Genomic DNA, 72,089 nt, shown 5'->3' on the forward strand with positions numbered 1-72,089 from the left:
TTCGTACCTGTCTGCAGGGGAAGGAGGGGGATGAGTGCTGTCGGAATTCACTGAGCCGTCATCTCCTCTCCACTCAGCTCTCACGTCACACACACAGTCCCGCCTCCATCACGGCCATTGGACCAGTGTTCTGTCTATCACAGGAGCTGGTCCAATGCCGATGGCGGAGGCGAGACTGTGTATGTGACTGCCGACTGAGAGCTGAGTAAACAGATGACGGCTCAGTGATTTCCTATGAGAGATTGTGAGCTGTGTTGATGGGGAGAGATGGGTGCAGATCAGGCTGCCTATGGGCACAGAACAGGCTGCAGATGGGTACAGAACAGGCTGCAGGTGGGCACAGATTAGGCAGCACTGAGACTGCAGATAGGCACTAATCAGGCTGCCCCCTGACCATTATTTTGCTTCAAAGTGGTTTATTTAAAAAAAATAGTTTTTTCTCCTGAAACTTCCCTCTCAAATTTGTTATACGCCAATAAATATGGCATATATATATATATATATATATATATATATATATATATATGTGTGTGTGTGTGTGTGTGTGTGTGTGTGTGTGTGTGTGTACAGGCATACCCAACTTTTAAGTACACAATGGGGTTTATTTATTAAAGCTGGAAAGTGCAAAATCAGGCTCACTTCTGCATAGATACCAACGAGCTTCCAGGTTTTATTACCAAAGCTTAATTGAACAAGCTGAGGTTAGAAGCTCATTGGTTTCTGTGCAGAAGTGAGCCTGATTTTGCACTTTCCAGCTTTAGTAAATAAAACCCATTGTGTACTTAAAAGTGGGGTATGCCTGTGTATATATATATATATATATATATATATATATATATGTATATGTGTGTGTGCGTATATGTATATATGTTTATATATATATATATATATATATATATATATATATATATATATATATATATCTTTACCTGTTGATACATATCTACCCTTAAAAACTTTATATACATTTTTTTGTTTTCTGCTTCTAATTGACCAGCAGATGACACACTCAATAGAAGAAGAAAAAAACATCAAGTTTTGACAAAATGAAACAGGAAAGAGATGGTCATGGGATAGTTTGCACCTGTTTTAAGACACAATTAACTTTAATTTTAAATTCATTTTCCAATACACTTTTAGTCATTAGTCCATTCAAATTTGTCAGGCTGAACATCTTTGTAGGCCCAGCTGACATATGGGCAAAGTTCCTCTTCCGAATTTGTCTAGAAAAGAAGAAAGACATTATTATAAATATTTTTGGATTAGTTATGCTCATGAGCAGTTAATTGCTTTCCTTCACAACTGCTTATTTCTCAAACACAGTACTGAAAATAGAAAGCGGCATAAGGCTGGGACTTATTATAAAAGTTGGTGTGTGAAAGTGCCTGTGTTCCCCCCCGGGCTGTACAGACAACGGTTGCATAGTGTGTACCACGCAGTGAAAGTCACACTGAGCTGGAAAAATCACTGTCAACACAGCCATTGGACCTCCCTCGCACTAAGGTGTAAAAACCATTAATCATACTGTAGAGCCTGTGATTCTTTCCCCCACTGAAAATGTGTATTTGAAAATGTGATGGAATGCAAACAAACTTCAAAGGGGCATCAGGCTCCCAGAGCTAATGGATGCAGCAGGGCATTGTTTAAACAGAGGCAGCATCCCTGCTGAGATATAGTTTGCATCTGAAAAACACACATCTCCAGACCCATAAAAAGATTCTTGTGTAGAAGGCGCATCTGCACTTCACATGGGCTCTCTGGTGAACTGGAGGAGTGCAAGGAAGGGGCACAGGCTCTGGAAAACACTGCTTCTTAAAGGGCAAGGCGACTTTCCTTTGCTCCCAACCCCTAAGTAGGTCTAGCGCACTCTTCCCTCTATATATATATATATATATATATATATATATATATATATATATATATATATATATATATATATATATATATATACATACTTACTTCTCCCCTGTTATACTTATCTAGATCTCACTTTAAGGCCCATGGTACTATGAACATCACTCTGCTGCCTTCTTGATGTACGCTTGAGTTCAGCCCTATAGTGTAGACCAGGGGTCTCCAAACTATGGCCCTCCAGTTGTTCAGGAACTACAATTCCCATCATGCCCAGTCATGTCTGTGAATGTCTTATGGGACGTGTAGTTCTGCAACAGCTGGAGGGCCATAGTTTGGAGATCCTTCGTGTAGACCAACCTTTCTCCTAAAGCACCCCTGCCCATTGAAATCAATAGACAGCACCGCCGTTGCGCCTGCAAAGCGATGCAGCAGCAGCGCTTTTAACCCTTTATTTGGCAGCCAGCGGGGGTTAAAAGCGCCCCACTAGTGGACGAAAAGCGCCTCTAAAACTAGCTGAGCTTTACCGCCGATGCCCCCGTGCCTCAGTGTGAAAGTGTCCTTAAGGTAAAGAAGAGATTTGGGGTTTTATATCCCAGATCTTTGCATATAGAGGACCTATCATCCTTATTTCTATTACAATGTTTACATTCCCTGTAATAGGAATAAAAGTGATAAAAAATAAATAAAGGGCAGTGTAAAAAAATAAAATAAAAAAAATAAAAGGTAAAATAAATAAGAAAAAAAAAAAGTAAAGTGCCTCATCCCTCGGAGCTCGCACGCAGAAGCGAATGCATATGTAAGTTGCACACGCATATGTAAATGTTGTTCACACCAGACATGTGAGGTATCACCACGAACATTAGAGGGCAATAATTCTAGCACTAGAGCGAGGGCAATAATTCTAGCACTAGATCTCTGTAATTCTAAACAGATAACCTGTAAAGGTGTTTAAAACATTACCTATGGAGATTGTTAAGTACCGTAGTGTGTTGCAATTCCATGAGCATGTGCAATTTTAAAGCCTGACATGTTAGGTATCTATTTACTCCGCGTAACATCAACTTTTATATTTTACAAAAAAATGGGGTATATCTTATGTTTTTTTTTAAATTCATTAAATTAAATTTTTTTCCCCAAAAATTGCATTTGAAAAAATGGCACGCAAATACTGTGTGACATAAAAATTTGCAAAGATCGCCAAAAAATACTAATTTAAACTTTAAAACAAAAAGTTCCAGAAAAAAACCTGGTCGGCAAGTGATTAAAAAGGAAAATGTGTTCCTTTTTAATTTGGTAAATATTAAAAACTACTAATCTCAATATTCATTTGCATAATTTATGAAAAATGTTGTCCGGACATACAGTTTAAGTGGACAGTGTACTGCCATTTTTATGTATACTGATGTGTCAGCTTTATGCATCTGATCTCTCTTCATGGATAATTTAGTACATGCTCACAAGTGCACACTGCATCAAACTCTACAAAAACAGAACTTTCCAAAATGAATCTTTTTCTATAAAAGGATGTTATCCGGTACGACAGATAATTTCCCTTCTAATTCAACTGTCTGAGATTTATACACTGAAAAAAGTGTCTGGCCTTCATCTGCCAAGTTTTTCTTTCTCCTGGAACATCCTAGATCTGAAAAGTGACCTTGAAGTGGTTTTCCAGCTTTTTGAACTTAAAAAGAAGAAAGAAAAAAAAACTCAGGAGCCAATGACAATGTTTCATTATTGTCTGACTGGGGAGAATATATCCAAATGAGATTTCGACACATGCAATGGAGAACTGTAATTGCATAAAACAGAAGGGAGATGAGCCGTAGAGATGTGACTTAGCCAGGCAGAGTTTGGCCTTTGTTCTCTACTCACTTGCATCCCTCTCGAATTCACCATGCTCATCTGCTTTAATGCTCAGGAACTTAAGTCCATCTGCCTCAGCCATCCATCATGATAAAATGACGGGCAAACTAAGAGCCTCATCATGCCTATTTACTAAACTGGAGTGTTCTGTGGTGTTAAAAGGACAAAGAATACTGGAAAAGGCTTACCCGTGACAAGAGCATTTTCAAGAGGAAACTGATTGCTTTGAGTGTTAACAAATCATTAATATCCCTTCAATGTGCAGTCATGTAAAAAAATAAAAATAAAAAAAATTATATCCTTAAAAATGTGGTTGACATGCAAAAAAGTGAAGGGTTGCTCTCTCAGACTGAACATCTAGAAATGTAATTGTGTAGAAACAGGACCCAAAAAGATTTACCTCTTGTCTTGAATTTTTTTTCTTACCCTAATCAATTGGGTTTCTCCCAGTATTTCAAGGATGCATCCAACTGTAACATCCAATAAAGGGGTTTACAAAATTATTGTGTACACGAGATACAAAATTACGAGTCTCTCATATACAAGTCAGGCACCGTACAATAGATAAGATAGATAAAAGATAAACCTTGTGCAAGACATGACATCAACAAGTACGTCAATAAAGCAAGTTTTCGTCTTAAAAGTTTGCCATTAGTCATGAATATCCTGGTATTCAATGTACTGTATAAGCCTATTATGTCATGCAGTCAATCACCTATCCATTTTTTATTTTCTTTCTTCATTATGAATTACCTATTATTAAAATGATAAAATAAAAATAGAATTCAGAAAAAAATGGCGCTGAATCAAATCATAATGTAAATTTTAAACCACAAACAAATAAAAAAAAACAAGAATATATAAATTCTTATAATAGTGAAAAGTCCATTAATGAAGATATAAATTCTTATTATAGTGAAAAGTCCAAAAAGTGACCAAATGTGAAAAAGAAATTATATAGACAGACTTTTTTTTTTACAAAAGCCCCAAAAAATTTGAAATATAATCCTTCCACAGTCCATGTAATTCATAAGCGTCCCCACATTCCACATTCCAACTTACTGTGCATCCACCACCAAGCCTCTTACCAGGTGATGTGGACCATTGGAATAATTGGTCAAAAATTCCTTTAGGCCCCCCTCACACTTGTACAACCTGAAAGTTGTACGACTTTGCCGCAACTTTGACGTGACTTGAAGCAATGCCTGTGTAATCTTGAGACTATGGACTTCAAGTTGTATCAAAGTCGGACCAAAGTAGTGCTGGGACTACTTTGAAGTCACTTGAAGTTGCACAGATATGAATGGTACTCATTGAAAATCATGGGGTACGACTTGTCATGCGACTTTGCAGTCCCAAATCGCAGGAAAAGTCGCACAAGTGTGAAAGGGGCCTCAAACAGGAACCTCCTGTCAGGGTTGGGCCCAGCCCTTCCTTCTTTGAGCTGGCCGCTCAGCTGTCGGCTAATTGCCAGCTCCTATCTCTCCACAGCCACACACCTGTTGATGATATCCTGCTCGTCAGTCCTACCTACTTAAACCGTCCAGCCCAGAGGATCTCTGCCTTCACCTTGGTCAACATCACAGAGACACACTCCTGCATTCCTGTTAAAGACTTGCTTGGCTGGCATCCCTTCTGGCTCCAGATCCTGCTTGCTGTTTTACTACGCTCATCTCCGGCTTCCTGACATTTGGCTTGCCTGACCACCAGTTCTGATTCCTGAACTCTGCCTATGTTTTGACTAAGTTTACTCTGTTTACATTTTTTATATTATTAAACAAGTGTGATTTAACTGTACTTCTGTCTCAGTCTGTTTCATGGTTTCTGAACCCCAAACACATCTCCCATCAGGATTACACCACCAGTGTTGCATATATGTCAGGGGATAGAAAATGCATGCCCACAGTGTAATACAGTACTTTCAATTTATTAATATGCTAATAATAAACTGCACTAGCATTGATAGCACACAAAACACAAATTAATGTATGGGCAAGAATAACAAAACCGCATATAGCAGAAATTAAAACTTCCAAAGTAGCAAGCTATACTGGCCACATCAGACTCCAAACGCCGGTCGGCCCGTGTGCATGATGATGTAAAGTCGTAGCCACGTCTAAAGAGTTTCAATAGAGAGATGATGTTGTTACCATAATAGTTACCTATTATTGACTAACCATTCACATGGTACTGGTGAGGCTGCATTGATGGGCAGTGATCAGGCTGCATTGATGGGCAGTGATCAGACTGCATTGATGGGCACTGATCAGGCTGCATTGATGGGCATTGGTGAGGCTGCATTGATGGGCACTGATTAGGCTGCATTGAGGGACACTGATTAGGCTGCATTGATCAACACTAATCAGGCTACATTGATGGGCACTGGTGAGGCTGCATTGATGGGCACTGGTGAGGCTATGTTGATGGGCACTGATGAGGCTGCATTGATTGGCAATGATCATGCTGCATTGATGGGCACTGGTGAGGGTGAATTGATGGCCACTGGTGAGGCTGTATTGATGGTCACTGGTGAGGCTGCTTTGATGGGCACTGATAGGCTGCACTGATAGGCACAGATGAGGCTGCACTGTTAAGCTGCATTGATAGGCTGTACTGATGGGCCCTAACAGGATGCATTAATGGGCACTGCTAGGCTGCATTGATGAGGCACAGATGACAGGGCGGGTCTTAAACGGGAAGGGGTATGGCCTTGATGAGAAGGGGTGGGTCATATTTAAATTAGGGGATGCACGAGTTTGGTCAGGCCTAGGGCAGCACAAAACCTAAATACACCACTGGCTACAAGGCCGGTTTAAAGTGGGATATATATATAGCCACTTTTTATACCTATTGAGCTACTGTTGTTGTAATGACTCCCCCATCCTGAACCCTGAGCGCAATTTTTTAAATGTTTTTTTTATGTGTCAGGAGTTCAGCTTGACCAAAAATACTGTATGTGCAGGCACTTCATCTAGTTTCCTTTTCGCTTTTTATATCAAGTTTACTACCTTTCAGATATGACAAGTTTGCTTTAAACTACAAATCAATGACCCATAAAAACCCCATCCCTTATTTTCGAGTAGGAATGCTGATGAGGAAGCATGTCCATTATTGAAGATTTGGTTTGGTAGCCAGCATGGACTTTTGGAAGTTGCCCTGACATCAAACGCTGTGTCCACCTGCACTGATCACAGGCGAGAACAGCATTTAAGACATGAGTCGTGTGTGACCGGGCCTCCAGATCAGTTATCACCCCCTTCCGGCCTATGAAAGGGTGAGTTTAATGAGTTGGACCACCATGCTAAACAACTTTCCCAGCTGAATGGAGGCTCACAGGTGCTCAGCCATGTTTACAGGAAGCGCTGTCAGTCGTGTCCTTTCTTCCTGCAAGCCACAAATAACAATTTATGTCTTCACTCCTATAGATCAATTAATAAAATAAACTACAAGATGCTTTGTATAAAATACACTTAATAACCTTAAACGATCAATACATCAACATTTTTGAAAATGATAAAAATTGAACAAAGGAAACTGCATTTTTTTTTACATTTCAACCTTGTAAATCTGTTCTTTATATCAGTATTGTAAAATGTTTTTTTAAAGACGAATGTGTTTTAATTATTAACTGAACGAATAAAATGTTTAATATTAAATTAATTACATTTTTTTTGATAGAGTGGAGAAAAGTTAGTTTGTTTAATTTCAAGTTTATAAATCTGTTCCTTATATCAGTATTGTACAATGTTTTTAAAAGCTAATGCATTCGAATTATTTTAATTATTAATTAAATCATTAACAATTTTAATATTAAATTCATAAAATGTAATTATTATTATTATTATTATTTTTGGATAGAGTTGGGAAAAGTTAGTTTGTTTAATTTCAAGCTCATAAATCTGTTATAAATCTGTTCTTTATATCGATATTGCAAAAATATTTTTTTTAAAGGCTAATGCATTATACCAAATTATTAATTTATTATAACCATTTTTAATAGTAATTTTATACAAATAATAATTTATACAAATAAATAATTAACTAATTTTCTTTGTTTTTTTTTTATTTGCCTAGAGTGGAGAACATTTACAACAGTTTTTTTTTTCAGATCTGGTGGTAAATAAACTGGGGTGAATTTTCCTCACTTCCTATGCCTGTAACTCCTCTTACAGAAAGGGAGGTTGCTGTTGTCACTGGGACAGGAAGGCACAGACTGCAATAAAAACATTGTCAGAAGTTCTAACCTACTCTCACTCTGTAAAAAATGTGTTTTTGTTGGTGTCCTCAATAAAAAGATTTATCATTGCTTCTTGTCCTGAAAGGAAGTAAGGGTAAATCTCCCCTAAAGGACATGGGCGGCGAAGGCTTTAATCCATTTCTGCTGTATTCAAAATACCATAAAACGTATTGGCTGAAATTAGGTTTTAAACCCTCTTGGCTGTCTGTTAAAAGCAATGTTAACTTCAAAATGAAAGAGAGGCATTTTTTTGGACTTCCTGGTTATGTGATTGCTGTGATTGGCTGTCACAGTGATCACGTGGTCAGGAGCTCATCAAAACTGTCACCCATATAGGTGGCAGCACTGAATATATCCCACCTGTGTGCTGCCACATATATGTGTACAGTTGGTGGTAAGGGGTTAAATAACCTTTATATCTTTTAAATAAACACCTGGGAATTTATAGATAAAAAAAGTTACAGAGCTACTCGTTCAGTGGAACTACGTGCATATTTGTTCTGTGCGAATGCCGGCAAAATCATACGTTACTAGGCTATTTATTCTCCAGGTCAGATGTTCTTCATTTATAAGTATGGTATGAATCAGGAAAATGCCATATTATTGCCAGTAGATGGAGCTGATGATCACCTCCATCAAGTGGACATAGTGAGGTATTATCCATTATTTATGCTATACTATGTATGAAGAACATCTAACCTGGAGAGTAAATAGCCTAGTCATTACATTTTTCTAGCATTTGAACAGAACAAATGTACATGCAGTTTTATCCAAAGTGTATATAAATTCTATAAATTTCCCCCATTTGGTCTGTTAAACATATAATTTAACATGTTTTGTTATATCTGTTCAATAAGTGCAAAAAAAAAAAAAATATTCTGTTGAGCACGCAGTAATCTTTGCAGCTGATACCTTTGTTCTCTGCCTTTGCTGCACTCCTATCAGTTACATCTCTGAGGACTACAGAACCCTACCGCCTATGTTATGGAAAATTCTAAGTTAGTTATAAGTTACTGTATTTATCTGCGTATAACACACACTTTTCCCCCTTAAAATAGGGGCAAAATCTTGTGTGCCTGTTATACGCCGATATAGGCTGCCACCGAGGGGAAGGAGGGGACGAGCGCTGCCGAAATAGAGCTGGATCTCTTGTGTACTCAGCTCGGCTCGCAGTCCCGCTCAGTCCTGCCCCCTGGACGGCTCCTAGAATTTACGTCCCGGCATTGGACCGGCGTTATGTCCATCATAGGATCCGGGTCAAGGGGCATGACTGGGCGTGACGCCGAGCCAAGTACACAGGAGATCCAGCTCTTTTTCGGCAACGCTCGTCCCCTCCTTTCCCTCGGTGACAGCCTATATTTCGGCATGGCTGCAGATGGACATTGGTCAGGCTGCAGTGAGGAGCAATGCTGCAGGTGGGCACTGATTGGGGCTTTAAAGTGTTAGTTCACCTTTACAGAGAAAATGTCAAGGTGGACTAACACCGGACACCCTCTCCACCCTCCCAGTCCTCTGTACTTACCTTCAGGAATACCAAGCTGTGAGCGCCACTGTTGCTGCTTCATCGGTCCAGGGATTTGAAATCCCCCCTGTTCTCCCTCTTCTCCATGAAGCACCTCCAAGATTGATTAGTTTGATTCTAATTGGCCACCACCACAGTGAATCTGTCTGATCCATCCCGGAAGCGCTTATTGTAGAAAAGGTAGTAAAGCAGGGATTTAAAATCCCTGGACCACAGGGGCGGTTGTGGGGGGTTGTTGACAGCCTGACAACCCTGGAAGTAAGTACAGCAGGGACTAGGGGGTAGGCAGGGTGTTCATTGTTAGCTAATCTTTAAAAAAAATTCTGTAAAGGTGAATTAACATGATCAAGATGGCGCATGGTGGAACACTGTCTTCATTACACAACTGGTGCCGTCTGCCCAGCTGTCACTTCTTACGTCTTCCTTAGTCTAACATGGCCACTAATACTGAACAAAGGGCTAATATTGCTTGTATGAAGTTTACACCTAATTCAAAAACCTTTTTCACTGCTACATGTGATAGCATGGCTTTCCCGCAAGCAACCAGTTGTGGAAGAAGTGCTGGATTTTTTTTTTTAACTGAGATACATGAGTGGAACAAATCAAAGAATATTGAAATTTAAGCCTATAGATAAGTTAAGGATGAATTAACCACTTGGCGTCCACAGCTGTATAGAAATGGTCTAGAACTCATGGGGTTAAAACAAGCGCTAATAAGCAAACAAAATCTCCTGCGCTCAAAAGTGATGTGACGGCGGCAGATATTGCCTGGGATCTCTATGGCTCCATGTAAGTGCACAGGCCTTGCTGCCCTCCAGGGGTTGGACGAAACCCAACCCAATGGAAACACTGTAGAAAAAATGAAAAGAGGGCGCACCAACCTTGCGCATTACCCAAGTATTGTTTATTGGTATAAAAAAGAAAGAAAATATACTCACAAACAAGTCAATTATAAAGGCATTTCAAATTCCACAATGGACACAAAATGACCTGGTCACCAAGACCAAGTCCAGCATGCCCGGAAGACCTTACAGATGGCTGACGTGTTTTGAGGGGAGATCTCCTCTTTCTCAGAGCAGTTTTGTTCTGCTGGCTCCCCACTATACAGTTAAATTATTCTGGGAAGCTGTAGGTGCGTCTGATTTCCCTGGTTTACCACTTCAATAATGGGCACTTTCCTCACCTTACTTCCCAGGTAAATTTTCAGCTTTCAGTGCTGTTGCACTTTGAATAACAATTGCGTTATGCAACACTGCACTCATATGAAATTTTATCATTTTTTTGAGACAGATAGAGCTTTCTTTTGGTGGCATTTTGCTAAACAAATGAAAAAAGACCAAAAAAGAAAATGTTCTAAGTTTCTGTTATAAAATTTAGCAAATAACTAATTTTTCTTTGTAACTGATGTGCGCTGATGAGGCTGCACTGATGGGCACTGATAGGCTGCACTAATGGGCCCTGATGAGGCTGCTCTGATAGGCACTTATGAGGCTGCACTGATGGACACTGATAGACTGCACTAATGGGCCCTGATGAGGTTGCCCTGATAGGCACTTATGAAGCTGCATTGATGGGCACTGATAAGGCTGCACTGATGGGCACTGATAGGACAGCATGGATAAGCACATTGGTTGTAAGGTGTAGAGGGTGGGTGGAAGTACATTTAGGCAGAGCCAAAAAAATGTTGGTACAATGTTGTATTCCTGGTCACCACTAACAGGCCTCTTGCCCATCCTCTGTGTGAGTTCTTATTCCCTAAGGGAGCATATAAAGTGTCCAGTTCACCACCACATGCACAGTACCTTGACACAACACTTCCCTACTTCCTTCCTGGCCAAGCCAGTTCCAGTTTTAGGAGTAGGACACCCATCAAAAACAGAGACCGTCAGGTCAGCTTTACTTTCATAATACCAGGCAGGACATATTTCTTTTCACCATTTCTGGTGTCGGTTGTCAGCACTTGTTGGGCATCCTTTGTCTTGTCACCGGTACTAGTTCTATTGAGGGTGCCAGGACCTCTCTAGGTATGCTCTAGATAGGGAATACTACTTGCTGGAATTGCTACACCTCTGCAGAAAAGGTCCTTTCTAGTTCCATGGAGGTCAGCTTCATAATCTACCTCCTGTCTTCTCAGATTCTTGAGCTCCTCTCTCTCCCCCCACTCATCCCACTATTTATATCCCTGGGGTGGGGACTTTGTGTCCCTTATGTGATGGAAAAAAAAAGTTTACAAAAAAAAATGTTTTTAATTGTAAAAAAAGTAAGTTACACCCAAGCACATAAAAGCCCACACAAAAAATGGAGGCCTCCCCACCCACACATATACACACGTACAAACGTAAACCCACGCTGTGGGGCTCCTACATATCGCCATGCACACCGGAATGAGAACAATAATTCTAGCACCAGACCTCCTTCATAATGCTAAACTGATGACTTATGGGGGGGTCTTTTAAAGCACAACCTATGGAAAATATAGGGTACTGACATGTTTAAGGTTTGACATATTGGGTACATATTTACTCTACGGCTTTTATATTTTACCAAAAAATTGGGAATTTTATTGTGTTTTTGTGCCCCCTAAAATTTATTTGAATGTGTTTTTTTTAATAAAAACTGTATGCGGTAATATTGTGTGACATAAAAAATTGTAACTACCACTATTTTATTCTCTAGGGTGTCCAATGTTTTGGAGCTTTAGGTAATCTTCAGGCCCTGCATTAGGAAGTTCACAACCACTGACCCTGAGAGGTGCTCTGTGCTTGCTGTGGCTCCAGTGGTTACAGAGAACTCAGAATGTAAATTATGTTACCTATTATTTTTATATCCTCCAATCAAAATCTTTCTTATTGTTGGCTGAACTTGCTTGGTTTACATCTATGCACATCAGGAACCTGAGAAAAAATGTGGGCTTTTCTGACAAACACAGAAACAGACACATGGGGTTGCCGTGTGATTTGGTGCCCTGCAATTGTACAAAAGGGTCAGGGACTTCTTTACCCATTGAAACTAATGGGCTTCCCTAAACATGACTCATGGGAATGCATTAAAAATGAGTAGAACTGTGCGTGTGCTAGGTCGCCCCATACTGGTGTGATCCTAGTCTAACCCGTATTAACATGTATTGGACCAAGACTGGAGCAAAGGACCATTGCTCTCTCTTTGAAGACAGTGGCCATCCTAGAACGTTCTGACATACCCCCTGGTGACCAATACTTCTGCAATTAGCCAAGTTCACACACCCTGCTGCTTGCAGAACTATTACAGCAGAGGAGGGGATTATGGCGCTCGCTGGGGATCCCAAAATTATATACGTTGTAATATGATCACAAATTGTTGATATAAAGATTATATATATTGGTCGTCTTTATATAGCCAAAGTATATCGGTTTTTGTGTGAGTTTTGGGTATATCCACACACCAGTATCCTCGGAGAGAAGTTCAGGGTCTTTGTAGATCATCAAAGTAGTCCATAAGGAGGATCAGCAGTACAGGCTGTACCTTAAAGGGCTGCCAGTCTTAAAGCAAGAAGTAGCTCTAGGAAACAATGGAATAGAGAAAGAGACAGCGCCCTCTAAGTGCAGCAATAAAGTTGCTAAAATTTATTAAAAATGGTTAAAAAACACTCACATTAAATTAGTGGTGTACAGGCACATCAGGGATGTAATGTTTCATCCGTATGTCCACGGGGGCGACTCGCAGGGCTGTAAGGCAGGGTTTCAGGCATCTGACTTCATGACCGATGGTTGGTGTTCTGGTCTATTCCTTGTATTTCCTCGGAATGGTCAGAGCAGACAGGGTAGTGCTGGTAGCTGTAGTGCCTTTAGTCCGATGTTCACGGAGTCGGTGTCCTCAGGAGACGGGCTGGGCAAAGCGGCGCTTCGGAGCATGCGTGCTCCTTCTTCAGGCTTGCAGAACTATTAGCCTGATTCATCAACAGAATGGTGGTTCTTAACAGTAGGCTATTTTTGGGGTAAAGATTTTACAAATAAATAAAAGCTGACCATTGTAAGCACAAATCTCTTTGCTAAATGCTTTGTCTCAACCCTCTAACTGCCACATTTGCCTGGACAGTTTGATCTGTTAAAGGAAGTTAAAAAAATAAAAGAATTATTGTCCTGATAACCAGGTGAGAGTTTAAAAAAAAAACCTAAAAAAAAAGCAAATGAATACAGCCATCACATCTCAGAACTGGTAAGCTTCAATATACAATATATTGTCAAAGGTATTGGGATGCCTACCTTTACACGCACATGAACTTTAAGGCTGGGTTCACACTGTCCATTTCAGGGACGAATCAGGCCTGAATGTTTGCCTGAATTTCGGACCTGAAACAGAGCCAAAGATACACAGGACTCCTGTGAAATGCACTCCATTGACAGCAGGTAACACTCTCTTGTCATGCAAATTGAAACCCACATCCAATTCACATCAGTGTGAACCCAGCCTTATGGCATCCCAGTCTTAGTCTATAGCAGTGGCGGCCCATGCACTGTGGGCGCACAGGCGCCGCCCCCCCCATCCATACACCTGGCCCCTTTCAGGACGCCGGACGCATGGATTGGCAGGGGGTGGGAGGGGGTGGTACATTTTGAAGCACCTATTAGAGCGCGCAGAGAGTGCGCCCTAATCTCACCCAATTGTGTGACGATAGCAAATACATTTTCACTATTTTCACACTAACCTTCCTCCCCGCCAATCAGGAGGCAGGGCGTCAGACTTGTTTTCTGATTGGCCAAAGCGCCAGGCCACCCTTTTGGATGCCTGGCGCTTGGAAAGAGGAGCGGAGGACTCGGAGACATATGCTGCACCAGAGCTGCCTCTCTGGTGCACTGAGAAGCTGCTGCCTGGCAATAAGTGCCACAATGTAAGAGCCCCGCGGGGGGTGTCAGACCTGCGAGCCGCAAGCCCCACGAGTGGGGAGGGGGTTGGTGTGGCACAGTGGCTGCATATAATGGGCACAAGTGGCTGCATATGATGGGCATAAGTGACCGTGTTTGATGGGCACAAGTGGCTGTGTTTGATGGGCACAATGGGTGCATATGATGGGCACAAGTGGCTGCATATTATGGGCACAAGTGGCTGCATATGATCGGCACAAGTGGCTGCATTTGGTGGGCACAAGTGGCTGCATATGATGGGCACAAGTGGCTGCATATGATGGGCACAATGGCTGCATATGATGGGCACAAGTGGCTGCATTTGATGAGCACATGTGGCTGCATATGATGGGCACAGGTGGCTGAATTTGATGGGCACACATGGCTGCAAATGATGGGCACACATGGCTGCAAATGATGGGCACAGTGGTTGCATATGATGGGCACAGTGGCTGTGTTTGATGGGCACAATGGCTGCAATTGATGGGCACAATAACTGCATTTGATGGGCACAATAACTGCATTTGATGGGCCCAGTGAGGCTGCAATTGATGGGGGGGGGGTTCAGTATTTTTCAGTTTGTTTGCTCTCCCCCAAAAATTTTGAGCACCAGCCGCCACTGGTCTAGGGTTCAGTATTGAGTTGGCCCACCCTTTGCAGCTATAACAGCTTCAACTCTTCCGGAAAGACTGTCCACAAGGTTTAGGAGTGTGTCTATGGGGATGGTTTACCATTCTTCCAGAAGAATTTGTGAGGTCAGGCACTGATGTGGACGAGACGGCCTGGCTCACAGTCTCGGCACTAATTCACCCCAAAGGTGTTCTATTGGGTTGAGGTCAGGACTCTGCACCGGTCAGTCAAGTTCCTCCACCCCAAACTCACTCATCCATGTCTTTATGGACCTTGCTTTGTGCAGTGGAATAGGAAGGGGCCATCCTCAAACTGTTCCTACAAAGTTGGGAGCATAAAATTGTCCAAAATGTCTTGGTATGCTGAGACCTTGTTCCCTTCACTGGAGCTAAGGGGCCAGGCCCAACCCCTGACAAACAAGCCCACACCATAATCCCCCTCCACCAAATGATTTAGACCAATGCACAAAACAAGGTCGATAAAGACATGGATTAGCGAGTTTGGAGCGGAGGAACTTGACTGGCCTGCGCAGAGTCCTGACATCATCCCAATAGAATGCCTTTGGGATGAATTAGAGCGGACACTATGAGCAAGGCCTTCTCGTCCACATCAGTGCCTAACCTCACGAATGCACTTCTGTAAGAATGGTCAAACATTCCCATAGACACACTCCTAAACCTTGTGGACAGCCTTCCCAGACGAGTTGAAGCTGTTATAGCTGCAAAGGGTGGGCCAACTCAATATTGAACCCTACAGACTAAGACTGGGATGCCATTAAAGTTCATGTGTGTATAAAGGCAGGTGTCGCAATACATTTGACAATATACTGTATTACATTTTGGCTATGGGTTTAGATACGCTTTAGGTAAAACATTCAAAACTGTTATACTGATGCACTTTGAAATTACTATTGCAATTTTTTAAAAGACTTTAATTAGGCTTTAAGTGTCCATTTTATCATCTTAACAAGGAGTAAAGTAAGAGCCCGAAAAAAAATAACAAAGAGAAAATGCAAAAAATGCATTTAGGCGTCAGCCACTGTGAAACACTGAGGTGGCTCTACTTTTCTAGGAACCATCCGTAATGCTATTTACAAAGCAAAATTCCAAATATATATAGAAGTCGTCCAATTCTATTATTAATAGATGGAGACGCTGAATGTTATGACAGTTTACCTTCTCCAAGAATTTATGCCAGCACAAATATTTTGTTCAGACTATGAGACAGTGCCTTGACATTGAACAGTGCATGTATTTAAATACAGCCGGGATTTCATCGCTGGAGATATTATTTAGTATAAAAGGTTAATTATGTCACATTTCTAAAATGAAAAATTAAGCCGCGGCCCTGGTTTCTATCGGAGGCTTACAGGCGGTTTTAGAACGATCCTGTCCCTAGTCCTTGAAGTTCCAAATGCAATGGAACAAGTGTCAAGCTTGACTGCCTCTATCCTCCCCACAATTTGTGATGACACTGTACAGATTTCTATCAAATACGTTCCTTTTTTTAAGATCAATGTCCTTATTATCAGAGCAGTCATGGCTGTGAAGTGCACCAAGACCTGTTTTCTATCTGTAAAATGTCACATTTTTATTATGAGATGAGGCCTTTAAGGACAACTTTCCAATGTAATTGCAGAGGATTAACATAGATCACATCTGTGGAGGTCTTCTCAGGACAGGCCTTCTCTTTTACCCTTAAAAGTCTTAGCCCCTGTACACACGGTCGGACATTCCGACAACCAAATCCGTCGGATTTTGTCCGACGGATTTTATCCAAAACTGTTGCATACGCACGGTCGGACACAGTTGTCGGAAACTCTGATCGTTCAGAACGTGATGACGTAATTTCGTTACGATGGGACTACCATCAGGCTAGTAGCCAATAGCTTTGGTGTAGGAATTTGATCTGAGCATGCGTGGCACTTTGTCCGATCGGAATTCTCTACACATGATCAGACAAGGTCCGATCAGATCATGTTGTCAGAAAATTTTACCAACAAGTTGGAAAACTTGGTCCATCGGATACTCCGACGGAAACAGTCCGATGGAGACCACACACAGTCGGATTATCCGACAAAACGGTCTGATCTGACACATTCCGTGGGAATTTCCAACCGTGTGTACAAGGGCTTAAGCTGAACATAAACTAGTAGATACATAGGAAAATTTGTAAGCAAATTCTCAGTACTTTTGATTACTTGCAAATGTCCTTCTAAAGTACTTAAAAATTCCATTTGTTTGTTGTATTTAATCTTGGAGCGAATGGGCTTTCCTGAACAAAAACCTCATACACTGTTAGAAATTTGTTGTCTTGAGTAAAACAAAAATCATATTACTCCTTCAAATTTTCTCAATGAAAACGAACATCCAATTTGACCCCACCAATAATTTGAAATTCAAATGAAGGTTCTTGAAATCAAAAATTTGTAGTGAAATTCTACTAGCGCATGGCCAACTTAAAGCAGAAGGCCTGTACAGGATGGGATACCTAATAGGGCCCAGTGGCATTAAAACGTTGGCATATGTGCAGCAAAATCTGAAGCTGCCACACTCGGAACTCTTCCTCTATCGTCAAATCAGACATCAGGTGCACAGGGGGATTGTGAACACCACATTAGTTGAGGCTAATTATAAGGTTCTTTCTTGTTGGTACCTGGTGCCCTCATGAATCGCCAAAATATATACAGGCAAAAAAAAAACACTAACCTTTACAGTCACTTTAAGTGATAATGAATTTTCATTTTTTTCAATGCCATCTAGATACATCTAAATACATACATCCAGGGCCGTCTTTAATGGCGTTTGGACCCTGGGCAAAAGTTTTCTTGGCCCGCCCTGCTTGTTAATTGGTTGCTAGAGATTACTGTATGGCAATACTGCTCACTGATTGGTTGCTAGAGGTTACAGCACATCATCTCCTCACTGCAGGGGAGCATGATACTTATGAATGCCCCCTTTTTTTTACATATCAATGCCGCCGGCCGCAGCTATTTACTTAGTAATGCCGCCGCTATTTACATATGAATGCCAGTTATTTACATGTAAACACAGGGTCTGCGGGTAAGTCCTCTATACACAACAATAGGGCAGAGCAGGGCAGCATTAGTACCAGCACTTCACACTGAGATATCAGGACACAGCACAGGGCTAAAACTTCAAGGGACTTTAAACTAGGATAGTTGGCAAGTATGAGGCAGATACTTTGGGCCCCACAACAATGACAGGGCCCAGGGCAGCTGCCCCTTTTGCCCTGCCTTAAAGACGGCCCTGCATACATCTAGATACATCTGAATACATACATCTAGATACATCTGAAACGTGGCATCATATCTCTTGGTTGCAAGACAAAACTTTTTCAATAAAAATTATTGAAACGAAAAACCTGTACTCAGCAGACTAGAGCAGGGGCATTGCTAGACCCTAGCCTTCAGGGCGCATGTGCTGGGTCTTTGCAGTAATTGTTGCCCTCACTCCATCTATGATCCTGCAGACAAACATTCTTCAATCTATTTTGACGTTTTTTTTTTTTTGTATCTTGCACATCCACATTCACACCTCCACTATTCACTGCATTCTCCCTTAGGCTCCTTTCACATGGGTCACGTCCAATTCAATTAGCAGGGGATCTATGAACCCTACTGAACTGGAACAGAACATATATCACTTTTCTAACATCTGTATCCATTCGTTTTTCTACTGCTTGCAAATACCCCAAATGGACCCATATTAGATCTTTTGGAAGCCAAATGTATACCTACAAGCGTCTCTTTACATCTGATTACTTCCGATCTGTCACATTTAGGTCCGAAAAAATAAAAAGGATGCAGACCTTTTTTTCTCAGAACAGAACAGACTTGGACGTGATTGTATTTAAACATATGCTAATTTGTTTATATGGGCTATCATGGAGCTTCCGATCAGGTCTCCCTTAATAAATGACAGGTAGACCTGATTGAACCAACCATGTGAGGGCTCACGTACACAGGGTGGTTGAAAACCTTTTTTGAACGTTGGAAACCTTACAGCGGATAATCAACGGTGAAAAATGCCAGTTTTACAGCTTTTAGCCCTTGTAAACACGGTAAGAAATTCCGGCGTAAAATGTCTGATCGGACCATGTTGTCGGATAATCCGACCGTGTGTGGGCTCCATCGGACTTTTTCCGTCGGAATGTCCGACCAACAAAGTTTGAGAGCTGGATAGAACATTTTCCAACAAAATGGTCCAATCGGACTTTGTCCGATCGTTTGTAGAGAATTCCGATCGGACAAAGTGCCACGCATGCTCAGATCAAATTACTAGACAAAAGCTATTGGCTACTAGCCGCAACGTAGTCCAGTCGCAATGAACAAACGTCACCACGTTCTGAACAATCAGATTTTTCCGACAACTTTGTCCTACCATGTGTATGCAACACCAGTTTCGGACAAAATCCGTGGGAATAAATCAGACGGATTTTGTTGTCGGAATGTCCGACTGTGTGTACAAGGGCTAACATACCGTGTTAATGCGAGGTTAGCAGCAGTTATTTGAGGTTATGAGCGTTTTTTTATTTTTATTGAAACTTTTATTATAAATTTACAAAAATAAACATTCAACTCCAAGTACTACAATACAACAGTACCGGTGAACAATGCAGCTCCCAAACAGAAATTATGACAAGCTTCAAAGAAAGAACACGTATAGGTCAAATCATATCCCCTCAGGAATACCACTGGGAACCGAGCCAAGTGCTCACCAAGGCCCCCAGATACCCAACATCTTGTTTACCATATGAACCTTTAATCTATAGAAGATTAATCTGAAGCTGTAGAATTGTCGTTTATCCAACCGCCCTACACCTTGTCAAAGGCATACTGACATACGTGGCCTTGTACAGCGGTAAGGTATTATGTATTAACACCTTCCAGGCCATAACGGTAGGAGCCAACGGTTTCTTCCAGGACAAGACAATTATTTTATGTGCAGTTATAAACATTTACCAATAACCTCAGGAGACCCTCCTAAATGCCCACAAATGCTTATAAACTCAAAAGCTCATAAACGCGGTTTACTACAATTACATACGGTTACAAGCATTTTTTGTTCGAAATGCTGGTAAACTATGAGTCCTGAACGTTATTTTTCTGCTTTCAAAAAAATGGCAGTAACCTCAACTGCCTCTAAACATCTATAAACTACGGAGTGTACATGTAAATATAAGATAACATTGAGAAGAGTTCAGGGGCTGCTGAAAAAACACCCAACTGCTCCTAAACTTCAGTTTAGCAGCTGTAGTGTACATGATGCCTTCAGCATGAGTGCTCAACCTGTACCCCCCCACCCCCAGCTGTTTCTGAACTATAAGTCCCATGATGCACTGCAAGGCTGGCAGTTACAAGCATGACTCCCAAAGGCATAAGCATCATAGGAATTGTAGTTCGGGAACATCTGCAATGGAGGGCCACAGGTTGAGCACCCATGCAAGGGTCTTATAGTTCTTTATATTTGTATTAAGTACAGTGGATCATTTAGTGAATGTGGCATTTGAAATAAGATGCTTGATTCCTAAATGTACCTGTTCTTCAAAATCCATATTCTTTTTAATTTAAAGAGGAAGTAAACCCTGATGGGTTACTTCCTCTTTTGTTTCCTGCAAAGTAAAAGCATAATGGGCTAGTATGCATTGGCGGTATCTCCTCCCAGGGGAGCACAGGGCAGGTAATCAGGGCACTGATCATCAATGCCCTGATTACAGTAAAGCCCCAGCAGTGCCCATCATTGACACCAATCAGTGCCCATCATTTACACCAATCAGTCCCCATCAGTGACACCAATAAGTGCCCATTAGTGATGGCAGTCAGTGCTGCCTTTCAGTGCCTGCTCATCCGTGCTGCCCATCAATGCCTATCAGTGTCTCCCATCAGTGTGGCCCATGAATGCCTATCAGTGCTGCCTATTCGCGCAGCCTATCAGTGCCCACCAGTGCCACCTATTAGTGCCCATCAGTGCCACCTATCAGTGCTCATCAGTGCCACCTATCAGTGCCCATTAGTGCAGCATATTAGTGCCTCCTCATCAGTGCCACCTAATCAGTGCCCATAAGTGCCACCTCCTCAGTGTCCATTAGTGCAGCCTATCAGTCCTGCCTGATCAGCGCACATCAGTGAAGGAGGAAAATTACTTATTTTCAAACTTTACTGACATAAGCTAAGAAAACTTTTTTTTATTTTCACAAGCTTTATTTGTGTGAAGAAAATTATTAAAATTTAATTTGGTTACAATGTTGCATGACTGCGCAATTGTCATTCACTATGCACTGAAAGTTGAAAAATGGCCTGGGCAGGAAGGGGGTGAAACTGCCCGGTATTAAAGCAGTTAAAAACAAATTTAATGATGAACACAGAGCTGTATAAATGTGAGTCTTTTATATATTCTTGGATGTAATTGCTGGAAAAATAACCAGCAATATGTCCTTGCTTAAAATCCACTATACTTTTCCTTTAAAAGAACTTGGAAGGTCAGTCTTGTTCCAGTAGTTTACAGAGCTTCTGTTTTATTGATTTAAGGAAAGCCCAGAAACCTCCCCCACCAAACTCTGCAAGGCACCCCACCATCCATCTCTGCCTCTCACTAAATAAGAAGGCCTGATAGCAACGTTTCACTAGAATGGGCTGGGAAAATGTATTAATATATTTTACAGATGGTGAAGAGTTCTGAAATATTTGCCAGTTCAAATGTCAGTGTAACTTAATCTGGCACGGACACTACAATCACGACTGTGACAGCTGCAATGGCTTTCAGTCAGCATGGGGCACCACTGCTGGGCCAAGTCAGGCTTAGTGTTTTCTGGAGCTTTGCGCGCTGTGACAGCTGTCGCATTTAGAGGAGAGTGTAACCTGTCAAAAAGTGACTCGAAGTTCTATGAGTGCGTGCCGAAATCCAAAGAGACAGGCACTTAAAAAATATCTTAGTTGCCAAACTGTGTTAAAAAATACTCTATGGATAAAAAAAATAAAATAAAAAAAAACACAAATTTAGGAGTTTGAGAAACAACCATGTTCTGATATATTGATTCATGCACAGTGACGTTTTCAGCTGCATTGAGATTAGATTATACTACATAACCAAAAGTTTGATGACACCTTGAACATCACACCTTTATGAGCCTGTTGAATGCCCCATTTCAAAACCATTGGCATCAGTATGAAGTTGGCCCACACCCTTTGCAACAACAGCATCCATTGTTCTGGGAAGGCTTTACATGAGATTTTGGAGTGTGTTTGCAGAAATTTGTACCTTCGGAGCCAAAAAAGCAATTTTGAAGTCAGGTAGTGATGTTGGACTGCCCAATTTTGGTTTCACAACAGCATTCAATTCATCTTAACAGTCTCCAGCCGGGTAAAGCTTGGGACACACTATTTGTTTTTTTACTTTCAACCCAGCGGGCTGAACAAAAAAATATGAAGAGCTTGGGAGGCACCGCTGTACTAACTCCCCGCCAGGACACAACAGTCAGTGCTCTCAGCCATTGGCTGAGAGCATTGATTGGATGCCTTTTTCAGTTATGCCCCTTCAACAAAACGGCTGGCTTCTGTAGAATCGGCTGCTGCACATGGGCCTAATGTTGGCCAGCCAGTCTACATCAAATTTCTCAAACCATGTCTTTATGGAGCTGGCTTTGTGCCAAGGGTTGCAGTGATGCTTGAACAGAAAAGGACCTTCAACCAAACTGTTGTTATAAGTGCCCTATTGTTCAAAATTGCATTCTATGCTGTAGGGTTACTAATACTTTTCACTGGAAACACCTGAACTTTAGAATTTGGTGGGGTGTCCTCATAGTTTCTGCCTTATAGTAGGTGGGATGGTTAATTGTTCACAAACTTTTTGCCATAGTGTGTAACTTGAGATTCAGGGTTGGAGAATAAGTTCTCCTACTTACACTACCCGCATGGACACAGTACCAGCAAAATCTAAAATGTTTGGCAACCTTATATGGAGCCTCACAACAAATCTCAATGTACGTGACATCGGGAATAATTTAACATTGTCTTCTGCATAGTATTTGCCCTCACTTAGATCTCTGCCTAAGAAAAAGACAACTTGAAACTTACCGTTATAAATCTTATATTTCCACCCATGGTTTATTTTCCTTGTTTGGCTTAGACAGAAGATGTGGTCATTACAAGAAGTGTCACGCATCTGTTCCTTTTTATGTTTCTATATGACCGGCATTTTCATAGTCCATGACGTATAGTAAGAAATATCCAACACATGGAAGCACATTTCAGTTATTGTAAAATTGATCATCTTGCAAAAATAAACAACTGAAACTGGACCATAAAATCTGTCTGGCACCAAACTATGACACATATTAAGGAGGCGCTGCACCAAAGGCTATTATAGGAGAACTCCAGACAACGGAATCAAGGAGGGTGAACAAAAGGTGAGTATGTGCTGCTCTGCATGGGTATTCTTTAGGTAATTTGATTGGTGGCCTTTGTATTGATGGAGTTCTCCTGTTAGTAAGTTTTTGGGTGGAGAATAATGGGGCAGGATGGACTTAAAATGAACTTCTCAGTTTATGAGTTGTTCAGTCTAACAATACTTCCAAAGTGCAGGTACCTTGTGGTCCATGCAGGTATGTTTGCTAACCCTCCCATCTACTGTAGTTTTGTGTGCCCAAGGAACCCTTTGATACCAAGAGCACAATATACAGTGGTGTGAAAAAGTGTTTGCCCCCTTCCTCATTTCCTGTTCCTTTGCATGTTTGTCACACTTAAGTTTTTCGGAACATCAAACCAATTTAAACAATAGTCAAGGACAACACAACTAAACACAAAATGCAATTTGTAAATGAAGATGTTTATTATTAAAGGTGAAAAAAAATCCAAACCATCATGGCCCTGTGTGAAAAAGTGATTGCCCCCCTTGTTAAAACATACTATAACTGTGGTTGTCCACACCTGAGTTCAATTTCTCTAGCCACACCCAGGCCTGATTATTGCCACACCTGTTCACAATCAAGGCATCACTTAAATAGGAGCTGCTTGACACAGTAAGGTCCACCAGAAGATCCTTAAAAGCTACACATCATGCCGAGACCCAAAGAAATTCAGGAACAATTGAGAAAGAAAGTAATTGAGATCTATCAGTCTGGAAAGGGTTATAAAGCCATTTCCAAAGCTTTGGGAATCCAGCGAACCACAGTGAGAGCCATTATCCACAAATGGCGAAGACATGGAACAGTGGTGAACCTTCCCAGGAGTGGCCGGCCGCCCAAAATTACCCCAAGAGCGCAGCGACGATTCATCCAAGAGGTCACAAAAGACCCCACAACAACGTCCAAGGAACTGCAGGCCTCACTTGCCTCAGTTAAGGTCAGCGTTCATGCCTCCACCATGAGGAAAAGACTGGGCAAAAATGGCCTGCATGGCAGAGTTCCAAGGAGAAAACCACTGCTGAGCAAAAAGAACATCAAAGCTCTTCTCAATTTCTCCACAACACATCTTGATGATCCCCAAGACTTTTGGGACAACATTCTGTGGACCGATGAGACAAAAGTGGAACTCTTTGGAAGGTGTGTGTCCAAGTATATCTGGCGTAGAAGGAACACTGCATTTCATAAAAAGAACATTATACCAACAGTAAAATATGGTGGTGGTAGTGTGATGGTCTGGGGCTGTTTTGCTGCTTCAGGACCTGGAAGACTTGCCGTGATAAAAGGAACTATGAATTCTGCTGTCTACCAAGAGATCCTGAAGGAGAATGTCCGACCATCTGTTCGTGTACTCAAGCTGAAACGAACTTGGGTTCTGCAGCAGGACAATGATCACTGAATGAACACACCAGCAAGTCCACCACCGAATGGCTGAAGAAAAACAAAATGAAGACTTTGGAGTGGCCTAGCCAAAGTCCTGACCTGAATCCTATTGAGATGTTGTGGTATGACCTTAAAAAGGCCGTTCATGCTCGAAAACCCTCTAATGTAACTGAATTAGGACAATTCTGCAAAGATGAGTGGGCCAAAATTCCTCCAGGACGCTGTAAAAGCCTCATTGCACGTTATCGCAAACGCTTGGTTGCAGTTGTTGCTGCTAAGGGTGGCCCAACCAGTTATTAGGTTTAGGGGGCAATCACTTTTTCACACAGGGCCATGATGGTTTGGATTTTTTTTCACCTTTAATAATAAACACCTTCATTTACAAATTGCATTTTGTGTTTACTTGTGTTGTCCTTGACTATTGTTTAAATTGGTTTGATGTTCCGAAACACTTAAGTGTGACAAACATGCAAAGCAACAGGAAATGAGGAAGGGGCAAACACATTTTCACACCACTGTAAAAATAGGCATCAGATTCTGCCTTGTCTCTGTGCAAAGCCCAGCTTCCTCTGGACCTAGTCACCTTCTGCCATTTACCAAACCATTGTGACAGCCTTAATCGGTTGCAAAAGGTGGCTTTGAGTGCCAGTTGTGGGGTTTAATCCCACAGGAGAAAGGTTTTAGCTCCCTGAAAGGTGCTGATGTACATATATATATATATATATATATATACACAGTGGTGTGAAAAAGTGTTTGCCCCCTTCCTCATTTCCTGTTCCTTTGCATGTTTGTCACACTTAAGTGTTTCGGAACATCAAACCAATTTAAACAATAGTCAAGGACAACACAAGTAAACACAAAATGCAACACAAGTAAACACAAGTAGTCCACAGAATGTTGTCCCAAAAGTCTTGGGGATCATCAAGATGTGTTGTGGAGAAATTGAGACGAGCTTTGATGTTCTTTTTGCTCAGCAGTGGTTTTCTCCTTGGAACTCTGCCATGCAGGCCATTTTTGCCCAGTCTTTTCCTGATGGTGGAGGCATGAACGCTGACCTTAACTGAGGCAAGTGAGGCCTGCAGTTCCTTGGACGTTGTTGTGGGGTCTTTTGTGACCTCTTGGATGAGTCGTCGCTGCGCTCTTGGGGTAATTTTGGGCGGCCGGCCACTCCTGGGAAGGTTCACCACTGTTCCATGTCTTCGCCATTTGTGGATAATGGCTCTCACTGTGGTTCGCTGGATTCCCAAAGCTTTGGAAATGGCTTTATAACCCTTTCCAGACTGATAGATCTCAATTACTTTCTTTCTCAATTGTTCCTGAATTTCTTTGGGTCTCGGCATGATGTGTAGCTTTTAAGGATCTTCTGGTGGACCTTACTGTGTCAAGCAGCTCCTATTTAAGTGATGCCTTGATTGTGAACAGGTGTGGCAATAATCAGGCCTGGGTGTGGCTAGAGAAATTGAACTCAGGTGTGGACAACCACAGTTATAGTATGTTTTAACAAGGGGGGCAATCGCTTTTTCACACAGGGCCATGATGGTTTGGATTTTTTTTCACCTTTAATAATAAACACCTTCATTTACAAATTGCATTTTGTGTTTACTTGTGTTGTCCTTGACTATTGTTTAAATTGGTTTGATGTTCCGAAACACTTAAGTGTGACAAACATGCAAAGGAACAGGAAATGAGTAAGGGGCAAACACTTTTTCACACCACTGTATATATATATATATTATACTCTTTGTCAGTTCCAGTGTGTGATTCGTTAGGTCACCAGGCCGTCTTTTCGGCTCACTTCGTGTTTGTGAGTCTGTTGTTCCCTAATAGTGTGTTGCGGTTGCTTATTCGTGGTTGTCAATCAAGTCTTGTTCGCTGTCGCAGGTAGGAGTGGCTGTATCCCCTATATTGTGTGTTCAGTTCCTGCCGCGGAACCTACGAATAGTTCATATACGTTTCTTCCCCCGTTACTTGCTAAATCAAATAATTTTATGTGCGTCATGCAGGGTGACACACCACACTCTTCGGATACATTGCATAACCGCTACAGACCGATGCGGACCCCGTCACACGGCCACTGTCGCAGGTAGGATTCTATACCATGTTTGTCATGTCAATTTGTAGCCACTCGCAGTGCCACCCATACCATGTGTTCAAGTCCCGCAGTGGAACTTAAGAATCATTCGTACGTACTTCTCTCATTCTATTTTTCTACACCAAACTTTGTTGTTTTGACTCATGCACGGCATAACGCCACATTTTCTCGATACGTTGCACTCCCGCCACAGTCCGCCGTGAACCAATCCCATGGTTCACTGTCACAGGCAAGATTCATTACCACATTCTTTATGTCGTATCAATTTGTTACCATTCATTATCTCCCATGTCGTTCGTTCATTTCCCCTACAGATCCTACAAATCGAATGGACGTTGTCCTTATCCCTTAAACTGCCTGCTTACAAGCCACCAAGCAAGCCAGGTGTTTCCATCCTTTTCTCAGAAACCCAACTCTCATTCGCTGAGACCCTGCAGCCATGTAAAACCATCTCAGCAGCCTGACACTCTTGTTGAGACCCTTGCAAAATGCAATATCGTCTCAGCAACCTCTCACTCCTTAAAAAAAAAAAAAACCTTTACCACCACGCAATCTCGGTCCAGCAACCTGACACCTGTTGAGACTCTTGCAACCATGCAATATTGCCTCAGCAGCCTGTCACTCATAGAGACCCTTGCAACCACGCATTACCATCTCGTTAAGACCCAAATTGTCATAGCAGCCTGACACTCTTGTTGAGACCATTGCAAACGCAATATCATCTCAGCAGCCTCACACTCATCAAGACCCTTGCAACCACGCAATTTTGTCTCAAAACAAACCTCATACCCATTGAGAACCTTGCAACCACGCAATATCGTCTCAGCAGCCGGACACTCAACATAATTCCCTTTGCGGCAACGCAATATCGTCTCAGCAAACCAGACTGAGACCCTTGCAACCACACAATACACCTCAGCAACCTCTCACTCGTCAAGACCTTTGTGACCACGCAGTCTCGCCTCAGCAACCTGACATTTGTTGAGACCCTTGCAGCCAGACAAATTGTCTTAGCAGCCTGACACTCATGTTGGGACCCTTTCAAACGCAACATTGTCTCAGCAGCCTTGCAATCACACAATACCATCTCAAATCAAACCTGATACTCATCGAAACCCTTGCAACCACGCAATACCGTCTCAGCAGCCGGACACTCATCGAGACTCTTGCGACCACACAATATCGTCTTGGCAAACCAGACTGAGACCCTTACAACTAGGCAATGTTGCCTCAGCAACCTGGCTAGGACACTTGCAAAGATGCAATATCTTCTCAGCAGCCAAACACTCATAGAGACCTTCCCAACCGTGCAATGTCTTCTCAAACAATCTCATACTCATCGAGACACTTGCAGACAAGCAATATCATCTCTAGTAGCGTTAAACATTCGGGGCACAAACCAACTTGCAAACACACCTCAGGGGCACACAATCAGCCTCACATACACATAGTGACATCCAGTTGTAAATTTATCTACAGTGGCATACCGGCCACTCATCATCTTCTCTGTCTTTTCCTCAGGTCAGTCGAGTTCAGGTTTTCATCCTACACTAGTTTGTCGTTTCTCCCAGGGGAAAAAAAATGTAAAATAACATATATATAGGGAGGGAAGAAAATACAGTTTGCATCTCACCAGGGCCAATCGCATGGCAAGGATAGGTCACTTTGCTTCTCAGGTAAAGGAACATACATATTACACTTAGGTCAACCCCATCGCAGGTTTCTGGTCTCCCCAGTCTCGATCCGTGCCAGGACCTCGTTACTAGGGTGCCACTCAGGTGTATAGTTCACTGATCTTTCTCTTAATACCCAGTTTCTGTGCCCCACCTGCTTTCTATCCAATGCTACATCGCTTCGCCCATCAGGCATCCCTGCAGTCCATATCTGGGGCCATCTCCCAGCTGCACTCCATGGTCTTCTCCCAGTCCGCAACAGTTACTGATGTGCAGACCAGAGTGGCAGCACTGGAGGTTCACCCTTCCACGTCCTTCCCTGACCATGGTTACGGCGCTGGCATCCCCTCCCCGCAGGTACGCCAGAGTCCACTTCTACCGTCCTCCCTACTCACCTTGTCTCTGCCAGCCTTTGGAAGGACATCTTGGAGGGCAAGGACGTAAATCTAGCATCTCTGCTGATTTCGCTCCACGGTTTGGTAGACAACAGAGCATACGCCAGGGGGAGGGAGCATCTCGGTGGTCGCCAAGTCGAAAGACCCCAGGCTTAGCTGCAAACTAACAGTCAGTAAATTTGTTTTGGCATTCAGGATGTTCAGGGATGTTATCTGCTCAGCTGCCCCCAGCAGGAGGGAAGAGCTGGACCTATATCTCCATTCAGTCACGGATTTAGGGTACAAATATGGAGGGCACACCTTTTATGGCTACAACCACTGATTTTCAGCCAAAGGAGCTGCCAAGCTCAGCCAGTGCCAGGTCGAGATGGACTGGAGCGTTTCTGACATGGAGCTATTTTTCCACCATATCACAGGCTTTCGCTCCTCACTCAGCACCCCATTTGTAACAATTTTAATCACGGCGGATGCTTCCGGGGCCAGTGCAGGCTATTCCATACTTGTACAGCATGCCATAAAACTCCCCACCTGTCAACTCAAACACGAGGGAAAATCCTGACTAGGCCACATAGATGTTAGTTGGTGGGGGTTCTACCTATCTACATACTCCACCCCCTCACTGGCTTTTTTCCTGGTGCATTGCTTAACAGCGGGGTTCCACACCGGCCTCCTCACTTTACCCCTCACTACCCGCAAATGCAGGAACCTCCAGTCGGTGGCCAATCAACATACAAGCAATTGACTCTTACTACAGTCAGAAGTGGTTAAATGCTTTATTATCAGCCTCTTCCCACAGTCACCTTTCCCAGTCTGGAGAGTCGGCCCTACTTAGCTTGTCAAGGGCAAGTTCAGTAATAAACTCCGCTTAGTGTACATCTTGTGCCTCATTCTTCTCACATCCCCAGCCGGAACTCCCTCATTCTCTCAGAGGAATTTTCCCTCAAGTATGCCTCAGTTGACCTTGTCAGTCAAGCCATCATTGAGTTGCTATCCAAAGCAGACATCTCTGATGCTTTCAAACTCCTCCCTATCGAGAGCCTTCCCTCTGGCAGTGGCACAGTATTAAGTGGAGGGAGTCCTACTACTTCGCCACCAAGAGTTGACTTTTGGGTCCAAGAGCAGCCTATGACTATTCAATGTTTTCACTCAGGCCCTCACATGGATTCTCTCTCACCAGGCCCGCTGTCACGGGGTCATCCACTACCTCGATGACTTCCTGCTTATCAAGCAACCAGGCACACCCCCGGCAGACCTAGACAAGTTGGGAATAGTGGCCAACAACCTCAACGTGCCCATAGCTGAGCACAAAGTGGAAGGCCCAGCACATTCCATCACCTTTCTATGTGTCACTCTGGACGCGTGTGCCTTGCAAGCTAGTATACCTCCTGACTAGTGATGGCCGAACGGTTCGCCCAGCGGTAGTTTCGCGGCGAATTTCAGCTGTTCACGGTCCGCCCGTTCGGCGGACTATTGGCGCCGTTCGCCCGGTCGACTTCCGTGTTTACTGTGTAAAAGAACTTTGACCTATGATGACACATCCATCATGGGGTACAGGACAGCCAATTGAGACATTACAGCACATGGACACTTGGACATTCCCCCTAACTTATAAATACACCCGATCCGGCGGCCATTTTTCATTCTTTCTTCTGTCACTATAGGGAGAGGTTGTTGTGTGGAGCAGGGAGAGATTACAGTGACCCGAATCGCTAGCTATTTGGTACACAAAAGTTCTTTTCAGGACTGGTATAGGTGTTAGGTGTATATAGGTTTGCTGTGCTACTGATTGTTGCAGCAGCCTGAGTGTCTTTTGTCAGTTTAGAGAAAGGGACAGGACGGTGTGTCTGCTGTAGGGACAGTCAGTTTAGTCATTAGCTGTTACTATCAGGTCCACAAAAGTGCTATTCCAGTTATTGTTCCAGTAGCCTCTGTTTTGTCAGTTTATATAGGGACAGGCAGGAAGCAGTGTGTGAGGCAGTGAGGGTCAGTTTAATCGGTAGCTGTTACTATATTAGGTCCACAAAGGTTCTTTTCAGGACTGGTATCAGTGGTATGGTAATAGGCTTGTACACGTATAATATTCTTTCTTCCAAATATAGAAAGAATATTATACTTGACTGCTGCCCTTCTGCTGCAGTCTGCTAATCATTCACAACCTACTTGTTCCACAAAGGTCCTTATAAGGACTGGTAAGGTAATAACCTGGTGTAGGGTGCTATAGTACATAGGGTTGAGTGAGGTACAGTCTGCTATTCTATAAGGACTGGTATAGGTCCACAATACATAGGGTTGAGGTGCACTACTGCTGACCGCTGCTCTATACTGCAGCAGTCCTTCATCGGTATAGGGACTGACGTACAGTCTGCTAATCACTCACACACAACCTACTTGTTCCACAAAGGTCCTTATAAGGACTGGTAAGGTATAGGGTACTACAGTACATAGAGTTGAGTGAGGTACAGTCTGCCATTCTATAAGGACTGGTATAGGTCCACAATACATAGGGTTGAGGTGAACTACTGCTGACCGCTGCCCTATACTGCAGCAGTCCTTCATCGGTATAGGGACTGACGTACAGTCTGCTAATCACTCACACACAACCTACTTGTTCCACAAAGGTCCTTATAAGGACTGGTAAGGTATAGGGTACTACAGTACATAGAGTTGAGTGAGGTACAGTCTGCCATTCTATAAGGACTGGTATAGGTCCACAATACATAGGGTTGAGGTGCACTACTGCTGACCACTGCCCTATACTGCAGCAGTCCTTCATCGGTATAGGGACTGAGAGTTTTGTCACAGGGTCATTTAAAAAATGACAGGCAGAGGAAGAGGCAGGCCCTTCCGCAGGGGTGGTAGGGGTAGGGCAGGAGCAACAGGCTTGAGCCAAAGTGGGAAGTTGCAGAAGGTGCGTTCAATTACTTTAAAGGATGCACCAGACTTGGTTGAGTGGCTCACTCAGCCTTACTCTTCTGCACCCTCCTCATTCTCTCGATCTGCACCCTCTTCTTCACTCTCTGCTATGTGCACCCCCAAAAACACTACCACCAACAACACCACCACCACCACCACCACATACCTTCCGCTTGAGTCACAGGAATTATTTTCCGATCCATATCAAGACATTTCTGATGCGCAGCCACTCTTGGTATTGGATCAGGAAGAGGAGGTAGCAATAACCGCTACTCAGCAGTCTGACGACAGTACCCAGATCAGCCCAAGGAGGAGGTTGGTCCCCCGGTGTTGCTGCCTACTCCGTGATCTCTACTTATAGCAGTGGAGAAGGTGACGTCGACGATGACGTGTCTATTGATGTCACGTGGGTGCCCACAAGAGAGGAAGAGGAGGGGAGTTCAGAGAGAGATATGGACCAGCAGATAGGGGGGAGAAGCAGGAATAACTTACATTGCACAGGAGGGACAAAGCAGACTGCAAATGTATCAGGAGCGAGTCATCGACCATGTACATCTGGCGCTCCCAGGACACCGGCACATGGCTCCGCAGTGTGGACTTTTTTTAACGTGTCCGCTGCTGACAATAGCGTTGCCATCTGTAATCTTTGCAGTCAACGCATTAGTCGCGGTAAGCCCAACACTCACCTAGGGACGACCGCCTTAAGAAGGCACATGAGCAGCCATCACTGAGCCGAGTGGGAGCAACGGAACACACAAAGCCACACTCCAGGCTCTCACCGTCCAGCCTCGTCTTCTACTTCTCCTTCTCCTCTCTCCTCACAATTGTCCTCCACTCCACCTTCCATCACGCCAAGCTCACGTTTTTCTGCAAAAAGGTTCGAGCGTAAAAAAAAATGATGACGCCGGATAACCCTCTTGCCCAACGGTTGACGGCTGGCTTGTCAGAACTCATAGCCCGCCAACTACTGCCATATAAACTGGTGGACTCGGAGACCTTTCGCAAATTTGTGGCCATTGGAACACCACAATGGAAGGTCCCAGGAAGGAAGTATTTCTCAGAGAAGGGCACCCCAGAGCTATATGGCCATGTTCAGCGGCAAGTGAATGTATCTCTGGCACACAGTGTCGGTGCCAAGATACATCTGACCAGTGGTCTAGCAAACACGGGCAGGGAAGGTATATCACTTTTACTGCCCACTGGGTGAACCTTATGATAGCCGTCAAGCATGTAACCGTGTAGATTTGGTTTTACCGCCACGGATTGCATGCAGGCCTGACTCTTCTTCTCCTCCTCCTACTCCATCCTCCTCCCTCTCCCCCTCGGCTGACTCCTCCTTTTCCGCTGCTAGCGTCTCTTCCGCTGCGCCGCCCAAGCTCCCCAGAACCTATTCGACATGCCAGGTGAGACGTTGCCATGCCGTGCTGCGTCTGTTGTGCCTGGAAGCCAAGAGTCACACTGGCCCGGCACTCCTTTCAGCTTTGCGTTCACAGGCAGATCAGTGGCTAACACCGCTCAATTTGACAGTTGGTAAAGTGGTGTGTGACAACGGTGCCAATCTGCTTAGTGCATTGAAACAGGGCAAAATCACGCACGTGCCATGCATGGCACACGTCTTAAACTTGGTCGTGCAACGATTCCTTGTCAAATACCCTGGGGTCCAGGACATCTTGCGGGAGGCAAGGAAAATCTCTGCCCATTTCAGAAGATCTTACACGGCCATGGCTCGCCTTGCTGACATTCAGCGGCGACACAATCTGCCGGTCAGACATCTTATTTGAGATTGCCCGACGCGATGGAACTCAACCTTCTATATGCTTGATAGGCTGCTCCAGCAGAAACGTGCAGTTAAGGTCTACCTGTATGAACTCTGCGGCAGAACAGGTTCTGGGGAGCTGGGTTTTTTTTCACCGCGCCAGTGGCTGCTCACGCGCGACGCATGCAGACTTCTGCGCCCATTTGAGGAGATCACCAAACTGGTCAGTCGCAGCCATGGCGCCATCAGCGACATGGTACCTTATGCCTTCTTTATGGAGCGTGCATTGCGTCGTGTCATTGATCAAGCTGTGGAGGAGCAGGAGCGGGAAGATGAGGAAGTCGCAATGCTGGATGAATTCCTGGGGTGGCTACTCTATCTGAGACAAGTCAACAACAGGAGTCTGAAGAGGAGTCAGAGGAGGATGGTGCAGGGGCGGATGAGGAGGAGCAAGAAGAGCATGCTTTAAACCTTTCTGGGATCCCTGTTGTGCGTGGATGGGGAGAGGAGAATGAAGAGGACGACATTATCCTGGATGATGAGCAGGAGCCAGGCCACCACACCGCTTCCACTTTAGTGCAAATGGGGGCCTTCATGCTCCAGTGTTTTAATAGGGACCCCCGTATAAAAAGCATAAGGGTCAAGGACCAGTACTGGGTGGCAACGTACTTAGACCCCCGGTACAAACACAAAATGGCGGAAATGTTACCGCCATCACAGAGGGCTGGCAGAATGGAGCACTTCCAGGCCTTGCTTCGAGAAATGCTGCATTCTGCCTTTGCGTGCGCTGGCAGAGGAGCAATTCCCACTCCCAGAGAAGGAGTTGCGGGTACCAATCCAACAGCGCCTGCAAGAAGAGGCCGGTTTGAAGATGTGTTGGTGACTTCGGATATGAGGTCATTCTTTCAGCCGACCCATCGACAGGTGTCATCCGAATCCAGCATCAGGGAACGCCTAGACCGTCAGGTGTCCGACTACATCGGGTTAACGGCCAATGTGGACGCTCTGAGGAGTGATGAACCCCTGGACTACTGGGTGGGCAGGCTTGACCTCTGGCCAGAGCTTGCCCAATTTGCAATCGAACTGTTGGCTTGCCCCTCATCCAGTGTCCTGTCCGAAAGGACGTTCAGCGCAGCAGGGGGGATCGTGACCGATAAGCGTACTCGCCTAGCTCACGACAGTGTTAACTACCTCACATTTCTAAAAATGAATGAGGCATGGATCTCGGAGGAATTCAACACATGTGACCAGTAGACCATGTATATGTCTATAAACAATTTTTTTAATCGAGCACAGAGACCTTCTTTCTTCATTTGGCTCACTTCCTTGTCCAAAAAAGCACACCGTACTATATGCCCGTACCCTCCTATTTGAAGAGGTTGAGCGGTGTCATATTTCTGCTGGGGCTGCTTATTATGAGGGGCTCCCACCATCCCTGTGCTATGCTGACATCCTCCTGGGGCTGCTTATTATGAGGGGCTCCCACCATCCCTGTGCTATGCTGACATCTTCCTGGGGCTGCTTATTATGAGGGGCTCCCACCATCCCTGTGCTATGCTCATTATGAGGGGCTCCCACCATCCCTGTGCTATGCTGACTTCCTCCTGGGGCTGCTTATGGTGCAGGTGTCAGTGCTGTATATCACGGTGCTGATGTCAGTACTCTATCACGGTGCTGCTGTCAGTGCTGTATATCACGGTGCTGGTGTTAGTGCTTTATGTCACGCTGCTGATGTCAGTGCTCTCTATCACGGTGCTGTTGTCAGATGACTCTATCACGGTGCAGGTGTCATTGCTGTATGTCACGCTGCTTTGCCTACCCTGACCTTCCCTCTCCTCCATTGCCTTCATGCGCTCCACAGTCCTGAATTGTCACAACAATTTCCCATATAAAAAAAGAATGCTTGCAGTTGTCGATCCCAGATTCACCTCATACATGTGTTATGTCATTGGCCATGTGGTGGGACTATGTTTGCACAGCTATTAATTATTTTGTGGCTGCAAATTTGACCTATAGGTTTGCGAAGTTCCCCTCCCATTGAAGTCAATGGGGTCCACCGCGAACGTTCCATTTCGTGAACTATTGGCAGCGAAACGTCCCGTCGGAAGTTTGTCCATCACTACTCCTGACAAACGAGCCCGTATCAGGACAGTTATCCACGACTTCACCCGGTTGCAAGGGTGCACCAGGAGGTACTTACTAGGACCTTACTAGGGATGCTGAACTTCGCAATCAGGATTGTTCCTCAAGGTCAGTCCTTTATATTGCCGCTTTAAGTCTTTCTCACACCAGTGCAAGATCCAGACCAAATTCTTCAAATATATTAATAGTAAAAAGGTCAAGTCTGAGCATGTAGGCCCTTTACAAAATAATCTAGAGTGGGTGACTGGGGACAAAGAGAAGGCTAATTTATTAAATACTTTCTTCAGCTCTGTGTACACAAAAGAGCATGGGGGAGCTCATGTCCATAATGGGGGTGATAGTGACACAGCCCCAAATGATCAACAATGGCTCAATAGTGATATGGTCCAGAAATATTTCGACAGAATAAAGGTGGATAAAGCACCTGGCCCTGATGGCATCCACCCAGGGATCCTAAAAGAATTGAGCTCTGTAATTTCAGAGCCATTGTATCTAATTTTTAGGGACTCATTAATGACGGGAATAGTCCCACTGGATTGGCGCAGGGCGAATGTGGTGCCTATATTTAAAAAGGGATCAAAGTCTTTACCAAGTAACTATAGACCTGTTAGCTTAACTTCTATAGCTGGGAAGATACTGGAGCGTTTAATAAAAGACCACATCGACGAATTCTTGCTGAACAAAAACACTTTAAGCAACAGACAACATGGATTCATGAAAGACAGAAGTTGTCAGACAAATCTGATTTCTTTTTATGAGGAGGTAAGTAAAACCTTGGACAGAGGGGTGGCGGTGGACGTGGTATACTTGGATTTTGCAAAAGCGTTCGATACAGTTCCCCACACACGGCTCATGTGTAAGGTAAAGTCTACAGGTTTGGAAATATCAGTTTGTAAATGGATAGAAAATTGGCTAAAAGACAGAATTCAGAGAGTAGTGATTAATGATTCTTACTCTGAATGGTCTAAGGTTATCAGTGGTGTACCCCAAGGTTCAGTGCTGGGACCCTTACTTTTTAACATCTTTATAAATGATATCGGGTCTGGGATCAAAAGTAATATTTCTGTCTTTGCAGATGACACCAAGATATGCAGTGGAATAACCTCCTTACAGGATGTCTCCAATTTACAAGCCGACCTCAATACACTGTCTAATTGGGCGACTATGTGGCAGATGAGGTTTAATGTTGATAAATGTAAAGTTATGCACTTAGGGGCTAAGAATATGCATGCATCATACATGCTAGGGGGAGTACAACTGGTGGGATCCATAGTGGAGAAGGATCTGGGGGTTTTGGTAGATCATAAGCTCAATAATAGCATGCAATGCCAAGCTGCTGTTTCCAAAGCAAGCAAAGTCCTTTCTTGTATTAAGAGAGGTATGTACTCCAGAGAGAGAGATATCATTTTTCCCCTGTTCAAATCATTAGTAAGACCTCATCTGGAATATGCAGTTCAGTTTTGGGCACCAGTTCTCAAAAAGGATATCGGGGAACTGGAGAAAGTGCAGAGAAGGGCAACCAAACTGATAAGAGGCATGAAGGAACTCAGCTATGAGGAAAGATTAGAGGAACTGAATTTATTCACTCTTGAGAAGAGGAGAATAAGGGGGGATATGATCAACATGTTCAAATATATTAGGGGTCCATATAGTGAACTTGGTGTTGAGTTGTTCTCTGTACGGTCAACCCAGAGGACAAGGGGGCACTCTTTACGTCTAGAGGAAAAGAGATTTCATCTTCAAGTACGGAAAGGTTTCTTCACAGTTAGAGCTGTGAAAATGTGGAATAGACTCCCGCCAGAGGTGGTTCTGGCCAGCTCAGTAGATTGCTTTAAGAAAGGCCTGGATACTTTCCTGAATGTACATAATATAACTGGGTACTAACATAGGTAAAGTTGATCCAGGGAAAATCCGATTGCCTCTTGGGGGATCAGGAAGGAATTTTTTTCCCCTGCTGTAGCAAATTGAGCATGCTCTGCTGGGGGTTTTTTTCGCCTTCCTCTGGATCAATTGTGGGCATAAAATTGGGTATTTGGATTGTACGATTATTTTATTTTATTTTATTTATTTGTTTTTAAGGTTGAACTGGATGGACTTGTGTCTTTTTCAACCTGACTATCTATGTAACTATGTAAATTCTCAAACTAGACCAAGCAGCGGTAGCAGACTTAGCTATGTGGGACGAGTTCCTCACCAGCTGGAACGGCATTTCAATGTTAATCAGTCACGGTGGGTGGTCACCAATGCCGCAGCCTGTGTGGACTTTGCGGCCATTTTCGGCTACCACTGGTTTGCCGAACCTTGGCTTCCAGAAATTCTCTAATCCCTGATTTCACCTAGTCTTCATCACTCTTTGAGCTGTATCCCATCGTGGCAGCTGCCCAGGTCTGGGGCCACACTTGGACAGTACAGAAGGTGTTCTTCACCACAGACAATCAGGCCACGGCCGAAATCATCAATAAAGGTAGAACCAAGTCACTCCCTATCATGTCCTTCCTGCGCATGCTCATGCAGCTGTCACTCTGTCACCAGTTTAATATTTTCTGTAGACATATTCCCGGCAAATGCAATATCACAGCTGATGCGCTGTCCCGTTTCAACCTCACTTTGATTTTCCAGCAGATGTCTTGAGTCGACCCAACGACTACACCTGTCCCACCCTGGTTGTTTCACGCAATCCTTGGCATGCAACACACTTAAGGCCTATCGCACAGCTTGGAACACTTACCGCAAGTTTTTGGCCTCTTGCCCTGGGGCAGCGATAGGTAAGACACATCCTAGCCTTCATATCATATTGCCATACGCAGCTAGCCCTTTTTCACAATACCATCAGGCTATACCTAGCCAGCGTCCAGCATTTTCTGTCCTTACAGGGCCCCAGTAAACCTTCAGTATTCTCGGCCCATGCAGTCAGGTCCCTCCTATGGGGTATAAAGAAGAACCAAACCATAGCTAGCCTCAAACACCTACCTAATAAGAGTGCCATCTTCGGGGAATCCTTACTCGTTCTCCGTTTTGGGCTTTGCCCAGTCTAGTCATCCAAGCGGCCATCTACTTGGCCTTCTACGGTTTCCTACAACCTAGCATGTTGAGGGTTGCAGTACACTCACAGGTAATCGTCCTGGGCCTGGTGGTATCTGGGACTACATATCCCATAATCCTCTTGGTGTTAGTTTCCCAGCCATTGGCCCTGAATGTAGCCAGTAGGAGCGGGCATTGCCAGGTGAATGAGAGCTGCTCACCTCAAGGAGGAGAAGGAGGGGTGGAAATCCTCCGCAGCTGCGGCTCTGCCTGTGTCCCTTCACAGAGCCTGTCGGTTTTGGCGCTGCTGCCCTATGTACTGATGGGAGGTTGGCATCAGCACAGCCTGCTCACTATTTTCTTGAGGAGGGGGGTAATTGACCCATTGCCCCCCCCCCCCCTGGATCCGCACCTGCATGGGGCCTGTGTGGGTCTTGGCTGTGTGCATAAAAGTCCGACACAGATCAACCCCTACTGCAGTCTCTCTTCTTGTTATTTACTACAAAAGTTACAATGTTGCAGTCTGATTATAAGAGAAGAGGAGACTGCGGAAATGCTTCTTCCTTTGTGCAGCAGACTGATGACCCCATATCAGCCTAGGCCAGTAACGGTGAACCTTGGCACCCCAGATGTTTTGGAACTACATTTCCCATGATGCTACACTACACTGCAGAGTGGATGAGCATCATGGGAAATGTAGTTCCAAAACATCTGAGGTGCCAAGGTTCGCCATCACTGGCCTAGGCAAAGTCTAGGACTGTAGCTCAAGGATATTGTTTTGACAACAAAATGTGTAGCATCAATGGAAAATAATACTACTGCTATATATTGTTACGTCAGGAATTTTTTCATGCAGAATTGTAAAGTTACAGAAAGGTCAGCTTTAACGAATATGCTTTTTTAAATAACTAAAAAAAAAAAAAAACCTGCATCTATCATAAATGCCAGAAATAACTTTGAAGTGTTTAAAGAATCACTTTTCAACACGGCCTTTTGGGAATTCTGTAATAATAACATATTGAGGATTAAAAAAACTATTGTCTTATGTGAAACTCAAAACACCATCCTTGACCTTTGTAAGCATGATCGTAGCCTGTTCTTGTTTACAGCTGATTGTTTCAGAGAATGTATTTCTCACATTACGTTACCGCATAATCATTTCGTAATTGTGCTCACTTACTGCACTGATTTGAGCACTGAAAAATGTTGCCAAAGTTTAACAAGCCAACACAATTCCAGGCTTATGATTAAGGCGAAAACTCATAAAACCAGACTGAATATTGTTTACAATACACAGGAATAAGACACCACTTAATCCATATATCATGCAGTTGAAGGCTAATTAAATTAGTTGGAGAAAGAAAGACATGTTATGGTTTGGCTACATTTGGGGGATTCCCAGTCTCAGCATTGTCAAATATTTTATCTGCTTAAAAAGATTTTACAATTTGCATACTTAATTTTCCCTTGGTAAAGATCAATATCCATCCATCAGCCTCACAAGGTAGCCAAAGGAAACCACCAATGAACTTCAAGATGGCTCTGGGACCCTAAGTGGATGTTACTGTCACGTACCTTGTAACAGAGCCTGACGTGTAGAAGGAGACCTCTCTTACCGCCCTGGTTCAGGGACAACTGAAGTTGGGACAGTGGCTGCGAGAGCGCAGTGAGGTAGAAGTGCCTGCGGAATCTCTTGTTGAAGGTAGAGATGACAAGGCTGGGTCGTGAGCAGCAGGTGGTGGTAGCAGCAGCAGGTGCAGCATCTCCAAGTACTGGATGGAGCAGGATGGAGTAAGTCTGGAGCAGGGTCAGAAAGCACAGATAATAAGATATAAGCGGTAAGCAGAGATTGGTCAGTAGACAGGCAGAGGTTGGCAGCAGGATATCAGGCAGAATAGCAGGTATAACAAGGTTAAGGCAAGCCAGGGTCAGGACTGGAGATAAGCAAATAAGCAAGCGTAGTCAAGCAAGCCAGGTCAAACACAGGTAATCAGATGCAGGATCAGACTTAGGTAAAGCTGCAGATCAGACAGCATTGCACTAGTGCAGCAGTTGTCTTTATATAGGCCATTTGGCACCAGCATTAATGGGTAACATGCGCACGTATTTTAGCGCATGCACATATACGTTCACCTGTTAGCGCTAATGCTCCCAAGCATGCGCATAGGCATTGGCCTATGCCCAGCAAGATGGGCACCTGAAAATGTACATCTGCGCATGTGCATTTGCCTCTGCCTAAGAGCTTAGGCTGCACTATGGCCAGCACGTTCCTGACAGTTACTTGGAACCTTTGAATGGTATTGTCAAAAAACTCTAAAAATATCATCCCAATGGGGCATCTGGATGATGTGCCATACACAGATGTACCTCCACGGAAACCTTCTGGAAATAAGTATATCGGTTGGGTGAAATGATTGAAATGTTAAAATACAAATGAGAGATTTTATTCAAAATATGTAAAACGAAATAAGCAATGTGTTTTGAGAGAAAATTCAACTCAACCCAATGAGTTCCAATGCAAGTTGAGATATTCAGGCACAGCCCAACTTTGAAAAAATTTCATTATAGCTTTGGGTCGATTTTATTTAACTTTTCTTTAATTCCCACAAATACTACTTGAGTGGAGATAAGGTTCAAGATTAGGGCGGTGCAGGTTTTGCCCCGTACACTAGCTGTTTGTGCTTTGGTAAACAAAATAGTTTGTTTACCTGACAACTGCAGAGAACCAACAGTAGTGGAGAAAGCCATTCATTAGAGGTGGTATTACTACCGCCTCTAATGAATAACAGCCCAGAACATCCTAGCAACCAATGACACATCGTTAGCCCCATTCAGCTGAATGTAAACAGTGAGACTCATTCGTTTACATTCAGTCGTTGGCCAGGAAATCTCCCAGTGAGCAGTAATTGTGGCCAGGGATACGTCATTGGTTGCAAAGATGCCAGTGGGATATTTTAAAGGGGCCTTACTCCATGACCCACTGATACTCTCCCTTCCAGCAATGATCTGCCCCTGGTGCTCTCGGGCATTGATAAGCATGTTACCTTCTCCAATGTGATAGTGGTCAGGTCTAGTGGCCAATGGCTAAGCCTGAGCATTGTCCCATGACAGGACAGACAGTAGGGTGGAGGGAGAAGAGAGGGCTAATGCCGCGTACACACGACCGGACTTTTCGACAGCAAAGGTTCGACAAGACGAATTTGTCGGACAATTCGATCGTGTGTGGGCTCCATCGGACCTTTGCTGTCCAAAAATCTGACGGACTTTAGAAATAGAACATGTTTCAATTTTTTCCGGCGGACCCAGTTCCTATGGAGAAATCTGCTCGTCTGCTAGTCCGACGGACGAAAACCGACGCTAGGGCAGCTATTGGCTACTGGCTATGAACTTCCTTATTCTAGTCCAGTCGTATGTCATCACGGTAGAATCTGTCGTGCTTTGGTGTGATTGTGTGTGGCCAAGTCAGTTCATTCGGAAAGTCCATCAGAAGTCCATCGGTGGGCTCCTTGGGGGTGGGGACTGATGTGGGTGTGCGGTGTACAGGGATGGGGACAATTGTAGACACTCACTCAGGTTGAACTGGATGGACTGGTGTCTTTATTCAACCTTACTAACTATGTAACTCCGCCGAAAGTCCATCGGGAATACCGTCGGACCTAGTCTGCCAGAAAGTCCGGTCATATGTGGCATAAGACTAAGACTCTGACACCGGGAATTTTGGCTGCCTGTTGCAAAGGAGAAGGAAGCAGTGGGAAATTGCTGGAGAGGTGAGTATCAGGAGATGGGGCTTTTATACATTTATGTAAAAGATGTATTACCTACTAAAATTTACAAGTATCCAAACTGGAAACTCTGCACTTGTTTGCCCCAGGCCTAGTTAAGAAACACAATTTCAGGTGACCAAAAAAATGAAATGGGGAACATAAAAATGTAATAGGTTTTATTTATTCTATGACAACCATAAGGTATGCTGCATATTGCTATCAGTAAGGATAGCTTCCTCTGTGCTACTGATCAAATCTCTCTACATCTTTGCCAAGTGTGCTCTTTATATCAGATAACCTTCAGCTATTTTTACCTTTTAAGATGGCTCTTCAGATAATTTCCAGGATTCGGTCGTATGATAAGCTGTATCAGCATGGATATTTATCAAGCTAGTCTTCCTGTCATCAGAGTATTGGACTTTTCATTTACACATCTGTTTGGCTTAAAGGGAACCTGTCAGATATGTAAATGTTTAATCCAAAAGGTTTCTTTTGAAAGAAAGCATATACTCTCGGTATCCCATGTCTTCTACCTCTCCTCTGTTCCAGTGCGGCAGCCTCGGAAAGCCTATTCAGTATTCAACACTTGTCTGTTGATGCTGGAGTCCACTGCAGAACTCAGACATTGAAGCATGGCTGTTACAAGCATGGGGCACCCAGGAAATGTGCCTTGCACCTCTTGTGAGTGTCCCAAATCCTCAGTTTTGGTGCCTGCCGGTGTCTTGTCAAATAGCGTCCTCCATCAGATAGTGTCCGCTGCGTACTGCGCATGCGCAGTACACGGGAACACAGATTCCGAAAATTGCCGAGGATGAACGGCGCCTGCGCCGTGAGTCCAGGTTCTATCCCCACTATCCAAGTTGACATAGAGTTAGAATAAAAAAGAGCCGAGCGCAGCGAGGCCGAGCACGAAGCGTGGCGAGCGAAGCTCGCCCGCGAGGGGCCCTCTAAAATTCACAACCCTATGTCCGCTTGGATGGTGGGGCTACCACCTCCACTCACGGCGCAGGCGCCGTTCAGCTTCGGAGATTTTCCGAAGCTTCGTCTGCTCCGTACTGCGCATGCGCAGTACGGAGCGGACACTATTTGATGGCTGAACTCTATTAGGCAGAACACCAGCACCAGTTTTGGGAGGGACTTTCCCTTGCACTGAACTGCCACTGCAGCTGAGGTCTGGTAGTTGGACTCATGCTGAAGGAAAAAATACTGTGTGGGTGTGCTGGGGGGGTTGCTGTGCTTGGGACGGTGGGTGATTTGGGTGGGGTTGGTCTGTACTAGGTGGAGGGGTTGGGAGTGGTAGGACTATACTGGGGGGTGGGGATTAAGGCTGTGAGGGTAGATGTGTACTGATACTGATGGGGGATTTGTACTAGGAGTGTTTGAACTGTGGACATTTTTGGGCTGGACTGTTGCCTAAGCCTTGCACTCCTTCTCCTGGCCCCTGTAATTTATGCATTACTCACTTCTGATCCCTGCACTCTCTGCATTACTCAGCCCTGACTCCTTTACTCTGTGCATTTCACACTCCTGACCTCTGCATTTTTGGTTAGACACTCCTGGTGTCTGCAATCTGTACATTACTCACTCCTAACCAGGGCCGGACTGGGAATAAAAACCAAACCTGGAAATAATTTCATAATAGCCCCATAGCATTATTATACCAGCCCAACAGCATTACGTCGTTATTTTCTTGTTCATAAAAGGGAAAACCATGCATTTTAAAGCACATTTGAGTAGCGTATTATCCGCTTAAGGACCGCCTCCTGCACATATACGTCGGCAGAATGGCACGGCTGGGCACAAGCACGTACCTGTACGTTGCTCTTTAAGTGCCCAAGCCATGGGTCGGGAGTGCGCCGCCGGCGGCGTTCACCCAACCCAGTTCTGAGCTCCGTGACCGTGGCCGCGGGACCAGCGGACCCGATCGCCGCTGGTGTCCCACGATCGGGTCACAGAGCTGAAGAACGAGGAGAGGTCTGTGTAAACAAACCTCTCCCCGTGCTTCCTAGTGAGGCTGTCACTGATCCTCTGTTCCCTGTTATAGGGAAAGACGATCAGTGATGTCAGACGCCAAGCCACGCCCCCTACAGTTAAAAAACACACACACACACACTTAACCCCTCCCTGCCCCCTAGTGGTTAACGCCTTCACTGCCAGTGTCATTTACACAGGAGTCAGTGCATTTAAATAGCACTGATTGCTGTATAAATGACAATGGTCCCAAAAATGTGTCAAAAATGTCTGATGTGTCTGCTATAATGTCGCAGTCACAATAAAAATCGCTGATTGCCGCCATTACTAGTAAAAAAAAAAATTACTAAAAATGCTATAAAACTATCCCCTATTTTGTAAATAGCTATAACTTTTGCACAAACCAATCAATAATCGCTAATTGCGATTTTTTTTACCAAAAATATGTAGAAGAATACGTATCGGCCTAAACTGCGGAAAAAAAATGTTTTTTTATATATTTTTTGGGGATATTTATTATAGCAAAAAGTAAAAAATATTGCATTTTTTTCAAAATTGTCGCTCTATTTTTGTTTATAGCGCAAAAAATAAAAACCGCAGAGGTGATCAAATACCAAAAGAAATCTCTATTTGTGGGAAAAAAAGGACACCAGTTTTGTTTGGGAGCCACGTCGCATGACCACGCAATTGTCAGTTAAAGCGACGCAGTGCCGAATCGCAAAAAGGGGCCTGGTCCTTTGGCTGAAAATTGGTCCGGGGCTTAAGTGGTTAAATATAGATAACACAGATAGGAGAACACATAGAAATAGGGATATATATATATATATATATATATATATATATATATATATATATATATATATATATATACAGTGGTGTGAAAAAGTGTTTGCCCCCTTCCTCATTTCCTGTTCCTTTGCATGTTTGTCACACTTAAGTGTTTCGGAACATCAAACCAATTTAAATAATAGTCAAGGACAACACAAGTAAACACAAAATGCAATTTGTAAATGAAGGTGTTTATTATTAAAGGTGAAAAAAAATCCAAACCATCATGGCCCTGTGTGAAAAAGTGATTGCCCCCTAAACCTAATAACTGGTTGGGCCACCCTTAGCAGCAACAACTGCAACCAAGCGTTTGTGATAACGTGCAATGAGGCTTTTACAGTGTCCTGGAGGAATTTTGGCCCACTCATCTTTGCAGAATTGTCCTAATTCAGTTACATTAGAGGGTTTTCGAGCATGAACGGCCTTTTTAAGGTCATACCACAACATCTCAATAGGATTCAGGTCAGGACTTTGGCTAGGCCACTCCAAAGTCTTCATTTTGTTTTTCTTCAGCCATTCGGTGGTGGACTTGCTGGTGTGTTTAGGATCATTGTCCTGCTGCAGAACCCAAGTTCGTTTCAGCTTCAGTACACGAACAGATGGTCGGACATTCTCCTTCAGGATCTCTTGGTAGACAGCAGAATTCATAGTTCCTTTTATCACGGCAAGTCTTCCAGGTCCTGAAGCAGCAAAACAGCCCCAGACCATCACACTACCACCACCATATTTTACTGTTGGTATAATGTTCTTTTTATGAAATGCAGTGTTCCTTCTACGCCAGATATACTTGGACACACACCTTCCAAAGAGTTCCACTTTTGTCTCATCGGTCCACAGAATGTTGTCCCAAAAGTCTTGGGGATCATCAAGATGTGTTGTGGAGAAATTGAGACGAGCTTTGATGTTCTTTTTGCTCAGCAGTGGTTTTCTCCTTGGAACTCTGCCATGCAGGCCATTTTTGCCCAGTCTTTTCCTGATGGTGGAGGCATGAACGCTGACCTTAACTGAGGCAAGTGAGGCCTGCAGTTCCATGGACATTGTTGAGGGGTCTTTTGTGACCTCTTGGATGAGTCGTCGCTGCGCTCTTGGGGTAATTTTGGGCGGCCGGCCACTCCTGGGAAGGTTCACCACTGTTCCATGTCTTCGCCATTTGTGGATAATGGCTCTCACTGTGGTTCGCTGGATTCCCAAAGCTTTGGAAATGGCTTTATAACCCTTTCCAGACTGATAGATCTCAATTACTTTCTTTCTCAATTGTTCCTGAATTTCTTTGGGTCTCGGCATGATGTGTAGCTTTTAAGGATCTTCTGGTGGACCTTACTGTGTCAAGCAGCTCCTATTTAAGTGATGCCTTGATTGTGAACAGGTGTGGCAATAATCAGGCCTGGGTGTGGCTAGAGAAATTGAACTCAGGTGTGGACAACCACAGTTATAGTATGTTTTAACAAGGGGGGCAATCACTTTTTCACACAGGACCATGATGGTTTGGATTTTTTTTTACCTTTAATAATAAACACCTTCATTTACAAATTGCATTTTGTGTTTACTTGTGTTGTCCTTGACTATTGTTTAAATTGGTTTGATGTTCCGAAACACTTAAGTGTGACAAACATGCAAAGGAACAGGAAACACTTTTTCACACCACTGTATATAACAGCAATTGTCAGTTAATAGTAGTAAAAGTGGAGCAATCATTAAGGGGAACACCTGGGAATGTGGGGGGGGGGGACTCTGGTGACCAGAGACCACCTTCTGCAGAAAGAATACACTAATGTAAGAAGGGGGGGTTACTAATATAGGGGGAAACCTTTATATCAGTGCCCCCTTATAATGTCATAACGGGGAGGGTCTTAGTCATTATCCCATAAAGCGACAGGTGATAGGATCTTTCCTATAGTTGGTAGTCCCCCTTCACTGATCATACCTGTATATGCACTCAGCTTTATATATGTCAGGCCCCCACACACACATCTGTAAGCACACATACAGCTCTGCCCCCCCCCCCCCCCCGTAAACAAACAACCTCCCCCTCCCTTCACTTGTACCCACAGCCCCCACTTATAAGGTGGTCTTCCTTACTCCAGGTCCTGTTTCCACATGTCCCTGTGATACATTACAGCACACACATGAGGGGCACAAATACAGGAAGCAACCAGAGGTGGCAGTAAAGAGCTCTGTAAGCTCAATGATACAATGATCAGCAGCAGCTGTGTAGAGCGACCCGCACAAACCCAGAGAGACAGCACAGCTACAGATGTAGCCATGGGGAACCTTTGCCAATTCCAGAGGGGGTCACTCCCCCCCCCTTGCCTCTACCTGTGGACGCCCATGAGAGCCATAGATAAAAAGAGCCCCCAGAGTCCCCACATCTAGGACATGCTGGACTATGTTTCGGCTCATACTTGGAGAGGTGAAAGGGTGTTCAATAGAACCTATGGAGGATGTAGATATGGGTGAGGCGGTCAGACAACTTAGGGGATACAGATTTGCAGGTAGCTAGCACCTCTTCCCAGTCCTCCGGAGCTGGGGGTAGCAAAAGAACACACGGTTGGGTACATCAAAGCCATCTTTCATTGCCTGAAATTATTTAACCGTGTCGTTAACCCTTGTCAATCCATAGACTATGGTCCGGGACAGATAACAGCTCGGGTAAGCACAGACTGTCCTATAGTGGCATATGGGTGTGAAATGTAGGAGCCTTGCTATGATTCATGGCCAGCTGCCAAATTTGGCAGAGGTGGAATAACACACGGCTCCTATTGCCCATGTGGGACAATTTGCGATGTTTCACAGAGTAGAATTTGAAATAGATGAACAATCGGGTGGGAGGCCTGAGAGCATACCAGGGTGGAGTACCTAATCTTGTTGGTTTGATTGAAATAAAAAAAGTGGGAGAGTTGGAAAGTATTGTAGTATAGGGATACGTCTAGTAGTGCAGCGCCACCTAGATCAACAGGACATTTCAGAGCTTGCCATGATAGATTGTGCCTCGGAGGTGCCCCAGATAAATGTGGTAAGGATAGATTTCATAGATTTGAATATGCGTGGTGGAATGTAAAGGGGACCATGCCAAAAAATATAGAGTAATTTGGGAAGGAGTATCATTTTTACTGGGCTAATGCCTCCCATAACCCCAAGGGGCAAACAGGACCATGACTGTGTTTTGGCTTTTAGAATTTCATATAGGGGTTCAAGGTAAAGAACTATGTAATCCATTAAAGATCGGAAAACTTGAATGTCCAGGTATCTTACTGGCTCTGACCAGGGTAAATGTGGCTTGTTCAGCTGTGGGGGAACCTATATATAATGGTAGGATTTGGGACTTAGCCCAGTTAATCTGCAAGCCAGAGAATACCTTGAATTGCTTGCTAAGCTGTAAAGCCTGGAGTGATGAGCCACCATCTCTCAGGTACAGGAGCATGTAATCTGCATACAAGCTGATGGCCTTGGTCACCTGTCCAATACGATGGCAAGGGATTCCAGGGCCAGGGCGTATAAGAGTGCGGATATAGGGCAGTCCTGGGGAGTGCCACGGGAGAAGGAGAAGGGATCTGAAACCCCGCCATTAACTTCTATGCGAGCCGTATGAGCTTGGTATAGGAGTTGGAGCCATTTATTAAATTTCTTACCGAAGCCAATTCTGCAGAGACACTCCCACAGGTAACTCCACTCCACAGAGTCAAATGCCTTAGCAGCGTCAAGACTAACCACTACTCTGGAGCCAATATGGTCGTGGTGGTATTGGAGATTCAAAAAAAGCCTCCTGAGTTAAAACGCTGTGTTCCTATTGGGCATGAACCCTGTCTGCTCTGGGTGTATTAAAACTACAAGGGCTTCACCCATGGTGGGAGGGAGAGGCTGAATCGAATATGTGGGTATATACAATAGTTCTCGCAGCTTAGGGATGAGGACTTTCCCAAACTGACTGTAGAATTCTAGGGGGAGCTCATTAGAGCCAAGTGCCTTAGAGGGTGGAAGGTGTGCTAGAGCCTCTTCAATGCAGTCTGTGGTGGTTGGTGCCTTGAGCTGGTCAACCTGAGAGGGGGTAAACGCAAGGAAGGTGACATCCTGTAGGAATGCAGACAATTCCTCCTAAGAAAAATGGGCGATGGAAGTATACAGTTCAGAATAAAAAGTTCTGAATTCTTCGACCACCAGATCAGGGTCTGTAATCTTGGTCCCTGAGGCAGACTGGAGTGTAACTACTACTGGGAGTTTGTGATCAATGTGTGTGAAGTCGAGCAGTTTGCCAGCATGCTCGCTGTGTTCAAAAATATGCTGTTTACTGAAATTGTAGTTGATCAGTGAGTCTAGTCTGCATCCGTACAAGAGAAGCATTGGCTGCAGAAGGATCATTCAGGTAGAGCTGTTCATGGGATCTCTGATGCTCCTCTGCCTGCCAGAGTGTCAGCTTAGAAGAAGCCTTAAGTCTGTTGATGTGTGAGGACAGTATCATATGGGCATGTATTTTAAAGGCTTCCCACTCGACCCCAACCCTGGTTGATGCAAAAATAGTACACCCATTCCCTCTGGATACTCTCAAGATCTGACAGTAGAGATCCAGAAGGGATTCAGCTTCAAGATGTGAACCATGGGGGGAGCAGGTAAGAGTAGCGTAGCCCAATATGGGGAGTGGTCGGAAAGCACACTTACACCAAATCCCACTTCAAGCAGGGTAGGCAAGAAAGGTGGCGTAACAAAGATAAAAATCTATGTGGGACATGGCAGAGTGGGAAGGGGTAAAGCATGAGAAGTCTATTGATGTTATGTATCTGTGCCTCCAGGTGTCAACCAGGGCGAACTCTGAAAGGAATCTCCCGCATATACTGATTAAAAGCGGGGTGGACATGGGGGCATTAGGACTCAGTTTGTCAAGACTAGGGTTAATGATCATATTAAAGTCCCCCATCTATATGGCAGGCATTGTGGGATGTTGGGCCATAAAGGCCACTCCTTGCTGTAATATAGTAAACTGGATTGGAGGGGGAAGGTAGAATGCCATAAGGAGAAATTTCAGGCCATTGATAGTGGCATGCAGAAATAATGACCAACATTGAGGGTCCGACTGCAAAGTGTAGAGCTAGAACTGTACTGATTTGGCTATTGGAATGGCCACTCCCCAAGAATTATAGGTGAATGGAGCTTGGTATAGACAGCCTACCCAGGGTTTTATGTGAGCCATTTGCATTCGGACAATGAAATGGGTCCCCACTAGAGATTTGAAAATTATAGCATCTACAAAATCGAAAATATATTAATGGCATTTTTATTTTTTATTTTTTTACTAGTAATGTCGGTGATCAGTGATTTTCTCAGGAGGGCCAACATGCCACAGTATAACTGTGACGGCTGGTCCTCTAGTGGTTAACAGACTGGACCAGTGTAGCAAAACACTAACACCACCTGCGGAACATCAGTGGCTTGCCCGATTTTAGAACGGTTTTCTCATTGCTGGAAAGGCTTGGTGTCGGCCAATAGACACATTGAAATGTGAGTGCAATACGTTTTTTATTGATTTTTCCATTAAAGTCAAAACTATTTTATACTATATTGGTTCCATTTAATTTTGTATGAATATATGGACGTTGAGGAATTGCTAACGGGAGGAATGCGTTGTGGATTGGTTATCCGTTGAATGAACCGAAGGCTTACTGATTGGGGAAATCTGGTGAGTGGCTATTCTGCTTGGTAACGGTGGCACAGTTTTGGTTATTTTAGTTGACACAAGTGGACTTTTGATTAGAAGATGATCGGTGATTAAGACGGCACAGTTGGAGCAATTGAATTAAAATATCGCGCAATAAGGACGCTATATTTTTTGCAATTATCAATTAATGTCTTGTGTATATATTTTGGACAATATGGGGGCACAGTGATTATTTAGTGAATATAAGTAGTATTATTAAGCATTCTCTATTGAGAAGGGGGTAGTATAAATAGTGAGTGGGAGGCGCAATCCCCTAAAGATATATATTTACATCATTCACTTACCCTGGTTTTTCTGGGGGGGGACTAAGACTGGGATTGCTGCGGACCCTCAAGCACAGTAAGGGGAAGGTTGAGCGCCGGTACTACTTGGTATTTTTGGTCCGGATCCATAGCAGAGTGAGCAGAGCGCACGGATCATCAATGAACATAGTTCTTGTGGCGTCAGTAACAGAGGGCGGGTGAGTAGAGGTTTAGGAGGGAGCAAGGCCAGCCACATCTCGACACTCCAGCCATGACAGTACTGTATCTTTGAAAAAGTGTGCCTTGCTGTAACTCACCATGCATAGTCTTGTCGGGAAAAGCATTGCATACGTCAGATGGTGGATCCAGAGCTGCTGCTTGGCCTCGACTAACTTCTTCTTTACCTCAGCAGAGAAATCCGGGAACACTGACATGCACATTACCAAAGGGGATGCTGCCTCTTACACGAGTAAGCCTCAGGATGGTGTCTCGGTCGTGGTAATTCAAGAACTTACCAATGAAGGTGCACGATGGAGCCCCTCTCGGTGGAGGCCTCGCAACCAGGTGGTGGGCGCACTCTACCATGAATGTGGAGGAGAAGGCCTCTCTACTGAAGGTTTTGGTCAGCAGGTTTACCAAGAAAGTGGGGGGGTATGAGCCTTCAGCCCGTTCGAGCAGTCTCACAAAGCGGAGGTTGCACTGCTGAAGTCTGCTCTCCATGTTGTCATGATTGTGGAGAACAGAGTTTAACTGCTGCTGTAGCCTTTCAGTAGTTACTTGTAGTGGCAGCAGGCCGTCCTCCACATGGCTGACTCAGCACTTGGTCTCAGTTACCCTCTCCCGCAGCTTGTGTATGTCTTGTCGTAAGAGGGATATATTGACCTTCACCTCCTCGATCTTAGTGGTGAGAGTAGTCTGGCATAAGGAGATGCCTTGAACATTATAGCGGTGTCACCAGTGGCAGGCTCATCTTCCTCTGAGAGTGGAGTGACGCCATCTTCCTGCGCTGGATCTCGCTCCTCATGGGGGTACTTAATCAGCTTAGTGATGGCACCCTCTTCAGCAGGGAGACGGTGGTATGAGGTCTAGGAGTTGTTGTAAGCAGGGTGTTGGTGTTTCGTAGGAAGGATAGTCCCCGGGATCAGTAAAAAGGATTCTGCTCAAGCGGAGCTCTAACTCTACACACCTTTTGCCATGCAAATTCAGGTCACGCCCCCTACTAAAAGACTTTTAAGTAAAGTTGCATCAACTGTACTGAGCCTGGTCTGAAGTTATTCAAAGGGATGCATGTTGGTTCTGGCATATCAAAAGAACCAGGGTCTTTAAAGCAAAAAGGGGTATGAAGCTTAGCTGCAACAAAAAGGGTTATCTCGGCAATGAAGTTAAGGTGGAGGGTTAACCCGGAGGAATGTAGTTGCTATGAGTAACCAAGTACTAACACAAGCAACCAGTCATTAGGTCTGTTACCTGGTAAGTGAGGGGGTCGATGTCTGATGCCCTCCCTAGTGGTCGGTTTCCAGTAGCAACCAGAACTGAAACCATAATATGGAGATCCATGGCCTGGTCATAATGTACATGAAGGAAGGAGTTAACAAGTGCACACATGAGGCCCACACTAGGTACACACCTATATGGGGTCTGTTACTGGAATTGAGATAATAGAGGTACGCTGGGCTGGTGGAGTGGGTACAGGCTCAGCACATCCCTCCTAATGCAACATACAGTTACAGTTACAGTGTGTGGTGACATTGGACAGCACTTTTCAGAGGAACTCTGAACTTTGGTGTACACAGTGTAAAGGTTCATCTCTACATTGGGGACCAGCCTTAATGTTACATTTTTCCCATGTCCGCAGTCTCTGCCTTGTCCTAGGCATTGATGAGCATGCTCTGCGTGAAAGGTATCCCTGCATGCAGGACGAGTAGGCTCTGCCCGCTTCTGCAATAAAAAAAGGTATTGTACTATCCTCTCCTGGCATCCACGTCTTCTACGTTTCCTCCATTCAACTGAAACAGCCTCCATAAGGTCTTAGCATTTGACACTTTTAGGAGTTTCAGATGCCTGTGTTACCCACTGCATGGAGTGGTTCTAACTATTGAGTCCCACAGTGACGTAGGGGTCAGAGGAAGGAACCAAAGCATGAGGTGGGGTACGCAGGCATCCCACAAGTTTTAAATTTGCAAGAGTGGCATGGAAGTGCCAGCATTTGACCCGAGGGAAGGTAGGAGACATTGGCCACAGTATCTGCATTCGACTCTGACTTGGTGGGCATCAATGCTTCCACATAAAGAGCAAGGGACCTTCTCAGCAGCATGCTAGCAAGGAATTGGCTTTCCTACAGAAACTTCTGATGAAAACAAACTTGTAAGACTCTGTACAACCTATGTTTTAAGGCACCTGGAACATATGTAGCTCATTTAAACTTTAAGTTTCATTTGATTTAAATATTCCCGAATGGCCATCATAGAAAATTCAAGACTCAATTTAAGCATAATAGAACATCATCGGTAATAATTGTTTTTTGCAAAGTTGTTTACTTTGTTGCCCTAGAATCTCAACTTGGCAAAAAAAAAAAAAGTGTACAACAGTAAATTAGCTTCCAATTAGGAAGAAAACCACTATAATCCATCTGATTACTTCTATTACATTAAATACAGTCTTACCTCTGTATCAACACACCAAATTTCCCACCAATTATCTCTGATTTTCTTCATTTTCTGCCATCATTAGGAAATGATTAATTGTTGTAAAAGCACGCAGCCAGAAAATTGCCAGAGTTAAATCTGGAAGTTAAAAATTTGTACATATTAGCAAATGAGTGACTTCCTCCAGAAAAGAAAAAAATCTTTTCCTGTTTTTGTCCCCAAGCAAAGAAATAAGAAAGGAAATGAAGTGTCTAAGACTAACAAATTGTGAAGATTTCAGAATTGACCAGATGTGTGTAGTGTTTGGAGACAATGTTGCAATGGTTATAATTAAATGCGAGAAAAACAGTTTAAATGAAAGCAGATGATTGAAATTGAAATTTAAGGAAGTAGTATTCAATCCGGCCTATTACTGTTTATTGGATGCTTGAGCTTGTTTAATAACAAATATAGTAATGTGTAAAGTGTTTTTAAAGGGCCACTCCACTGATCATTTACTTTTGTATGGTTGTTGGCAAGTTGAATAATATATTTTTTATCACCATCGGAATTTCTACTTCCAACTTCTGCTGCCATTACATGACCCACCGAAGGTTTTCCAGTAAGTGAAAAATTCACACTGGGACAACTTGTCAGGCGACTTAGCCACCTGAGGCCGCGTACACACGCGGGGACTGTTCGCTCAACTTTGTCCGCTGAACAGTGTTTCGGCGGACAGTCCGCTCATGTGTGGGCTTTCAGCGGACAGTTTCAGCGGACAGTCTGCTGAACAAAGTTTTTCGGAAATTCCGAAAAACTGTCCGCTGAAACTTTGTTTCAGCGAACAGTCCCCTCGTGTGTAGGCTTGTTCGTCAAACTAAGTTCCGCGCATGCTCAGAAAGGATTTACACGCCGAAGTTTGCATTGCAGTGTATAGGACGTTGTTTTCTAGTCCCGTCGTACATGCCGTTCACGTCATCACGCACGGTTTCAGCGGACTGTTCGTTCGTCGTGTGTGGGCAAGTCCGTCCATGCTAATTTTGAGCGGACTGTCCGCTGAAACTGTTTGACGGACAAAGTTGAGCGAACAGTCCCCGCGTGTGTACGCGGCCTGACAAGTTGCGTTCCGTTCTGTACAATGGAACCGTTCTAATAGGATTTTTTCTAAGTCGCTCTGACTTAGAAAAAGGTTCCTGTACTACTTTGGGGGCAACTTGAGGCGACTTGCATTGACTTCTATACAGAAGTCGTTTTGCAAGTTGCCGCTGTTGTCGTGTGCAGGTCACCTGAGGCAGTCACGCTGCAAGTCGTGCTGCCTCAGTGTGAACTGACTCTAAGCCCTTGTACACATGGTCGGACATTCTGACAACCAAATCCGTTGGATTTTGTCCGACGGATTTTGTCCGAAACTGTTGCATACACACGGTCAGACAAAGTTGTCGGAAAATCCGATTGTACATAACGTGATGACGTTATTTCGTTACAATGGGACTACGTTCCGGCTAATAGCCAATAGCTTAGGTCTAGGAATTTGATCTGAGCATGTGTGGCACTTTGTCCATCGGAGTAGGCTACACATGATCGGAGTATGTCTGATCGGAGCATTTTGTCGGAAAATTTTACGGACGAGTTGGAAAACTTGGTCCGTCGGATACTCCAACGGAAACAGTCTGATGGAGACCACACACAGTCGGATTATCTGACAAAACGGTCCAATAGGACACATTCCGTCGGAATCTCCGACCGTGTGTACAAGGGCTTAGAGTGACACCTTTGTTTTGGCCCTTTGGGAGGGGCAGAGACACATACTACTGTAAGGAAATCTTGCACTGGAGATTCAGGGATTCGATAAGGGAGCTGGACGCATGATGGGGGGCCCGCGGCTGTGCGCCCCTAATGAATGGGCCGCTAGCGGAGAGCTTTTAACCCCCACTTTTGGGCAAAAAGGGTTAAAAGCGCCAGCAGCGCTGCCCATTGATTTTAATGGGCAGGGGAGCTTTAGGAGCAGTGTGTACACCGCTCCTAAAATGCCTCAAAGATTCTGCTTGCAGGACTTTTTTTAACAGGCTTTCACACTGGAGTGACAGGACAGGTGCTTTACAGGCGCTTTGCAGGCGCAATTTTAGCACTATAGCGCCTGTAAAGCGACTCAGAGTTAAAGTAGCCTAAAAACTACTTTGAATGTTAACGTTAGTGTAGGACTCACCAGATGCGAGAACCCGTGGTGCAAGTGGCAAGTTTACATATTTAGGACACATACAAGCTAACACCACATTATTTCTTGTGTTTTCAGAAAAGATGCATTAGGAGGCCTACTAGCCCACCTGCCTAATGTCCATTCTATGAAGAGAAATCGGTCCCAGTGTCCCAACTTTGCTCTCTGTAAACCTTGAGATGCATTTAAGGACCATAGCCTATCTTCTAGGTCAGTGATGGCGAACCTTGGCACCCCAGAGGTTTTGGAACTACATTTCCCATGATGCTCATGCGCTCTGCAGTGTAGTTGAGCATCATGGGAAATGTAGTTCCAAAACATCTGGGGTGCCAAGGTTCGCCATCACTGTTCTAGGTAGTTTATAGTTTTATCCAGATGTTGCCATGTGCAGCAGACCACCTTTCTTCCTTTTATCTTCAGTATGGTAATCCTGGAACACAAGTTCTGAAGACAATGGAATGCATTCCTCACTTCTCTTCACACACACAGAAAAGTCTACTGTAAAATAATGCAAGTATTAAAGTTTCTCACAACCACCAACTAAATTCAAATTTTAAATGAGATATGTGAATTAGAGAGAGGAAAATGCACAACACAAGCTCCAGGAGGTATAATCATATTGTCCTCCTACTGATCCTCTGAATGTAAATTACATAAATTGACAATACAATTATTTAATATGAGTTACTGCAGAACACAAATCACATGTGTGTAGCACACTCCTAGGTATGTGCTAGTGAGTGTATACGTTTTTAGTTTCTCTGCTTTACAGGGAGACAGCTAGGCACATTTATGTGCAGGCTGCCATGGGGCCTCAGGTGGTCGACCTGAGCGCCTGAAACATTGAAGTTGCAACCCATGGTTCTTGTGAGAGATGACTGAGGATGTGCATGGATTCTGTTTGGTAATGCGGAAGAAGGCTGCCGTGTGCTCCAGGAGCCTTGTGAGTACAGACCCCACACAAGGGGATCCATGGGATTTGTGCTGTTAGATCCCCCTCTGGGTGCTAGAAGTCAGCTACTGGGTGCAAGCTAAGGTGGACACTGGCTAGTGTCTTGCAAAGGCAAAGTTCACCGAGTTCCTTCAGCTACAGATAGACTTGTTCATGTCTTACAGGTGCTGTATGGTTCTACAGATAATCTATTGAGAGAGTTTGTCCTCACCTGTGAGTAGTTAAATTGGAGTATCCTATGAATTCCCTTCTCCTACCCAAGTTCCCCAAATAAAATACAAAAATGAATCCCCTAGACTGGTCATTGAAGATAACAAACGCAAGAGTGTGTGCACCTGGCTGTATGAAAATACCCTGTAACTGACTGTGGATTAATCAGTGGGAGGCCCGGGCAAACTAATATCCAAGCGGCTCCTGTGGGGGTACCTCTACATTGTGCACTGTGCATTACCATATTGGTAAATGGGTTAGGCAAGGGTCACTGACAGAAGTACAGTAACCCATGGTCATCAATCAACATTCCCCTTTAATAATTAAAAGCCATCCTCCTGCACTATGCTCCCGCCCGAGAGGATCTGCTACCTCTCTTAAGAGCTCCCTTCTGGCCTGCCACATGATGCTTTCATTCCTTTTCCTCTTGGTCTTTTCCTGGCAGTGGTTGGTTCTGCTCTCTGCAGAGGTACACTGTGTTCAGTAAGTGGGTCTATAATGTCCTGCACTTACAGCATTTTCTTAGTCTGAGAATGGGGACATCTTTTCTAAAAAAAAAAAAAAGAAGAGGTACTGCTGGGGACAGCTCTGGATTCAAGGTGAGTCCTGCAGCCAGAGCAGATTTTTTTAATTTTATCTTCAGCGAGAAAAAACCCAGAGTTGGTGCCCAATTGAAAGCTGTTTGGTTGCTCTTGCCTCCTGCACTTTGCACACATTTTACAGTTTCTCTTCTTGCTGCCGTATTAGAAAAGCCTGTCTGTGCTTTCACAGCTGAAAGTAACAAACTTTGGATAAGCTTGGATCCTCGGGCAGCAATATAATAATCTGGATTCCCTCAAGAAGAAAAGAATGTTTTCCTCAAAGTATACTACAAACAAACTTTTAATAAAAGTGTTTTCAATCATCCTTTACAGAAGGAGCCAAGGCTCGCAGTCTTTGTAACCTGGCCTCCTTACTTTGTATATAGAACTTTAAAGACAAATTGCTTTTCTTGAAAGGGAAAGGGAATATATCTGAATATCAACCTTTCTTTTTAAGATAAAAGGTTTTTTTTCCAATGAAGCAAAATAAGACATTATTTATACAAATGGGACTATTCCACAGCTACTCTGTACAGTGTTATCTTGATAGGAACATCATTAATAACACACAACACTGCTCTTACTAATACACAACGCACATTTCAAATGTGTTAACCAGACCCTCCAACTGTATTATCTCACCTGCTACATTGCCAGGTTAAAAGCTGCCTTTGAAGACCCTATTAACCAACAAGTCCAACTTCTATAGAAAAAATGTCCAAATTTACATATCCCCAGCTGCTTATACTTGTAGATCTATTGCTTGTTTTGGTATGTACTTTTTACAAGTGGACCTTTCATCCAATATAGCGCAAACAAACTGAAACATTCTGAAAAATACAGAAAAAAACATCAATTGCAGCCTCACTGTGCCATCAATTGCAGCCACTGTGCCTATCATATGCAGCTACTGTGCTCATAAAATGTAGCAACTGTGCCCATCAAATGCAGCCACTGTGCCCATCATATGCAGCCACTGTGCTCATAAAATGCAGCCACTGTGCCCATCATATGCAGTCACTGTGCCCATAAAATGCAGCCACTGTGCCCATAAAATGCAGCCTCTGTGCCCATCATATGCAGCCACTGTGCCCATAAAATGCAGCTACTGTGCTCATAAAATGCAGCCTCTGTGCCCATCATAGGCAGCCACTGTGCCCATGAAATGCAGCCTCTGTGCCCATCATAGGCAGCCACTGTGCCCATAAAATGCAGCCACTGTGCTCATAAAATGCAGCCTCTGTGCCTATCATAGGCAGCCACTGTGCCCATAAAATGCAGCCACTGTGCTTATAAAATGCAGCCTCTGTGCCCATCATAGGCAGCCACTGTGCCCATAAAATGCAGCCACTGTACTCATAAATGCAGCCTCTGTGCCCATAAAATGCAGCCTCTGTGCCCATCATATGCAGCCTCTGTGCCCACAATATGCAGCCTCTGTGCCCATCATATGCAGCCTCTGTTCCCATCATATGCAACCTCTGTGCCCATAATATGCAGCATCTGTGCCGATAAAATGCAGCCTCTGTGCCCATAATATGCAACCTTTGAGCCCATCATATGCAGCCTCCGTGCCCATAATATGCAGCCTCTCTGTGTTAACGGCAAGGGTACCATGCTGCATATCTGGTGGGACTGCCCACTCCTGTGCAATTTTTGGGATAATATCTGTACACAGATCTATTCCATAACAGAGACCAAACAGAAACAGAATGCTGTCTATTGCACATCTCCAACTACTTGTTAAGCAATTCCAAAAAAATTGGTAGTGCAACATATGCTAAATGTGGCAAAAGCAATTATCCCCAAACACTGGAAAACGACTTATGTAACCACGGTAGCAGAATGGCTACTTGCTGTGGACTCCATATACAAAATGGAAGAGACAGCGGCTATGGCCTCTGAAAACACTGAAAAATTCCACAAACTATGGAGATCATCGTTTCATTTTGAGTACTCTGATTCTTTTGCTAAGATGCAAAATGGCTGACTGACTGATAGGGGCGCACTGTCCGAGGGCCCCATGCCACCAAGGGGCCCCATCAGGGTTGCCACTTGCCAGCCTCAATAAAACCAGGGACAGTATGTAAAAATCTGTGTTTTTTTAAAGATCCCAAGATTATAGCTGCCCCATCTCTCCAGTACCTTTTCAGTGTCTGTATGTGTATTCTGTGTGTGTATACGGTGTGTGTATATTGTGTCTGTGTGTGTATACTGTATGTGTGTGTGTGTATACTGTGTGGTCATAAACTATTGCCTGGAGGCCCCATAATCTCCTATTGCCTGGGGGCCCTATAATCTTCTCCTATTGCCCGGGGGCCCCATAATCTCCTATTGCCCGGGGGCCCCATGAGTTGTCAGTCCGCCCCTGCTGACTGATTTTTGATTTATGATTTTGGATCTCTAACAGTAGCGGTTTCATTTGGTTGTTCTTTGTCCTATGAAAATATTGGTTTCTAATATCTATAGATGGATGTACGCTCAAACAGATGCTATTCTGTCCAGGAGCAATTTATAACATGACACATGTTTGACGCATTGTATGTGATACAGTAAAACTGTCTTTGTATGCTTTGTTATAACCCTGTGATATCTCAATAAAAAATTTTTATTGGAAAAAAAAAAAATATGCAGCCTCTGTGCCCATCATATGCAGCCATTGTGACCCCCCCCCCCCCCACCGCCCGCTCGCCTATCCTATAGGCGGGACAGGCAGCGGGTGACGGTGGCAAGCTGTGGGAAATGCAGCGGGTCAGGCAACGAATCCTGCATCTTCCATGGTTCCCATGCATCTCTTCTTTGGTTCTGCTAGGCATCCAATAGGGATGCCCATACCTTCAACCAATCAGTTGATGGGTATTAGACCCACGCTTCCTGATTGGTGGAGAGGTGGTTCGGTGTTAGAAAAGCAAATATTCATTTCTTTTTCTAACAAACTTAGGTGGGCTCTGCCTATGGCTCTAATCAGCTGCTTTAAAAAAAACACTCCCGCTGCTGTAATTCAGGCACCCAGCGTACAAAATGGGACCGGACACATGAATAGGGGGTGGTTACAGCGGCCATGGATAGATTCATGCTATGCATGAGTCTATCAATTTTATATATAAGGGGGTGGCGTGATAGAGGGTGCGGTGCCCATGCGCTCTTAACCACTTCCCGACCAGCGCACGACGATGTACGTCGACAGAATGGCACGTACAGGTACGTCCAATATTCAATGCCGCCCTGCCATCGGGAGCGCGCCGCGCTGGTCGGGACCCCCGTGAGTCCGGTCGCGGGACCCGCGGACTCGATCGCCGCGGGCATCCCCGCGATCGTCTCACGGAGCGGCCGAATGGAGGAAATGCTGTGTAAACAACATTTCTCCATTCTGCCTAGCAACTAGTGACGCTGATCTCTGCTCCATGTGATTGGAGCAGAGATCAGTGTTCACTAAATGAAAGCCCAACCCCCCCACAGTTAGTAACACACACCTAGGAACACTTAACCCCTACACTGCCACCCACTGGTTAACCCTTTCACTGCCAGTGTCATTTACACAGGAATCAGTGCATTTATATAGCAGTGATTACTGTATAAATGACAATGGTCCCAAAAATGTGTCAAAAATGTCCGATGGGTCCCCCACAATGTCGCAGTCACAATAAAAATCGCTGATCGCCGCCATTACTAGTAAAAAAAAATAAAAAAAATTATTAATAAAAATGCTATAAAACTATCCCTATTTTGTAAACGCTATAACTTTTGCGCAAACCAATCAATAATCGCTTATTGCGATTTTTTTTACCAAAAATATGTAGAAGAATACGTATCGGCCTAAACTGAGGGAAAATAATGTTTTTTTATATATTTTTGGGGGATATTTATTATAACAAAAAGTAAAAAATAATGCGTTTTTTTCAAAATTGTCGCTCTATTTTTGGTTATAGCGCAAAAAATAAAAACCGCAGGGGTGATCAAATACCACCAAAAGAAAGCTCTATTTGTGGGAAAAAAAAGGACGTCAATTTTGTTTGGGAGCCACGTCGCACGACTGCGCAATTGTCAGTTAAAGCGACGCAGTGCCGAATCGCAAAAAGGGGTCTGGTCTTTGACCAGCAAATTGGTCCGGTCTGCAAGTGGTTAATGGATGCACCACCACTGTCCAATGTAGACCTAACATCAGATATATTTTTTTATGTTAAGTGATTTGTTATGGTTATCACCAGGACCAGACGGCTTATACCCAAGAGTCATTAAGGACAGTTTACTTACTGGAATGATACCAGTTGATTGGAGAAAAGCCAAGGTGGCAATGGTACCAATATTCAAAAAAGGACCGAGATACACTATATTACCAAAAGTATTGGGGCACCTGCCTTTACACGTACATGACATCCCAGTCTTAGTCCATAGGGTTTAATATTGAGTTGGCCCACCCTTTGCAGCTACAGCTTCACCTTATCTGGGAAGGATGTTCACAAGGTTTAGGAGTGTGTCTGTGGGAATGTTTGACGATTCTTCTAGAAGCGCATTTTTGAGGTCAAGCACTTATGTGGACGAGAAGGTCTGGCTCGCAGTCTTCACTTTAATTCATCCCAAAGGTGTTCTATTGGGTTGAGGTCAGGATTCTGTGCAGGCCAGTCAAGTTCCACAAATTCACTTCTGGAAGAATGGTCAAACATTCCCATAGACACACTCCTAAACCTTGTGGACATCCTTCCCAGAAGAGTTGGAGCTGTTGTAGCTGCAAAGGGTGGGCCAACTCAATACTGAACCCTACAGACTAAGACTGGGATGCCATTAAAGATCATGTGCGTGTAAAGGCAGGTGTCCCAATACTTTTGGTAATATAGTGTATATCCCTGGAAACTACAGGCAAGTCAGTCTAAAATCGATAGTTTGTAAACTATAAGCGGGGATGATAAGGGACTAAATCCATGAATTTGCTGATGAAAACAGTCATTCTTGCCAGACCAATCTGTTAACTTTCTACGAGGAAGTGAGCTGCCATCTAGATATAGTTAGGCCTGTGGACATTGTATATCTGTATTTTGCAAAGTCGTTTGATACCGCCCTCCCATAAAGGTTTACAAACTCAGGTCTATAAGCATGGGCAATAGGGTATGTACCTGAAAACTGATTACAGGGACGTGTCCAAAGGGTGGTGATAAATAGTGAGTACTCAGAATGGTCTGGTGTGGTAAGTGGGGTCCCCCAGGGATCTGTCCTGGCTCCAATTCTGTTTAATTTATTCATAAATGACATAGAGGATGGAATAAGCAGCTCATTCTCAATATTTGTAGATGATACTAAGCTAAGCAGGGCAATAACTTCACAAAAAGATGTGGAAACCTTACAAGAAGACCTAAATAAAATAATGGGTTGGGCAACTACATGGCAAATGAGGTTTAATGTTGCAAAATGTAATGTAATAGATTCGGGTGCTAACAATACGAACACAAGTCACTAGGGGAAGAACCTCCGGTGGAATCCAGGATGGAAAAACATCTGGGGGTCCTAGTAGATGACAAGCTCAACAGTGGCATTCAATGTCAAGCTGCTGCAAGCAAATCCAGCAGAATATTGGCATGCATTAAAAAGGGTATTTAAAACGATAATTCTGCCATGCTACAAGACTCTGGTCCAGCCGCATCTTAAGTATGCCATCCAGATCTGGGCACCAGTCCTCAGGAAGGATGTGCTGGAACTGGAGAGAGTCCAGAGAAGGGCAACAAAGCTAAAGGGATTAGAGGACCTCAGCTATGGGGAAAGACTACAAGCATTAAACTTGTTCTCTCTGGAGAGGAGACACTGGAGAGGAGATATGATAGTGATATACAATTACCTTACTAGTGACCCTAGCATAGGGAAACATTTTTCAGTGGGAGGGAGTTTAAAAAGACAAGCGGACATTCATTGAAACTGGAAGAGTAGCAGTTTAACCTTAAACTACGTAGAGGGTTCTTTACTGTCAGAGCGGTAAGGATGTGGATTTCCCCTCCACAAGCGGTGGTATAAGCAGGGAGCGTCGATAGATTAAAAAAACTATTAGATGGGCACCTTAATGATCACAACATACAGGTATATATATATATATATATATATATATATGTATATATATATATATATATATAAAAACTATTGACATAAACTCAAACAAGCACCACAGGTTGAACTGGATGGACTGGTGTCTTTATTCAACCTTACAAACTATGTAACTATGTTTATTACTTCTCAGATCACTGTACTTCACCTGACTCGGCTGTCATTTTATTTTTTCTCCAGGAGGGCGGCGGCATATTTGTTCAGGCATCATCACATGTTGCCATCTACTTCCTAGACTGAGATGCTGGCTCAGAGATGACACAATCCTATAAATTCTGCATGTGCAGTTCTTGGCTGTGTTCACAAATGTCTCACACAGATCAGGCCTTGCTACAGCTCCTTCTTGTGACTTGCTACAATTTTACACTGTACAGTGTTACAACCTCACTTGTTCGGCCTCATATTGAATATGCAGTTTAGTTTTGGTCATCAATCCTTAAGAAAGATGTGAAATTAGAGTGTTCAGAGAAGGGAAACAAAATAAATAAGGGGGGTAGAGGATTTCACTTATGAGGATCGATTACATAGATTACAGTGGAACCTTGGTTAACGAGTAACACGGTTAACGAACGGTTTGAAAGACAAGCAACTTTTTTTTTTAAATTCTGACTCGGTTTGTGTTGTCTCGCAAAAAGCAGAATTCAAGCTAATGGGATGTGCAGTACCACATTTGGCCAGAGGTGAGTGGGAGCCAGGGACACTCAGAACGGTTCGGAGCCGGTCGGAGACGTTTGGAAATACTCGGAACAGCTCAGAAAAATACTCCGTTTCAGAGCCTTTCCAAGGCTTTTCAAGCTCAACCGAGCTGTCCCTGAGTATTTCTGAGGCTCTCCACCCCCCCACACACACATACCTCTGGCCACATGCAGTATTGCATGTAATAGAAGTCAATGCGGAACAAATTATCTTTGTTTCCATTGACTTCTATAGGGAAACTCGCTTCGATATGCGAGTGCTTTGGATTACAAGCATTCTCCTGGAACGGATTATGCTTGTAATCCAAGGTTCCACTGTATAGTTATTTGTTCTGGAGAAGAGGCGATATGATTACAACATACAAATATATAAAGGTGAAGATAGTAACTTTAACAAACTATTTACTCCAAGGTCCTTGGAGAAGACTTGTGGCCATGATTTTAGGTTAGAAGAAAGAAGGTTTAGCCTTAGATTGTGGAAAGGGTTCTTTACTGTTAGAGCAGTTTATGTGGAACTCTCCCCACCAGGAAGAGGTACTCAGTGTTGACAACTTCAAAAAATATTAAGATGTCTTCTTCAGGAAGCAGAATATACAGAGCTATGGGAAATGTTAGGGAATAACAATCACAAACACATGCAGTAGGTTGAACTGGTTGGACTTGCATCTTTTTTTTCAACTTATAAAAAATATACCATGTACAGTATACAGTGCCATTAAAGTCAAATAAAAAAATAAAATAAGAGCAACACTTACCTGATCTGATCTTCCTCTTCTCATGGTCCCCACTGACACTGTAGGCTCCTCCCTTCCTTCAGGTGTCTCCTATAGCAAACCAGCTGCTAAAGAGGTCTGTGCCACGCTGTGTGCATCCATAGACAAGCAGCATCAGTAAGCCACACCCTGGCTCCCTCCTCACAGGAGCCTATGTCTCCGCTGTCCCCAGTTTCTCCTGGGAAAGCAGTAAGCGAAGGGAAGAGGTGAAATGGAGGCAGGTAAGTGTTTATGGATGCTAAGGAATGGGGGTAGGACAGTTAGAAGGATGCCTGAGTCAGCCAAACATCGCCCACAATTCAGTTTTGCAGCTTCCTGTGCGTTCTTGATGCTTTTTGGACAATACCTATGCATAGTCAAAATATAATCTATACACTGTATTGTCATTTTATTATTTTTATGATTATTATTGTTAAGGCTAGGTTTACCTCTAATGCTCCGTACACACGGTCGGATTTTCCGACAGAAAATGTTTGATGGGAGCTTTTTGTTGGAAATTCCGACCGTGTGTAGGCTCCATCGGGGCATTTTCCATCGGAATTTCCGACACACAAAATTTGAGATCTGGATCTCAAATTTTCCGACAACAAAATCCGATCGTGTGTACACAATTCCGTCGCACAAAGTTCCACGCATGCTCGGAATCAAGCAGAAGAGCCGAACTGGCTATTGAACTTTATAATTCTCAGCTTGTCGTATGTGTTGTACGTCACTGCGTTCTTGACGTTCAAAATTTCCGACAAACTTTATGAATGAATGAATGAAATACTTGTATAGCGCACAATGCGAACTGAATCGCCTCTAGGCGCTGTGAATTATGTGACCGTGTGTATGCAAGACAAGTTTGAGCCAACATCCGTCAGAAAAAATCTATGGATTTTGTTGTCGGAATGTCCGATCGTGGGTGCGGGGCATAAGCGTTTTATTTTAGTGCATTTGCAGAACTGCCGAAATGCACTACAATCCATTTAACATAATTTCCCATGAGTCACGTTCACATCTTTGCAGCTTCCTGCAAGGTGTTTTTTTGTAAAGGTGTTGGAACTTTTGTACATGCAGAACAGTGCATTTTTGGCTCCATTCTTTACAATGGAACCGCATAAAAAAACATTTTAAAAAACGCACCCAAAAACGCATGTACATTTTTTATTGGTTTTGTGTTTAGCACCCAGTGTCCTCCTTCTCCCACCAAAAAAATGCAGGAAGCCTGAAAATGCATAAATGTTTTTTTTTTAATGAAAAGCGCACTGCAAAAATGCATCAAAATGCATTAACTCCACATGCATAGCCTAATAGTAATAATAATAACAATAACAGTAACAATAATAATATTTTATGTAAAAAGCCAGAATATTCTACAAAATTGGACAAGTAGGGGATATGAAGAGTGCTGTGCTTGGCAATTATTCATTTAGATTTATACCGTTAAGTGCTTCAGCACTATCAACTCATCACTGTCATAACTTCAAGATGGAATTGCATAAACAAGTAGAAAAAGATCACACTGACCTCATGGTAAATCAAACAAGCTGTAAATTAGTAGAAACTTACAAAACTCGTATATTAAACTTAAAACTGTACACTGCTCCCTCATCATATTTCACCTTGAATGGCACTGACATTAATTACAAAGTATAGTTTGCTTAGGATGCACTTGTAGGTGTCCACTTTCTGGAAGTTGATGAGACCCTGTCAAGCGGTCTGTTGAGATCACCAAACAGCGGTCAAGTATAAGAAACATAAGTTACGATAGCGCTATGACGTCATGTGAACACCAATCCTTTATAGGATGCTTTATGTCACTGTGTTTTCCCATTTCACAGTTCTAACCGGCTGCCTGATGTATATATTAGGTGATCTCAAGTGGAGGTCAATTTATTTATTGCATTTTTCACTTTATACTGTTATTTAATGCAGTCTGCTAATGGTTTTATATCACAGGCTTAACATGAAGTAACCCCACTGACATAAACGCTACTCGAAATGATTCATTTTTATTTATTCTGATTAAAAAAAACATTGTTAAAAGGGTCATTAACAGCACAGGATTTTTTTTAAAGGGAGAGTTCACTTTTCAGAATGACCTGGATCGATAAACAGTTTCTTATTATAGAATAGTAGGAGCATTTTTTTAAAGATTCGGTTTACTGGTTTTAAAGAGGATTTAGTACTTTTATAAGTATTCCGTCATCTTTTCACATTGCATTAAGTGCTTGATGAATTGTTCATTAACTTTATGGTAATCTTCAAAACAAAGCAGACTCTCCAAACCAAAGGATCTTTAGGGGAACATTGGCTTGCCCCAGTATTCAACTGTTGTTGCTTGAAGGGTCCATATAGGAGAACTATTTACAAATGTTGTGTGCTGGCGTGAGAAACATAAAAGCGGAGAAGTTAGGTTATAAGAAAACTCTGAAAGTGGAACTATACTCTAATGCCGCGTACACACGACCGGACTTTTCGACAGATTTGGTTCGACGGTCTTCCCGACGGACTTCCGGCGGAGTTCCGACTAACTTTCTGAATGAACGGACTTGGCCACACACAATCACATCAAAGTCAGACGGATTCAAACGTGATGACGTACGACCGGACTAGAATAAGGAAGTTCATAGCCAGTAGCCAATAGCTACCCTAGTGTCGGTTTTCATCTGTCGGACTAGCATACACACGAACGGATTTCTTGATAGGAACCGGAGTCCGGTGGAGTTCCGGCCAAAAAATTTGAAACATGTTATATTTCTGAAGTCCGTCTGATTTTTGGACAGCAAAGGTCCGATGGAGCCCACACACGATCAAGTTGTCCGACGGATTCGTTCCGTCGGACCTTTGCTGTCGAAAAGTCCGGTCGTGTGTACATGGCATAAACATTCCTTATGGGTTACATACTCCCTTCCCTTTGACAAATGCTGATATGCTATGCGTAGCCTTATTTTCCATGAAAAATGCTGAGAAGATGTGCCTTGCACTTTCATTCTTTGCATCAATCCATGGTGATGGCATCAATTCAATGTCTTGAGAAAGTAGCCATTTAAACTCAGTGCTACCAGGACAACTACGAGGGAAAGCAGCTAAAGACATATGACTGATTATGTATATACTTCAGCAGAGGGCTAGACTCTGATTTCAAGAAGTGGGTAGATTTTAGTAAAGTGAATTAATTGGGCAAAAGTACAGTGGAGAAAAAAAATTATTTGATCCACTGCAGATTTTGCAAGTTTGAATGAATGTTCTATCATTTTTATCATAGGTGTATTTTAAATGATAGAGACAGAATATCAACCAAAAATCCAGAAAAAACACATGATACAAATGTTATACTTTAAGTTGCAGTTCAGTGAATAAACTATTTGATCCCAAAGCAAAACATGACTTAGTACTTGGTGGTGATGGAGAAATGCTTGCTGGCAAGCACAGAGGTAAGACGTTTCTTGTAGATAGTGACCAGGTTTGCACACATCTCAGGAGGGATTTTGGTCCACTCCTTTTTATAGATCTTCTCTAAATCCTTAAGGTTTCTTGGCTATCTTTTGGCAACTCAAAGTTTCAGCTCCCTCCATAAATATTCTAACGGATTAAGGTCTTGAGACTTGATAGGCCACTCCATGACCTTAATGGGCTTCTTCTTGTGCCACTCCTTTGTTGCTTTGGCAGTATGTTTTGGGTCATTGTCCTGCTGAAAGACCCATCCATGACCCATCAATTAGCTGAGTATTCATAGGCTGAAAGCTTCTTGTATACAGCAGAACACCTTTACCTTCATGGTGGTTATTTTTATAATGGCTTTACATCATGTAGACAAAACAGAAAGAGAAGACAAACAGGTCCACGCTTAGATACAGAGGGTACTTCCTCTCATATCATAGAATACATGAACTATTCACTATACTAGTACAGCACCGCCTTCTGGCATAGATATGTATAATGCATATGTGTATATATATATATATATATATATATATATATATATATATATATATATACATATACATATATAGTCAGTTTATAAGCAACTTTTTATTACTTGCTGTTGTTCTTTTCCAACACCCCATCTCAACAGCTTGAGCTTTGTCAAATTACATTCAGCGTCTTCTGAAAATAACTATGATGTTCCTTCAATAAAGGCTTTGTGAGTGCATCAGCAGTAATCTCCTCTGATGGGCAGTATTGAATGTGGATAACACCTTGTTCCTGATTGTCCTTCAGTAGGTGATACTTGATGTTGATGTGCTTGGTCGTAGGATTGACCATTTCTGATTGCGTAAGCTTTATACATCCCTGATTGTCTTCAAAAATGAGAATTGGTTTTGACATGTCTCCTAATGTCCAAAAAATTGGCGAATCCATATCACACTTGCCACAAGTCATCCTTACTGAGAAACACTTCCAGGTTAAACTTCCACAGTTAGTAATTGGCATTCTTCAGCTTTGCAATTGCAAATTTCACATCTGAACATCTTACATCAGGATCCCCAGGGAACCTCCCCTTTACATCAGGGTGCCCAGAGAGTCCTATCCTTACATCAGTGTCCCCAGAGAGCCCCCCTTACATCAGTGTCTCCAGAGAGCCCCCTCTTACATCAGGGTCCCCAAAGAGCCCCCCCTTACATGAGGGTCCCCAGAGAGCCCCCCCTTACATGAGGGTCCCCAGAGAGCCGCTCTTACATCAGTGTTTCCAGAGGGCCCCCCTTACATCAGGGTCCCCAGAGAGCCACCCCCCTTACAGAGGTTCCCCTGTACCTGGCTGGTCTCCGCTGTGCACCTCCAACCCCCAGCACATCTCTGTACCCCCCACCTGGGGAGAGGTGGGAGGCGGTGATCAACGGCTCTATGGTGACCATAGGTGGGAGGATCTCCCTGGAGCTAGTAGTTCTCCTCCTGAGTGTATATAGTGGAGAGGGGAGGGGCCTCTGACCCGGGCATGTATCAGCAACAGTGTACAAGCAGAGCCGACTCACTTGTACACTGAAGAGTGAAACTAATATATGCTTGGGTCAGAGGCCCCTCCCCTCTCCACTGTATACACTCGGGAGGAGAACTACTAGCCCCGGGGAGATCCCGCCAACCACAGGCAACATAGACCTGCCGATCGTCGCCTTCCACCTCCCCCCACTGCATTCTAAATGGACAGCCAGAGGTGCAGGGGGCGATGCTGGGTCTTGGGCCCCCCCACTGAGACAGAACAGCAGGGCCCAGTCGCAATTGCGACTGCTGTGACCATGATAGGTGCCACAAAGTATCCCGCTTACAATACACCAAACAGCACAGAGACAAGCTTCAAACTTTCTGGCACAAAGTAATTTGGAGTGATGAGACCAAAATTGAGCTTTTTGGCCACAACCATAAACACTACATTTGGAGAGGCGTCAACAAGGCCTATGATGAAAAGTACATCATTCCTACTGTGAAACACAGGGGTGGATCACTGACGTTTTGGGGATATATGAGCTACAAAAGGCACAGGAAATTTGGTCAAAATTGATGGCAAGATAAATGCAGTATGTTATCAAAAAATACTGGAGGAACATTTGCATTCATCAGCCTGGAAGCTGCACATGGGACGTACTTGGACATTCCAACATGACAATGATCCAAAACACAAGGCAGGTCGACTTGTCTTTAGTCATTGGCTACACCAAAACAAAGTGAAGGTTCTGAAGTGCCCATCTCAGTCTCCTGACCTCAATATCATTGAGCCACTCTGGGGAGATCTCAAACATGCAGTTCATGCAAAACAGCCAAGAATTTACAGGAACTGGAGGCTTTTTGGCAAGAGGGATGGGCAGCTTTACCAGCTGAGAAGATAAAGAGCCTCATCCACAAATACCACAAAAGACTTTAAGCTGTCATTGATGTTAAAGGGGGCAATACATGGTATTAAGATCTGGGGTATGTAAACTTTTGTGTTATCATTCATATTCTCTGAAAAATGGCCAAGAAATCATAAATTCTACCAGGGTATGTAAATTTATGAACACAACTGTATACTATGTACAATTGGGACACAAGTCATATTGTAATTTAATGTTATTAAAAATTACCTTTACTTTTCAATCTGCAGCGCTGTAATTTAATGTAAAATGCAATGCAATATTGCCACCCAGAAGTCTGCTGTAGCCAATGACAGGTTGACTTGGCCTTGTGTTTTGGATAATTGTCATGTTGGAATGTCCAATAACATAACATACTGCATTCATCTTGCCATCAATTTTGGCATCACCTGCAACAAAAAAAATATATTTTTGTTGAGCTATGTCCAAAGAGATAACACATCTACATGAATGCAGACCCTGCAACTTTATTTATTACAGCCCTGCAGGTGCACCAGCTGATTGATCATTATAAAAACCACTCCATACAGATTTACTGGACACAAACAAACAAATTGCAATATCTTCAGAATAACAAAAGGTAGGAATCTGCAACAGAGTTTGTTAAAATTCTTGCAATGTATGTTGATTGGCCAGAGGGGAATGTTTTTTCTCAACAAAACTGGAGCTACCCTTTAAGGTTGTCCAGAAGCAATGAAACTGAACAGGAATGTATGTATGAAACCTGGCTGATCAAGACCAGAAAACTCTTTTGAGGTAGTCCAGAAGCAATTAAACAGTACATTTATGCATTATCTCAGGGGTTTTATGAAGGCTTCTCCAAGAAA

At 43.7% G+C, this 72,089-nt stretch overlaps 1 protein-coding gene across 1 annotated transcript; it reads right to left on the minus strand.

Annotated features, from left to right (window-relative positions):
* Positions 1-1,074: 1,074 nt before the first annotated feature.
* On the minus strand, positions 1,075-54,167 carry LOC143926966 (uncharacterized). The gene is made up of 3 exons (XM_077450990.1): positions 53,958-54,167; positions 40,358-40,579; positions 1,075-1,223 (listed from the first exon to the last, which is right to left on the minus strand). The coding sequence occupies exons 1-3, from the start codon at positions 54,006-54,008 to the stop codon at positions 1,137-1,139; spliced, it is 360 nt and encodes a 119-aa protein (XP_077307116.1). The 5' UTR covers positions 54,009-54,167; the 3' UTR covers positions 1,075-1,136.
* Between the last annotated feature and the right edge of the window lie 17,922 nt (positions 54,168-72,089).

Source organism: Lithobates pipiens, unplaced genomic scaffold, assembly GCF_037356315.1.
Source record: "Lithobates pipiens isolate NorthernLeopardFrog02 unplaced genomic scaffold, aLitPip1_a1.2 Scaffold_23, whole genome shotgun sequence".
Lineage (NCBI taxonomy): Eukaryota > Metazoa > Chordata > Amphibia > Anura > Ranidae > Lithobates > Lithobates pipiens.

Excerpts from the sequence above, each read along its gene's own strand:
- LOC143926966 (XM_077450990.1), bottom strand. The coding sequence starts at position 54,008 with ATGAAGAAAATCAGAGATAATTGGTGGGAAATTTGGTGTGTTGATACA. Across the intron at positions 40,580-53,957 it reads TTTGGTGTGTTGATACAGAG|ACTTACTCCATCCTGCTCCA; the intron begins GTAAGACTGTAT and ends ACCCTGCTCCAG. Across the intron at positions 1,224-40,357 it reads ACGTCAGGCTCTGTTACAAG|ACAAATTCGGAAGAGGAACT; the intron begins GTACGTGACAGT and ends CTTCTTTTCTAG.